At 34.8% G+C, this 72,089-nt stretch overlaps 1 protein-coding gene across 1 annotated transcript; it reads left to right on the top strand.

Annotated features, from left to right (window-relative positions):
• The first annotated feature begins 33,600 nt into the window (after positions 1-33,600).
• LOC133082282 (charged multivesicular body protein 1B2) lies at positions 33,601-67,486 on the top strand. Its single transcript, XM_061178825.1, has 8 exons — positions 33,601-33,735; positions 54,038-54,135; positions 60,056-60,202; positions 60,586-60,654; positions 60,740-60,847; positions 64,081-64,124; positions 66,869-66,941; positions 67,353-67,486. Exons 1-8 carry the CDS (start codon positions 33,720-33,722, stop codon positions 67,395-67,397), a joined length of 600 nt encoding a protein of 199 aa, XP_061034808.1. The 5' UTR covers positions 33,601-33,719; the 3' UTR covers positions 67,398-67,486.
• Positions 67,487-72,089: the final 4,603 nt, after the last annotated feature.

Here is a 72,089-nt window from a genome sequence, read left to right as displayed (position 1 = left end):
CCATTTGCAGCCAAAAGAAATGTAAGCAAATGTGAAGGTGTAGTATTAAATCATAACTGCATAAATTAACTGTAGTACATACTGTACTACTGTAATAATTTCATAGCCACCTCCCGTTGCTATTGAGGTGAGCTCAAGTGTTGCCAGTATCCACTTAAAAGGCAGTGTGACACTAACAATTTCCATGTGAGCAGCTCCTCTCTCCAGCAAATTGCATATTGCAGTAAAATGCAAAAATGTCTCGAGTATTTTTCATCATGTTTAGTACAATATCGTAAACCTTGAATGACACCATGGAATACATACAAAGTGCGGCTAGTGATGCTGGAAGTGCTCTCAAGAAGCAATGAAAAGTCTTGTAAATGACACACAAGAAAAAGTTGAATTCTTTATATATACCATAGATTGAGGTTTGCAGCTGTGGTTGCCTGCCATTTCAAGATAAATGAATCCAATGTAAGGACCACTGTAAAAAAAATAACTAATGGAAACTTGTGAAGACTTCACTGCAGCTACACTGGCAGGCACAAAAACTTTGCACTTTTTGTGAAATACCTTTTTATGTCATATGGACAGTCCAGTCTTTATGTGGTTCAGGATTGCTATAACAAAGGCATAGCTATAGACTTTAACATGATTCAAGAAAAAGGAAGCAAAAGGAAGGTGAAGGCACTAAAGCTGGAGAATTTAATGCCAGCAAAGGATAGTTTGATAATTTTAGAAAGAGATTTGACTTAAAACTGTCAAGATAACGGAAAAGCAGCTTCTGCTAACCAAGACGCAGCAGATGAGTTATCAGATGCCATTAAGAAAATCATTGAGGAGAAAGGATATTTGCCTGAACAGGTTTTTAATGCAGACGAAAGTGCCCTATTCTGGAAAAAAAAATGCCACAAAGGACATTTATTAGTAAGGAAGAGAAGCAAGCACCAAGATATAAGGCAGGAAGGGATAGGCTAACTCTAATGTTTTGTGCAAATGCAGTCGGGTTTATGATCAGAACTGCCCTTATCCATAAAGCTGCTAATCCCTGAGACTTGAATGGAAAAGATAAACACCAGCTGCAAGTCTTTTGGTTGTACAAGAAGGCCTGGACAATGAGAACCCTTTTTCTGGATTAGTTCCATTGATGCTTTGTCTTTGAAGTTAAGAAATACCTTGCCTGTAAGGGACTGCCTTTTAATGTTCTTTTTGATATTGAACAGTGCCCCTAGTCACCCAGAACCCCATGAATTCAACACCAAAAGCATCAAAGTGGTCTACTTGCCCCCAAACACATCTCTAACAGCCTCTAAATCAGGGGGTCATAAGGACTTTTAAGGCTCATTACACATGGCACTCTATGGAAAGGATTGTTAACGCTATGAAAGAGAACCCCAACAGAGAAAACATCATGAAAGCCTGGAAGGATTACAGCATTGAAGATGCCATCATTGTTATAGAAAAAAACATGAGAGCCATCAAGCCTGAAATAATAAATTCTTGCTGGAGAACACTGTGTACAGATGTTGTGCATGGCTTCACAGAATTTGTGACAGAGCCAATCAAGGACATTTTGAAAGAGATTGTGGATATGGCAAAAAAGACAGGGAGTGAAGAGTTTAAGATATGGATCTTGGAGAAATTCAAGAGCTGATAGACACCACACCAGAGGACTTAACAGAAGACAACTTGATGGAGATGAGTGCTTCAGAACCAGTGCCAGATGATGAGGAAGAAGATGTAGAAAAAGCAGTGCCAAAAAACAAAGTGATTTTGACAATCTGGCAGAAGAGTTCTGATTATTCAAGACTGCTTTTGACTTACTTTACAACATGGACCCTTCTATGATACAGGCACTGAAACTAAAGCAAACGGTGGAAGAAGGATTGGTACCAAATAGAAACATTTTTAGAGAAATGGAAAAATGTCAGACAGAAATTACGATGTATTTCCATAGTTACACCACTAAGTGTGCCTGCCTCTCCTGCCTCCCCTTCCAACTTCTCCGCCTCTTTCTCCTCTGCCATTCCTGAGACAGCAAGACCAACCTTTCCTCTACCTCCTCCTCAGCCTACTCAACATGAAGACTATGAGAATGAAGACCTTTGTGATGATACACTTCCACTTAATAAATAGTAAATAATCATCATTTCATACAGATAATAAATTTATCTGTTGTATATGTGTGTCAGTGAAAATCTAATAACTGTATGGCAAGAACTGTATGAGATATCTTTGTGTCACCATCAACATCATCATTGCTTAAGCATTCACCATGTGGAACATCATGTGCATGATGTGTATTGAAGTAGATAGCCTATCATTACATAGGCATAAAGTGAGTGATATTTAATATAACATTAATAATGTGTTAGTTTTCTTACTGATTTTTAACTTAGCCTTACTCTACAGTATGCCTCTCTCTCTCAATTGTAGAAACTGCATATCAGCCTATAATCATGGTTAAGTGGTTCTTAAAAAAACTGTAACAATGTTCCTAATACTGTATTATGAATATGTCTGTAATACTGTATGCCATAAAAATTTTATAATGATTCATTCCTTAGTGTACAGGTTAGGCTTCTGTAAAGCAATTGTATTATTTATTAGGCTAACCATAAATCAGTCATATTGCTGCTTCATTATTAATGCATTAACTGTTATACCTATAAATAAATATGAATTTCTTTTTCACATTATCTTTTCACTTTTGATGCCTTGTGTTAGTAATATGTATAACATCTACAGTGTTTTCTATCATATAAGACAATATTGATGTGGGTACTAACAAACAGATGATTCATCTTGTAAATAGACAACTTAAACTTTGGTATTGATAAATACAGTACAGTACTGTAAATGTATTTTCTTTATGATTTTCTTAATATTTTCTTTTCTCTAACTTAAAGAATACAGTATATAATACATATAACATACAAAATATGTGTTAATTGGCTGTTTATATTATAGGTAAGTCTTCCGGTCAACAGTAGACTATTAGTAATTAAGTTTGGGGGAGTCAAAAGTTATATGCAGATTTTCAACTGCACGGGGGTTTGGAATCTCTAACCCCCACACTGTTCAGAGGTCTACTGTGTCTTTAAGATCGCTTCAAGTTTGGAGACTCTGAGTATTCTTTCTCCTTTTATTCTGAATGCCATGTGTTACCATAATGTGTAACTTGAAATAGTGCTGTTCAACTAAATAAAGCAGGCCCCACAGCAGCTACATACATGAGCTGATTCCTACAAAAACGACTTTCCAAAGCTGCATTAGATTATACTGAGAGTTAGAAAATACTTAACTTATACTTACAAAATACTTATTGATTCATTTGACTTTTTAGTCTTACATGACATCAGTAATTTTAGATCTAATTTCTCTGGTTATGAGATGAACCAAACTATGTAGTTATGATTATTATCCTGCCCAATTTTTATGTGCTCAGACCTCAATATGAAGTTCCATCAGCATTTATTGACCAGTTAGTCCATATAATTCTAGCAAATGTTAAGGCATTATTTCATGTTTCATACCTGTTTTCTTGCCTCCTCAATTTGGAAATGTTCTTTCCTGAGCCTATCTAGAAAATCAAGCCTCAGGTTCAGCATATCATATGCATCTATATCCCCATAACTTTTGGACTTTTTCACCAAGAACCTGGGTTTTCCATTATTCTTTCTAAATGTAAGACTTTCCATATTTTCCAATCATATTTTTGTTTTTCAGCCTGGGTTCTTCTAACTTGTAGTCCAGTTTAATTCCTATCCTGCTCTTTATGGGTAAATTTGAATAAAAGCTGATAGCTACTTCTGAATACTTCTTTGTTTTCCTATTGATACCCTATTTTTTTTGTTGTTATTCTAGTACCAAGTGGATTCTCTGATATCAATTTGATATTTTAAAATCTTTTGATCTCTCTAGACATTATCAATCTTTACCACTATTCTTTGCCACTTTGAAAATATTGTTAGGTGCCTGTACTTGCCACAAAATGTGAATAAAATACTCCTCTCATTCCTTTTTTTTTAAGGGAAGTCTTATTTTAGCAGGTGTAGTCTTCAAATCCTTGTTATCCTCAACCTTTCACTGTCATTCTTTATACGAAATCCATAGTAAATGATAATTATAGCCAACAAAAATACAGTTATAGAAGCTTACATTTAGCCTGGGAATCCCTTTTTAGCTATTATTATCAGCTGTTATAGTCATGCTTGTAATAGAGTATATTGTACTATCAAGCAGAATAATTTTCCTTAATCAGAAAATGCAGGATATCAGAAAATTAGCATATACCTCAATGATCATCTGACCTTGAGCAATTTTTTATATGTCAAAATTAAATTACTGGTTGGGGAAATGTCAGTGTGATGCAACAATAGCAAGTATATCAGAAAGCCAGAAAGCACTAAAACATGACAGACCAAATGTGTATCAGAGCACTAGATATATTTTGGCATTTAAATAGATAGTCTAGAAAATTCTACTGACTTTTAAAATCCACAGTAATCAAAAGAAAAGCAAGTTAAAAGAGTTTATATTTTTCTTGGGTATGCTTTTAGCCTTTTTTACTTTGTGATTCCAAATTTCAAGGCCAAGAAGGATAAAGGGTATTAGGAATTCATTCATTCATTCTCTCTCTCCTGTATTTTTTTGTACTTTTTTGTACTTTTATACTGGATTTGCTTAACAGGTGTTTCATGATTGTGCATAAGACATTTCGACTACTATGCATAACACATTTAACAACATTGGAAAATACTGAATGGGTTTTAAAATAATCAAAACACTTTGTAAATCAAAAGAACCTCTTGATATATTTGAGAATCCTTCTGGAACCATTTTTCTTAAGGTATTATTAATCTCTATACTATGTCAAATGAACTAAGGAATATAAAATCAGATTCTACTCAGAATTGAACTGTTAATGTGAGATAAATATTAAAATACACAATAAAGAGTATAATGTTACATTATGATTAGCAATACAAAGAATTACTGGATTCTGATGATTTCTCATCAGCTATCTGGGTTAAAAAATATGATAGATTTTAGGCTCTGGAATTACTAGACTGATATAAATTCAAATTCCAGCTCTGCCATTTAATAGCTATGGAACCATGAGTAAATTAGTTAAATTCTTAAAGTCTTTCATCTTTCATTTATAAACTGTATATAATTTATATCCACATCGATGCTATGAAACTTAAGATGAAAGAATGTACTATGTAAAGTGCCCAGCATGGTACTTAAAACATCATAGAGTCTTCGATAAACATTGAAACCAGCATGATATAGCAGATAAAGATTATGATAGTCTCAGAATCCTAACACACCAGGGCTTAAATCTGTATCTATAATTTATAAACTACATTATGATGAATAAGTTACTTAATATTTGTACCTTAGTTTTCTTATCTGTGAAATGGGGGTAATAATATACTTCATATGTCTATTTGATGATTAAATGAGAAAATACACAGTGAGCATTCAATCAGACATCCATTCTCTTAACCTTTCCTAAAAATCAAATGGAATATATATCTATATCTTTTAGAAAAATGCATATCTGGTATGCCACTATAAAAATATTTAGCTCTTGTGTCTTCTATGAGACAAAGGATAACTGAGAAAGTCCTTATTCAAAAAAAAAATGAAATAATAAACTGTAGCCAAAAATACTGTGTTTTACTTTTGTTGGAAAGTATTACTTCTTTAAGTGCACTGTAATAAAAGGACAAAATCCTAAAGTTAATTTATACAGTAAACGATATAAGATCTATGTTAAAGCCGAAGTGCTAGAAAAATAAAACAGTTGTACTATTTTCTCAATAATAACACTTTTTCCATTATTAAGGTTGTGGAATAAATTCCATAAAGAATACACACACACACAGACACACACACTCTCTCTCTCTCTCTCACTCTCACCCACCACTAGAGAAACATATTTAGTTTTATAAATAATGAAAGTCACAATACTTTCAACTTTTCTTAAAATCTCATGGGAAACCATCAAACAGCAAAAATGAGACATGAATTAATCAGTGAACTAAGTGTTAACATTTGCTATGACACAACATATTGCTATGACAAAACAAAGTATAGTGATAAGAACAATTACTACTGTTAAAATTATTCTACTACTGCTGCTGCTCGACAATAAAATATTAACTTTTTATTGAACATTAGCTGTGTTTCTTGTGGTCTGCTAAATACTGCAAAGTATATTATCTCATTTAATCTTTACAACAGCTGTATGAAGAAAATAAAACTATCTTAATTTTATAGATGAGGAAATTAACTTTCTAGAAGTCACAGGTGGCAGAGTCATGATATAAAAAACAAGTCTTACTCTAGAAACTCTGGAGTGATACCTACATACCAGAAAGAAATTTTGAGGAATTTTTGTTCGATAGAGTAAATGAGGCCAGGCTGAAGGAAGGCACTAAAGACTTCCTGACAAAGATAAGTAGCATTCAATCCAAGAACATGGTATATTTCTCCATCTGTTTAATTGGGTCATATGGTAGTTCTATTTTTAGTTTTTTAAGGAACCTCCATACTGGTCTCCATAGTGGCTGTACCAATTTACATTCCCATCAACAGTGCAAAAGGGTTCCCTTTTCTCCACACCCTCTCCAGCATTTATTGTTTGTAGATTTTTTGATGATGGCCATTCTGACCGGTGTGAGGTGATACCTCATTGTAGTTTTGATTTGCATTTCTCTAATGATTAGTGATGTTGAGCATCTTTTCATGTGCCTCTTGGCCATCTGTATGTCTTCTTTGGTGAAATGTCTATTTAGGTCTTCTGCCCATTTTTTGATTGGGTTGTTTGTTTTGATGATATAAAGCCACATGGGCTGTTTGTAGATTAATCCTTTGTCATTTGCTTCATTTGCAAATATTTTCTCCTGTTCTGAGGGTTGCCTTTTCGTCTTGTTTATGGTTTCCTTTGCTGTGCAAAAGCTTTTAAGTTTAATTAGGTCCCATTTGTTTATTTTTGTTCTTATTTCCATTACTCTAGGAGGTGGGTCAAAAAAGATCGTGCTGTGGTTTATGTCAAAGAGTGTTTTTCCAGTGTTTTCCTCTAAGAGTTTTATAGTGTCTGGTCTTACATTTAGGTCTTTAATCCATTTGGAGTTTACTTTTGTGTATAGTGTTAGGTAGTGTTCTAATTTCATTCTTTTACATGTAGCTGTCCAGTTTTCCCAGCACCACTTATTGAAGAGACTGTCTTTTCCCCATTGTATGTTCTTGCCGCCTTAAAAAAACTAGAAATAGAATTACCATATGACCCAGCAATCCCACTACTGGGCATATACCATGAGAAAAGCATAATTCAAAAGGAAACATGTACCCCAATGTTCATTGTAGCACTATTTACAATAGCCAGGACATGGAAACAACCTAAAGGCCCAATGATGGATGAATGGATAAAGAAGATGTGGTACATATATACAATGGAATATTACTCAGCCATAAAAAAGGAACGAAATTGGGCCATTTTTAGAGATGTGGATGGACCTAGAGTCTGTCATACAGAGTGAAGTAAGCCAGAAAGAGAAAAACAAATATCATATATTAACGCATATATGTGGAATCTAGAAAAATGATACAGATGAACCTATTTATAGGGGAGGAATAGAGATGTAGACATAGAGAAGAGACATGTGGACACATGGGGGGAAGGAGAGGGTGGGACGAATTGGGAGATTAGGTTTGACATGAATACACTACCATGTGTGAAATAGATAGCTAATGGGAACTTGCTGTATAGCACACGGAGCTCAGCTAGGTGCTCTGTGATGATCTAGATGGGTGGGATGCGGGGGTGGGAGGGAGGTCCAAGAGGGAGGGAATATAGGTATACATGTAGCTGATGCACTTCATTGTACAGTAGAAACTAACACAACATTGTAAAGCAATTTTACTCCAAAGAAAGAAAGAAAGAAAGGGAGAAAGAAAGAGAAAGAAACAAACAAACTCTGGCTATCATGCTCCATTTTGTGTTAAGGATGTTAATGCAATAAGAAACTTTGGTTTTATATTCAAGGCCTTCTAAGTTAATGCCAGAAGTTAGGAATGCACAGCATTATGAAGTCAATAATTATGTATTAAAATGTCATGGTATTTTAAGATATTCAATTAACAAAGTACCTATTGTAAGCTTGTCAAGAACAGAAAAGCAATGCTAAAGCTGGTTAAAATAAATATGATCCAGCAATCCCACTGCTGGGCATATATCCAGAGAAAACCATAATTTGAAAAGATACATGCACCCCACTGTTCACTGCAGCACTGTATACAATAGCCAAGACATGAAGCAACCTGAATGTCCATTGACAGAGGAATGGATAAAGAAGACGTATACAATGGAATGTTACTCAGCCATTAAAAAGAATGAAATAATGTCATTTGCAACAACATGGATGGATCTAAGTGAAGTAAGTAAGAGAAAGACAAATAGCATATGATATCACTTATATGTGGAATCTAAAAAAATGATACCAATGAACTTATTTACAAAACAGAAACAGATTCACAGACTCTGAAAACAAACTTATGGTTACCAAAGGGGAAACGCGGTGTCTGGGAGGGATAAATCAGGAGTTTGGGATTAACATACACACACTACTATATATAAGATAGCTAACCAACAAGCACTTACTGTATAGCACAGGGAACTCTAATTAATACTCTGTAATACCTATATGGGAAAATAATATGGAAAAGAATGAATACATTTGTACATGTATAATTGAATCACTATGCTGTACACCTGAAAGTAACACAACATTGTAAATCAACTATACTCCAATAAATTTTTTTAAAAAGTTAAACAAGAATCTTAAAGACCCATGTTTTCCTTCACATTGCCAATGGTTTAGTACTTTTTAACACCTCCAAAATTCCTGATCATAACTACATGGCTTTTATTAAATAACAGCTTAAGCAAAATGAAAATCTTACTGCATAACTAAACTGGTTCATATAGCAATATATGTTTATCCATATGTTATCCATCTTGAGACAGGTTTGGAATTTTCATTCAAGCTTACCTTTTTGTATTTACCTTTACCTAGAAATGCTGTCACTCTTTTTTCTGACAATGAAGATAATATATGAGGGTACTGACACTGATTAACTGCATATTAAGGATTGTCTAAGGCATTTGGCTGATTCATGTTTTACTTCATAATCCCATAACAAATGCTGTGGGAATTTCCTGAATGAAAGGAAGAGAAAAGGAGCTCTTGGACCAAAAATAGCTGTATTATTATTTTTAGTCTTTTAAGGTAGAGGTTCTAAGGACAGGCTCAGTTGACAAAGAGCTAGTTAGATGTAGAAAACTGGCACAAAAGAGCTAAAGTGAGGGAATCAAGAAGGCCAAGGGCAAAACTCTTGGAATGCTGAAAGTCCACTACTAGGAAGGGAGTAGAAGAGAACAAAAATGTTTACTTTAAAAATATGACTGACCTTTTTTACTGCTTTAGACACATGCTCAAAGGTGTATTTATACTATATGACACTGAAATATTAAAAACATCTGACACAAGTCAGCTTACTTACATGGTCACATAACATTATAAATTTAAATGTTTTTGGATAATTTGTATTTAATTCCACGACAAAGACATACTGAATAAAATGATCTTCAAAAAAATTTTTTTATCCTGAGAAGACAAAATATAAAATGAAGAAATAACTCCACAGATGTACTAAAGATTCACAGAAACTATACGTCATCAATTGGCCAGAAAGAGATAATTAAAAAGCATACAGAAGACCCATTTCCCATCGAAAGCACTACAAACACAGTAAGAATACATACAGAATCAACTGTATATTGATTCTGTATGTATTCTTACTGTATTCTGTATGTATTCGAAAGCACTACAAAGTAAGAATACATATAGTTGATTCTCATTATTTGCAGTAATTATGTTTCATAAAGTCACCACAAACACTTAATTAGCAAATAATGAACCATTATTCCTAGGGAAAATAAAGGATTAGATTCCTGCAAGCCTCTGGTCACAACATTTTGTTCAACCAATTATTACATAACCTTGTTTGCATGTTTTTCTGTCTTACCAAACTTTATTTTATATATGTATGTGTATATATATACACATACATATATGGTTGATTAATTAGTATTGACTCACAGCCAACAGCACCATAACTCTTGCCTGAATGAAGCTTATTTAACAAATGTATTCTCTCTATAACGTATATCAGTTTTCTTGTGCTTAGAAACACTAGACGGCACTTTAGCACTACACTTGGGGGCATTTTAAACAACAAAATCTCAAAAAAAAACAAAAAAACAAAATGTGAAAAATGTGGCACTAAATAGATGATGAAAAGAGCACTTGAGAGCTGAAATAAGGCCTTATTTCACCTCATCCGGAAACCTGCATATCGGGCAAATAAAACTTTTCACTGCTTTATTCATGTCAGCAATGTATGAAAACAAACAAACAAACAAACAAAACACTGCAAGCATTGATTTGAGGTTGCAAATAGATTTTAATGAGTAGGCGAATCTTCAAATATGGAATCTATTGAATAAGGAAGATCTACTATACCTGGAAGTCATCACTCTATTTCACTAAGGACATGTGGGGTCATATGCTATACTTAAAACTGGGATCTCAGGATAGTAGCAGGTTTATGAAAAAAATTCTGGCTTAGGACCTATACCCAGTTAATTAATCCACATAAGTAATGCCTAGTGTCATATTTAAGGCCTTCTACAGAGGGCACACACTATAAATACAGCCACTTACCAATAATTTCATCAATTAAAAAATAGCAGACAAGACTGAGTTTTTTTCGTTTTCCAATTATTTCACAAATCAAGACTGTAATTAAAAGTAGATAACTTGATTTTGTAAAATGAAATAAATTTTTGATTATATATAGCATGCCCTGACAACAACTCATTGTACTTATGTCAGAGCCAAGGGAAAAAAATAGGAGAACCAAACTATTTTGTGTGTGTGTGTATGTGTGTGTGTGTGTGTGTGTATATATATATATATATATATATATATATATATATATATATATATATATATATATATATATATATTTGCCTCTAGAGAATATTTCTTTTTTGCTCAGTCATTCATTTAGCTAATACCATTCAGTTATATACCATGCCATAAGATTTTATTTTCAAATTATATTATTCTATAAAAACTATATATGAAGACCCACATGGTTAAAATATAAGGCAATCTATTCTAGCCAGGAAATGGATTTCTTAAACTTAGATAGACCACATAGTCTCTTTAAAAAAAAGGAAACAAAAGCAGCATATCTGAGACCCATTTTGCTAGAGAGAACTGAAATTCAGTATCCTTAGTCATTTCTATGAAACTCTGTTGTAGAATACACTTTCTTTCATTACTTTGCTTATGCCACTAGTTTTCTCCTTCACTTTTAGGAGCACAATAACAGATATTAATTTTTCCCTTTTTGGAAACAAACTTTTGATTTTTTAATAATAAAATGGGTTATGTAACATAATATCATGGTGAGTGGAAGGGGAGTTAGATAAAAAAAAAAAAGTTCAGTTGTTCATTCCTTTGTAATATCCAAGTAAAAAAATATGTATAAAAATACAAAATACAACTACAGGCTCTTTAATAACAAGCACCCATTCCAAATATACGTTCAATCTAAAATTTGGAACTTGCCCTTTTTGCTGTTTGGGTAGTTTTTTTTTTTTCCATTAAGCCCTGTATAGTTGTCTCATTCACTTCTATTAATTGAAAAAAAAAAGTCATTCATATATTGTTATATAATTCTATGTATAGCATCCCTGTCCTTTCCCCTAAACCTACTGCCACACAGCTTGTCCAAAACAACAGGCTATTTTTGAGACAGTGCTTGTAATAAAAACTTTGGTTGTGCAAATGGCTTTTTTTTTTCTCTTAAACCCTTACTTATCTCCTCTCTCATTTGTGAAGGAAATGAACTTTGTGTTCAGTGCAATACCACTCCCACTTCCCATTTCCACATACTACCCTCTTTCAATGCTCCACTCCTATCCTACTCCTAGGGAGATACCAAGGTGTAATTTCCCACCCAGGCCTGCTCTTTCTGGACACCATTACATCTTCCAGACCTTTTCTTTTCCCTTTCTGTACTGAAACTTACCTGTGCTCTATCTCCTCTAGATTTTGAAGCGCTTAGCCCTTTATAAATCAATTCATGCTAAATAGTTGCTGGCTATAATGTGTTATTCTCTTTAGGAAATATTAAAACAGGATTACATAAGAATCACTGATATTGAAAATTTCTGGTGTATGAGTGGATGGTGATAAGATTTACTTTAACAACAACCTTCCAATCATACTATGTCTCATATAGGCAATATGTTATAGGAAAAACAAAAAGGACTAGATTAGAAGGGAGGATATCTATATTTTAATATTGCCTCTAATATTGTGTGTGGGACTTGGCAGTCACCTCACCACTTTGCACCTCAGTTTCCTCCTCTGTAAAATGAAAGGGTTGGACTAGATCACTACGAGCCTTAGAATCTCTAACTTTATATAATTCTTTTCTACATCTACAGAAGGTTAGCTATACCAAAGACACTGCACAAAACTACTTTGCTTAATTTGGAGCTATTAAAAATTTCAATTTTTTTCAATATGTAGCATTATCAATGGTTCTTCTAATGTACAAATCTTTGTCTCAAATATCCAGAGAAGTTGAGCTACTGCTCTGTAACCTCTCTGAACACAAACTATCAAATGTCACACACCGTTCTCCCATGTCATGAGCAAACAACAATCTGCAATCTTCCTAGGTAACTTCCAAAGACCAAGAAATTGTGTTGAACTTTATTCTGTACTTAAGGGAAAAAAAATCATGATTTACTAAAACCTGTTTTCTAGTTCTAGTTTATACCAAATCTAAAATTAATTTTGTTTACACCAAAATTCTGCTTTAAATCACGTACAGTTAACCAGTCTGAACAGGAACCAATGCTATCAATTTCTAAAATGAATGATTCAAACAATCAAAATATTCTCCAAATATACCTGAACGAAAATGGTATTTCTTTTGGTTCAAATGCCTAAATTGGGTTCACCTTCACTCTTCTATTAGAATTGTGTGGTAGTTGATATCCCATCTGATAAGATGGTATTAGTTTAAAATTTATTCAAGAGAACAAATGAAAAGAATACGCCTTTCAATACTAACAACCTCAATTTTATTCACAACTTGTAAATTGTCTCATTATTCGTATGCCATTGAGTTCTTTAGTAATAATGAGACCTTACTGTGGCATCATTGTTTTTGTGTTCTATTAAGTGCAAAGTGAAAAAAATGTTGATGTAACTATACGTAATACAGTAAAATCTCTAATGATTTATGTTTGCTTATGTGTAAAATAGTGTAATTATGCCATAAATGTCAACTGATAAACAAGGGACAACTGATTTCTCAGCCTCACTCATCTGGTTCTGAAACCTGTAAAACTATTTTAATATCATACAGCGCTGAACTATACTTTAAAGATTGCCATCTTTAACCTCTACTACTTAGGACAGAGTTAACTGGGGAAGTGGTACTAAGATATTATCCTTGATATGCTTCTTTGATTGGTAGTGTTTTCAGTCAGTGAATATATGCCACAGAATAAACAAGAAATACAGTACTTAATTATATAAAAACTAGAGTTTTATAGTGTCCCAGTTAGGATTTAAGGTGGAGTTATTGACTAAACCAGCACAGGCATACCCCTGAAGTGGAAATAGGTATTAATCCTTACCCCTGTGTCTTCAATCCTGTCATTCTACCAATCTGGAATTACTTTCCTTTTCCCCTTGGCCTATCCTAATCTTTTAAGTTTAATGTCTTCCATAAAACCTTGAGCATTCTAATCAACACTGATCTCTTCTACACCAGTGCTGCAAAGTTAACACAATGTTATCTAATTGTTTAATATATGCTGGTTTGATTCCTACAACTGAGTTGTAACCTCCTTGAGGACAGGATTCATGTCTTACATTTCTTTTTCACACAGAGTGTGGGGAAATAGAAGGTATCAGTAAATGTGTGATAATTGATTAATTAGATTCAACAAAGATATCCCTTATTATGCCATTAGTACAAAGACATTATGGGGAGAACCTATCTACAAAGAAAAATTCTCCAAAAGTAATTAAAACCATAGGTCTGCTTCATGAAGAAAAGGAAACTGTTAGTTGCAATAAAATTGGTGTGTTCTCTCTGGTAACTGACTATATTGCTGAACTGAATGAATAAGCATTTTCAGAACTCTAATGGAAAACTGATGAATTCATAAAAGTGCTAACAAAAGATCAAGATGAAAACAAAAACTAATTACATGGGACTGAGTGAACTGATGAGGATGATTATAATTTGTGTGACTTTCTGTTTGAATAATAATAAAAAAAAATTGGTGTGCTCTCTGTGAAGTTTCTGATCGCAACTTTTCCTATGATTACAAGCCGAAGATAGTTCTTTGTCTATTCCATTTTAGAGAGGGCCAGTGTTTAAAAGTTCTTACTATATTTCTTTCTATCACTAAAATGCTTCATATATAGTTAAAAAATAATAATAAAACAGGACTTGCTTGCCGTAACACTTAATAACATGGTATTTTGACATGGTCTTCTTTTTAGCCGTTCATAATGAAAATTGTCTTGTGTTGTGGGGGAGGACACATTTCTCTTGAAAGGTATTCTAACCAGAAGGGCACTTTATTTTTTCTAATTAATTAATTAATTTATTTATTTTTGGCTGCGTTGGGTCTTCGTTGTTGCGTGGGGGCTTTCTCTAGTTGCCGTGAGCAGGGGCTGCTCTCTGTTGCGGTGCGTGGGCTTCTCATTGTGGTGGCTTCTCTTGTTGCGGAGCACAGGCTCTAGGCACGTGGGCTTCAGTAGTTGTGGTATGTGGGCTCAGTAGTTGTGGCTCGTGGGCTCTAGAGCACAGGCTCAGTAATTGTGGCACAAGGGCTTAGTTGCTCCACGGCATGTGGGATCTTCCCGGACCAGGGCTCAAACCCGTGTCCCCTGCATTGGCAGGCAGATTCTTAACCACTGTGCCACCAGGGAAATCCTAGAAGGGCACTTTAATATATGATATTTAATAACTGCAAAATTGCAGGATCATCAGTCAATTAAGTTGTAATTATATCATTCATAAAATCAGGAACAATTTTGCTAGCACCAAAATTGGTAATTTTTTTTTATCACTATCAGCCCAAAGACACCTAAGGTTCATAAAAGAGTATATTCCACTGCTAATTCTGTGGGATGTTGATTCAAGCTCAGTTTCTGACTGGTATCAAAAGTATCTAATATGTTAAGAGCTAAAGAATCTGCTATTTGTATTAAACAGGCAGTGCTCAACTTTAGATATACTATTCACTTAAGGAGAAACATGATTTTAACAGACATTTTTGGCTATTGAAAATAGAGTAAGAGTTTCTCTTTTCTTTTCAGCCATTAATCTGTTCTAAATTTCTTACTCCTCAAACATTTGTATATTTCTTTCAATAAAAGAAATGTAGGGTGAGCGGGCACCGCTGAGAAACTCTGAGGGCGCAGAAGTGGCTGACATGTGGTGGCTTGAGGGCCGGAAGACGAGGGCCAAAAAGAGCCTGAAACTGCTTCTGAGAGAGGAACCAAGATGGCGGAGTAGAAGGACGTGCTCTCACTCCCTCTTGCAAGAACACCAGAATCACAACTAGCTGCTGGACAATCATCTACAGGAAGACACTGGAACCCACCAAAAAAGATACCCCACATCCAAAGACAAAGGAGAAGCCACAATGAGATGGTAGGAGGGGTGCAATCACAGTAAAATCAAATCCCTTAACTGTTGGGTGTGTGACTCACAGACTGGAGAACACTTATACCACAGAAGTCCAGCCACTGGAGTGAAGGTTCTGAGCCCCACGTCAGACTTCCCAACCTGGGGGTCCGGCAATGGGAGGAGGAATTCCTAGAGAAACAGACTTTGAAGCCTAGTGGGAATTGATTGCAGGACTTTGACAGGACTGGGGGAAACAGAGACTCCACTCTTTGAGGGCACACACAAAGTAGTGTGCGCATTGGGACCCAGGGGAAGGAGCAGTGACCCTAGGGGAGACTGAACCAGACCTACCTGCTAGTGTTGGAGGATATCCTGCAGAGGTGGGGGGTGGCTGTGGCTCACCGTGGGGACAAGGACATTGGCAGCGGAAGTTCTGGGAAGTACTCCTTGGCGTGAGCCCTCCCAGAGTCTGTCACTAGCCCCACCGAAGAGTCTAGGTAGGCTCCAGTGTTGGGTTGCCTCAGGCCAAACAACCAATAGGGAGGGAACCCAGCCACACGGCATTAACAGTCAAGTGGATTAAAGTTTTACTGAGCTCTGCCAAATAGAGCAACAGTTAGCTCTACCCACCACCAGCACCTCCCATAAGGAAACTTACACAGGCCTCTTTGATAGCCTCATCCACCAGAAACAGACAGCAGAAGCAAGAAGAACTACAATCCTGCAGCCTGTGGAACAAAAACCACATTCACAGAAAGATAGACAAGATGAAAAGGCAGAGGGCTATGTAGCAGATGAAGGAACAAGATAAAACACCAGAAAAACAACTAAATGAAGTGGAGATAGGCAACCTTCCAGAAAAAGAATTCAGAATAATGATAGTGAAGATGATCCAGGACCTTGGAAAAAGAATGGAGGCAAAGATCGAGAAGATGCAAGAAATGTTTAACAAAGACCTAGAAGAATTAAAGAACAAACAAACAGAGATGAACAATACAATAACTGAAATGAAAACTACACTAGAAGGAATCAATAGAAGAATAACTGAGGCAGAAGAACGGATAAGTGACCTGGAAGACAGAATGGTGGAATTCACTGCTGCGGAACAGAATAAGGAAAAAAGAATGAAAAGAAATGAAGACAGCCTAAGAGACCTCTGGGACAACATTAAACACAACAACATTCTCATTATAGGGGTCCCAGAAGGAGAAGAGAGAGAGAAAGGACCAGAGAAAATATTTGAAGAGATTATAGTTGAAAACTTCCCTAACATGGGAAAGGAAATAGCCACCCAAGTACAGGAAGTGCAGCGAGTCACGTACAGGATAAACCCAAGGAGAAACACGCCGAGACACATAGTAATCAAAGTGGCAAAAATTAAAGACAAAGAAAAGTTATTGAAAGCAGCAAGGGAAAAATGACAAATAACATACAAGGGAACTCCCATAAGGTTAACAGCTGATTTCTCAGCAGAAACTCTACAAGCCAGAAGGGAGTGGCATGATATACTTAAAGTGATGAAAGGGAAGAACCTACAACCAAGATTACTCTACCCAGCAAGGATCTCATTCAGATTCGAAGGAGAAATCAAAAGCTTTACAGACAAGCAAAAGCTAAGAGAATTCAGCACCACCAAACCAGCTCTACAACAAATGCTAAAGGAACTTCTCTAAGTGGGAAACACAAGAGAAGAAGAGGACCTACAAAAACAAACCCAAAACAATTAAGAAAATGGTCATAGGAACAAACATATCGATAATTACCTTAAACGTGAATGGATTAAATGCTCCAGCCAAAAGACACAGGCTTGCTGAATGGATACAAAAACAAGACCCATATATGTGCTGTCTACAGGAGACCCACTTCAGATTTAGGCACACATACAGACTGAAAGTGAGGGGATGGAAAAAGATATTCCATGCAAATGGAAATCAAAAGAAAGCTGGAGTAGCTATACTCATATCAGATAAAATAGACTTTAAAATAAAGAATGCTACAAGAGACAAGGAAGGACACTACATAATGATCAAGGGATCAATCCAAGAAGAAGATATAACAATTATAAATATATATGCACCCAACATAGGAGCACTTCAATATATAAGGCAACTGCTAACAGCTCTAAAAGAGGAAATCAACAGTAGCACAGTAATAGTGGGGGACTTTAACACCTCACTTACACCAATGGACAGATCATCCAAAATGAAAATAAATAAGGAAACAGAAGCTTTAAATGACACAATAGACCAGATAGATTTAATTGACATTTATAGGACATTCCATCCAAAAACAGCAGATTATATTTTCTTCTCAAATGGGCACGGAACATTCTCCAGGATAGATCACATCTTGGGTCACAAATCAAGCCTCAGTAAATTTAAGAAAATTGAAATCATATCAAGCATCTTTTCTGACCACAACGCTATGAGATTAGAAATGAATTACAGGGAAAAAAACGTAAAAAAACCAAACACATGGAGGCTAACCAATACGTTACTAAACAACCAAGAGATCACTGAAGAAATCAAAGAGGAATCAAAAAACACCTAGAGACAAATGACAATGAAAACACGACAATCCAAAACCTATGGGATGCAGCAAAAGCAGTTCTAAGAGGGAAGTTTATAGCTATACAAGCCTACCTCAAGAAAAAAGAAATATTTCAAATAAAAAATCTAACCTTACACCTAAAGGAACTAGAGAAAGAAGAACAAACAAAACCCAAATTTAGCAGAAGGAAAGAAATCACAAAGATCAGAGAAGAAATAAATGAAATAGAATCAAAGAAAACAATAGCAAAGATCAATAAAACTAAAAGCTGGTTCTTTGAGAAGATAAACAAATTTGATTAACCATTTGCCAGACTCATCAAGAAAAAGAGGGAGAGGACTCAAATCAATAAAATTAGAAATGAAAAAGGAGAAGTTACAACAGACACCACAGAAAAACAAAGCATCCTAAGAGAATACTGCAAGCAACTCTATGCCAATAAAATGGACAACCTGGAAGAAATGGACAAATTCTTAGAAATGTATAACCTTCCAAGACTGAACCAGGAAGAAATAAAAAAATATGAACAGACCAATCACAAGTAATGAAATTGAAACTGTGATTTAAAATCTTCCAACAAACAAAAGTCCAGGACCAGATGGCTTCACAGGTGAATTCTATCAAACATTTAGAGAAGAGCTAACACCCATCCTTCTCAAACTCTTCCAAAAAATTGCAGAGGAAGGAACACTCCCAAACTCATTCTATGAGGCCACCATCACCCTGATCCCAAAACAAGACAAAGATACTACAAAAAAAGGAAATTACAGACCAATATCACTGATGAATATAGATGCAAAAATCCTCAACAAAATACTAGCAAAAACAGAATCCAACAACACATTAAAAGGATCATACACCATGATCAAGTGGGATGTATCCCAGGGATGCAAGGATTCTTCAATATATGCAAATCAATCAATGTGAGACACCATATTAACAAATTGAAGAATAAAAATCATATGATCATCTCAATAGATGCAGAAAAAGCTTTTCACAAAATTCAACACCCATTTATGATAAAAAAACTCTCCAGAGAGTGGGCATAGAGGGAACCTACCTCAACATAATAAAGGCCATATATGACAAACCCATAGCAAACATCGTTCTTAATGGTGAAAAGCTGAAATCATTTCCTCTAACATCAGGAACAAGATAAGGATGTCCACTCTCACCACTATTATTCAAGATAGTCTTTGAAGTCCTAGTCACGGCAATCAGAGAAGAAAAAGAAATAAAAAGAATATAAATTGGAAAAGAAGTAAAACTGTTACTGTTTGCAGATGACATGATACTATACATAGAGAATCCTAAAAATGCCACCAGAAAACTACTAGAGCTAATCAATGAATTTGGTAAAGTTGCAGGATACAAAATTAATACACAGAAATCTCTTGCATTCCTATACACTAATGATGAAAAATCTGAAAGAGAAATTAAGGAAACACTCCCATTTACCATTGCAACAAAAAGAATAAAATACCTAGGAATAAACCTACCTAGGGAGACAAAAGACCTGTATGCAGAAAACTATAAGGCACTGATGAAAGAAATTAAAGATGATACCAAGAGATGGAGAGATATACCATGTTCTTGGATTAGAACAATTAATATTGTGAAAATGACTATACTACCCAAGCAATCTACAGATTCAATGCAATCCCTATCAAATTACCAATCGCATTTTTTAGGGAACTAGAACAAATAATCTTAAAATTTGTATGGAGACACAAAAGACGCCGAATAGCCAAAGCAGTCTTGAGGGAAATAAACTGAGCTGGAGGAATCAGACTCCCTGACTTCAGACTATACCACAAAGCTACAGTAATCAAAACAATATGGTACTGGCACAAAAACAGAAACATAGAGCAATGGAACAAGATAGAAAGCCCAGAGATAAACCCACGCACCTATGGTCAACTAATCTATGACAAAGGAGGCAAAGATATACAATGGAGAAAAGACAGTCTCTTCAATAAGTGGTGCTGGGAAAACTGGACAGCTACATGTAAAAGAATGAAATTAGAACACTCCCTAACACCATACACAAAAATAAACTCAAAATGGATTTGAGTCCTAAATGTAAGACCAGACACTATAAAACTCTTAGAGGAAAACATAGGAAGAACACCCTTTGACATAAATCACAGCAAGATCTTTTTTGATCCACCTCCTAGAATACTGGAAATAAAAACAAAAATAAACAAATGGGACCTAATGAAACTTAAAAGCTTTTGCACAGCAAAGGAAACCATAAACAAGACGGAAAGACAACCCTCAGAACAGGAGAAAATATTTGCAAACGAAGCAACGGACAAAGGATTAATCTCCAAAATATATAAACAGCTCATGCAGCTCAATATTAAAGAAACAAACAACCCAATCCAAAAATGGGCAGAAGACCTAAATAGATATTTCTCCAAAGAAGACATACAGATGGCCAAGAAGCACATGGAAAGCTGCTCAACATCACTAATTATCAGAGAAATGCAAATTAAAACTACAATGAGGTATCACTTCACACTGCTCAGAATGGCCACCATCAAAAAATCTACAAACAATAAATGCTGGAGAGGGTGTGGAGAAAAGGGAACCCTCTTGCACTGTTGGTGGGAATGTAAATTGATACAGCGACTATGGAGAACAGTATGGAGGTTCTTTAAAAAACTAAAAATAGAATTACCATATGATCCAGCAATCCCACTACTGGGCATATACCCAGAGAAAACCATCATTCAAAGAGACACATGCACCCCAATGTTCATTGCAGCACTATTTACAATAGCCAGGTCATGGAAGCAGCCTAAATGCCCATTGACAGACGAATGGATAAAGAAGATGTGGTACATATATACAATGGACTATTACTCAGCCATAAAAAGGAATGAAATTGAGTCATTTTTTGAGACGTGGATGGATCTAGAGACTGTCATACAGAGTGAAGTAAGTTAGAAAGAGAAAAACAAATATCGTATATTAACGCATGTATGTGGAACCTAGAAAAATGGTACAGACAATCCGGTTTGCAGGGCAGAAGTTGAGACACAGATGTAGAGAACAAACATATGGACACCAAGCGGGGAAAACCGCGGGGGGGGTGGGGATGGTGGTGTGCTGAATTGGGCGATTGGTACTGACATATATACACTGATGTGCATCAAACTGATGACTAATAAGAACCTGCTGTATAAAGAATAATAATAAATAAAAAAAGAAAGAAATGTAACTGGATATGAAGTCAGCTCTCTGAATGAAACGAATAATTCTATTTTTAAAAGTAATAATAAAACCTCATCAACATTAAAAGTGTACTAAGTTTCAACTATGTGCAAGTAAATCAGTTGGTTCCAGGGGTCAAAATCATATAAGGAATAAAATAACCTGGTCCTAAAGAAGATTATAAATTAATAGAAGAGGTAAGGCATACATAAAAAAAGATAATAACAATTTATGTAAGTAACCAAAGTTGTTTACCAGTGTGATTACCACAGTGATTGTATCACTCTGAATATTTGATACCAAATTTTTAAGGGGCATCTTTTTAGAAGTTGATAGGTTTCTAGGACACTTATACACTCATGCACCTGGCATAAGACTATTAACTAAATCTTCATCTTAACTGCAATGCATCCTATGAATTCCAGTAGACCTCTTTGGATCTAAAGTATAGAAATCTAGGATGAGCTTGAGATTCCTTGGTCAAGCATAATTTTTAAATTATCCAAAAGAGTTGTACTGAGGATGAATATGAGAATTAGTAAAAAAAAAAAAAAAAAAAAAATTAGAGAAAGGTTAATAACAAAGAAGAGAGGAACACTAATAGAGTAATACAACTTTAAACAAACAAAAGAAATGTAAAAGAATAATATATTGGAGCATAGGCTTGTCAAATGTATATCTATAATCTTTTTTCTTTTAACCAAAGCTGAACAACTGTTTATGAAAATCATACTTTATTTATTAATATAATTATCAAAGGGAATTTTCAAGATGATCCTTTCTACCCTGTTCATAAGTGCACCTTAAATGATGGGTTATCTGAAGGCTGAAATAAAGAATGAAAGGCTTAATTCACACCAAACTGATAAATGGTCTTTATCAAGTTATATAACCCCTCTTTTTTCCTCTAATTTATACATTTGTGTCTCTTTAAACTTTATATCTTACCTCCAAATAGTGAACTTCAGTTAGATAGATGTGAAATATTGGATGATTTCTTTCTGACAAAGAATTAAATCTGAAAAACAGAAATAGAAGGTTATTACTTTTTCTGTCTGGATAATTGCCTAGTTCTGATTAAGCTTCAGCTTAGGACCTGACTTAAAAATAAATTCTTATTTTTCTTTACATTCTTATCAGAATTTGTCTTTTAACTGGTTGCGTCTTTTATTCTAGTTTTATCATGGATCAAGTGATACATAAGTATAGATACATAAGTATACTTCCCTCTATATCTTCACATGCCTTACCCAATACCCATTTTAGGAAAGTACTATATACATGGAAATGTTAAGTTTTAGTATATCTCAGCAACAACTGACTAACAATTGTCTTTAAAACCGTGAGGTTCAGAGAGGATGGAAGTATATGACAAACCTTCTAGACCAGAGCTATGCAAATCAAATAGGCACTTAACCTGATATACTTATCCTCTGTAGACTTTTGCCTGATACATTCATCTTGTCCTGTAGATAGTCTTTCCTTCTGACTGAATAAGAGCATAATAAAAGCCATTCTGGATCAGACTCAGAGTCCATCCAGCTCAGTATTCTGCTACTGATAATGTCAGTTGTGCAGTGCTGAGCACACAGTAGGCAATCTATTTCATTGAATTGTTCTTGAAATAAGCGGGTATGTCTGGCTTCTAAGGCACCAGTTCCCAAATAAAAGCCAGCTCTTCCACAAAATGCATGCAAATTTAACTCCTTTTTGAATCTTCATTTCTCAGTACATAAAACCTTTTAACATATAAAATAGTACTTCTTTTATTTATTTTAAAATAGCTATTTCTATCCTATGTCCCAGTAATTCCACTTCCAGTATATACCTTAGAGAACTCTTGCAAATGTGTACAGTGAGACACAGTGAGTCACAGCAGCATTGCCTATAATTGAAAAAAAAATGAAAGCAGTCTATTAATGTCCATCACGAGGGGAAAAGATAAATAAAATGTGGCATATTAATATGATGGGTTATTATATATACAAATGTAGATACATCAACACAGATAGATCTCAAAAACAATGCTGAGTAAAAAGTATGGAAGTTGGACATATACTATATGTAATATTTATGTAAATTAAAAAAAATACAAAATATTGTATATTATCCATGAATGTATATTTATGCATGTAAAAGGATACACAATACCTCATAAAATAGTTGTCTTCAGGAGGGAGTATAAAGAATAAGATTAGTAAGTGTGGTCAAGGGAGACTTCAACTTCATCTATATTGTTTATTTTATTTTAAAAAAGACTTGAAAGAATTGTGACAAAATCTTGACTGCTGTACATTCTTGGAGGAGGTGGAAACACAGGTGTTTACTATATTATTCTTTATATTTTTTAATTTTAAAAATTTCTAATAAAAATAAAATTTCTAAAACTATAAAAAGAATCATATAATATTAGAAGCATGTTTACTGTTATTTAACTTATTAAAAATAAAAAACAATGACTACTTCCTTCTAATACTGAGTTGGATGAGTCATAGAAAGATCACCTCTTCTTATTTGCTCAAGATTCTAGAAGCAAATTCATATTTACCCATACACTCTATGATTGTATACACTGACTCAATCAACATTTACCCATTGTTTCTCTACAGAAGAATATTAAAAAGTATATTCTGATCAAAGCCCCTCTGGCACTTGTAACTGTCTTTCTCTAGCCCTTCTCTTGACATTAATTCTTTCTCAAGGAATGGTTAACATAAATGCCTAAATTTTTCCAAGCACCAAAGGCATGCTTTTATTTTTTTTATTTTTTATTTTTTTAATTATTTATTTTATTTATGGCTGTGTTGGGTCTTCGTTTCTGTGCGAGGGCTTTCTCTAGTTGTGGCAAGCAGGGGCCACTCTTCATCGCGGTGCGTGGGCCTCTCACTATTGCGGCCTCTCTTGTCCTGGAGCACAGGCTCCAGACGCGCAGGCTCAGTAATTGTGGCTCACGGGCCCAGCTGCTCCGCGGCACGTGGGATCTTCCCAGACCAGGGCTCGAACCCGTGTCCCCTGCATTGGCAGGCAGATTCTCAACCACTGCGCCACCAGGGAAGCCCAAAGGCATGCTTTTAAATCAATCAGTATGGTTTTCTCTTTTGTTTCAGATACTTTTCTTGATGATGTTTACCTCTTTGTTGAAGGGGGGGGTTGTTTTGTTTTCTGGTTTTTGTTTGTTTGTTTTTTGGCTAGAGAGGACATTACTTAGCTACCATGTCTAACTGTCTGAGAGCCTCTATTCTAACTATTCTAACATTCAAGATAATCTCACAATAAACCTAGGAAATAAATACTATTATCCCTGTTTTTGCAACTGAGGAAATTGACGCATAAAGAGGTTAAATAATTTGTCCAAGATAAGCAGCTATTCAGTATAAGATCCAGAAAGTCAAACCCAGCTCTGAATGATTCCAAATGCCTTGCTCTTTCCGCTGCCTCCAAAGTGAAAAGTTTTGCAATGATTTAAAAATCCTTTCCTGGGTATAAATTTTACTAATTATAGTAAAATGGTTTGAAACTTAGAGATGTTATGTTGCTTTGATCTTGCTATGGTTATTCCTGAAAAAGTTAGCTTAAAGATGTTTTTGTTGCTGTCATTGTGTGTCTATCAGTTTAATATAAAGGCAGTTCTAGATCATTCTAGAGCTAGAGCAGTGGTTCTTTTTTTTTTAACATCTTTATTGGAGTATAATTGCTTTACAATGCTGTGTTAGTTTCTGCTTTATAACAAAGTGAATCAGTTATACATATACATATGTTCCCATATCTCTTCCCTCTTGTGTCTCCCTCCCTCTCACCCTCCCTACCCACCCCTCTAGGTGGTCACAAAGCACGGAGCTGATCTCCCTGTGCTATGTGGCTGCTTCCCACTAGCTATCTATTTTACATTTGGTAGTGTATATATGTCCATGCCACTCTCTCACTTTGTCCCAGCTTACCCTTCCCTCTCCCCATATCCTCAAGTCCATTCTCTACTAGGTCTGTGTCTTTATTCCCGTCTTGCCCCTAGGTTCTTCATGACCGTTTTTTTTTTTTTTTTAGATTCCATATATATGTGTTAGTATTTGGTATTTGTTTTTCTCTTTCTGACTTACTTCACTCTGTATGACAGTCTCTAGGTCCATCCACCTCACTACAAATAACTCAGTTTTGTTCCTTTTTATGGCTGAGTAATATTCCATTGTATATATGTGCCAAATCTTCTTTATCCATTTATCTCTTGATGGACACTTAGGTTGCTTCTGTGTCCTGGCTATTGTAAATAGAGCTGCAATGAACATTGTGGTACATGACTCTTTTTGAATTATGGTTTTCTCAGGGTATATGCCCAGTAGTGGGATTGCTGGGTCATATGGTAGTTCTTAACTGGAGGTGATTTTTATCCTCTAGAGGATATTTGGCAATCTCTGGAGACATTTTTGGTTGTCACAAGTTGAGGGGCAGGGGCTTACTGGTATCTAAGGAGTAGAGGCCAGGGATACTACTAAACATCCTACAACATGTAGGACAGCCTCTAAAACCAAATAATTGACCAGATCAAAATGTTTATAGTGCTGGTTGAGAAACCTTGATCTAGAGGTAAGAACAGTAGACCACACTATAGCTGATTTTGAAGAAAATAAAATTCAAAAATCAAAGAATATAAGTACTAAAATATAGAGGACTTGAAAAATGTACAAAGCATGCTAACTCTGTTTTAAATAATCACTAGATAAAGTTCTAAAACCAGGGGAAGGACTTTGACAGAATTTTAACTTGAGATTCCAAAATTGATCTGGGATGAAAAGTAGTAAGAAAGTAATACTAAATAAAAGTAGTGTCTGGAGCTAAGTGTATAGGTTCTGTGGCCAGTAAAATGGGGTACAGGAGTAGAGGATAGTCTTTTAAGAGAGCTAGTATTTTGTTTGTTTGCTTTTTACCTTGCATTCACCTGCTCTTCTGATAAAAGTCTCTTATTTTTGCTTTTTCTTCTTTTAAGAGTTTTCTTCAAACAGCTCCTGGATGATAAAATAATAGAGATAAGGAAAAGCTTTATTAAAAATGAGTTTCTCATCTTTTCTTCTAAAATCAGGAACAAGACAAGAATGCCCACTCTTGCCACTTCTAGTTAACATAGTACTGGAAGTCCTAGTCATAGCAATCAGAAAAGAAAAAGAAAAGAAAGGCATCCAAAATGGAAGGGAATAAGTAAAACTGTCACTATTTGCAGATGACATAATACTATATATAGAAAACCCTAAAATCTCCACCAAGAAACTACCAGAACTAATAAGTGAATTCAGTAAAGTTGCAGGATACAAGATTATTATACAGAAATCCGTTGCTTTTTTATACACTAATAATGAACTATCAGAAAGAGGAAGCAGGAAAACAATCCCACTTAAAATTGCATCAAAAAGAAAAAAAAATACCTAGGAATAAACTTAACCAAGGAGGTGAAAGACTTACACTCTAAAAACTATAAGACATTGAAGGAACTTGAAGATGATACAAAGAAATGGCAAGATATCCTGTATTCATGGATTAGAAGAATTATTATTATTAAAATGTCCATACTACCCAAAGCAATTTACAGATTTAAGGCAAGTCCTTTCAAAATACCCATGACATTTTATCACAGAATTAGAACAGATAATCCTAAAATTCATATAGAACCACAAAGGACCCTGAATAGCCAAAGCAATCTTGAGAAAAAAGCACAAAACTGGAAGTATCATGCTCCCTGAACTCATTCTATACAACAAAGCTACAGCAGTCAAAACAGCATGGTACTGGCACAAAAGCAAACACATAGATCAATGGAACAAAATAGACAGCCCAGAAATAAACCCAGGCACTTTTGGTCAATTATTTACAACAAAGGAGGCAAGAATATACAATGGAGAAAAGACAATCTCTTCAATAAGTGGCGCTGGGAGAAGTGGACAGCTATATGTAAAACACTGAAATTAGAAAATTTTCTCAAACCATATAAAAATAAACTCAAAATGAATTTAAGACCTAAATATAAGACCAGAAACCATAAAATTCCTAGAAGAAAACATAGGCAGTACACTCTTTGACATAATTCTTAGGAATATTTTTTTGGATCTGTCACCTAAGGAAAGGGACACAAAAGCAAAAATAAACAAATAGGACCTAATTAAACTTAAAAGCTATTGCACAGCAAAGGAAACCATCAAGAAAATGAAACAACAGCTTACTGAATGGGAGAAAATATTTGCAATTGATATGTCTGATAAAGGATTTATTTCCAAAATATATAAAAAGCTCATACAACTCAACATCAAAAAAAAATTAAAGGGGCTTCCCTGGTGGCACAGTGGTTGAGAATCTGCCTGCTAATGCAGGGGACACGGGTTCGAGCCCTGGTCTGGGAAGATCCCACACGCCGCGGAGCAACTAGGCCCGTGAGCCACAACTGCTGAGCCTGCGCATCTGGAGCCTGTGCTCCGCAACAAGAGAGGCCGCGATAGTGAGAGGCCTGCGCACCGTGATGAAGAGTGGCCCCCGCTTGCCACAACTAGAGAAAGCCCTCACACAGAAACGAAGACCCAACACAGCCAAAAATTAATTAATTAATTAATTTAAAAAAATTAAAAATAGGCAGAAGAATTAAATAGACATTTTTCCCAAAAAACTCATACAGATGTCCAATAGGCACAAGAAAAGATATTCAACAACTCTAATCATCAGGGAAATGAAAATCAAAAAAACCAATGAAATAGAATGTAAATTGCTTATAGCCACTATGGAAAACAGTATGGAGGCTCCTCAAACAACTAAAAATAGAACTACCATATGATCCAGCAATTCCACTCCAGAGTAAATATTTGAAGAAAAGGAAAACACTAATTCAAAAAGATATATGTACACCAATGTTCATAGCAGCATTATTTACAATAGCCAAAAAGATATATGTACACCAATGTTCACAGCAGCATTATTTACAATAGCCATGATATGGAAGCAACCTAAGTGTCCATCAACAAATGGATAAAGAAGATATATATATATATATATATATATATATGTATATATGGAGTGAAATCTTCAAAACATAAAAAGACTCACAGATACGCAGAACAAAGTAGTGGTTAACACTGGGTAGAGGGATGGGGGAAGGGGATTAAGAGGTACAAACTACTATGTATGAAATAAATAAGCTACAAGGCTGTAATGTATAGAACAGGGAATATAGCCAATATTTTATAGTAACATTAATGGAGTATAATATATAAAATGTTGAATCACTTATGTTGTATTTCTGAAACTAATATAAATCAACTATACTTCAATTAAAAAAGAAAAATAAAAAGTTAATTTCTCTGTGAACACTTACACCTATATTAAAGAATTTCTGAATCATTCAACTCTCAAAACTATTTTGGAATCATCTGAAATGGAAAGATCTCTAATAACAGCAAATGCTTTGTTCTTTCTCACAATATCACCCTTTAAGAATCAACTCACTGATTATTCAAGTTTAAAAAGATTTCCTGGCAAAGAGAAATTTTAGTGTTGAGTGCTCTGTTACAATAAAAGTTTCTATAGAAATGTCCTTTCTGATAACTATACATTGCAGTAACCAAATATTACCATTTCTTATTAAAATAACAATGAAATATTAGAAATTATCACATATAGAAATGGTAAATATGTGGAGGGATTTTTCCTAATTACCCAAGACTATTTTTTCATTATTTTTCTGTTCACTTAAACCTTACATTCAGATTCTCATCTTGTCTCCTTTTGCTCATCTCTCACTTCCTAATTATAAACTGGATGACTTTTCAGGTCACCTATGGCAGCCACTCAAACCAATTCGTCTTGTCTTTAAACTTCTATTCCCACCTCATCTTCTATTTGCCTCAGCTAAAAGAGCTTTACCTCGTCTATAGCTCTAATCTCTTTCACCTGCCACTTGAAGAGTGCTAGACCATGAAATTTTGAAAATCAAATAAAAAAGAGGAGAACAATGAAACCAGCAAGGTGTTCTTTGTCTGCCTAGGAAAATAGTTTTTCCATTATGAACAGGAAAGACCCTCGTTTATACCTTGCTAGGATTTCCAAGAAACTGAATACTCTGCTTATAGAAATTAGAAAGACTGCCAGCCAGCTGGAATAATTCTTCATTTTACTCTTATGCTAAATGGGTACTTGAGCTATAGAAAGCAAGGAGAAGTGGTCTTATTTATGATTCTTCCTTGCCAATCTGCTACGTACATTCAAAAGTACTGGATTAGGAATCAAAGGGTCCTGAATTGAATACAGACTCCATTTGCTCAAAACTTGCTTAGGCAAATCATATAATCTCTCTGAGCTTTGTTTTTCTCTCTTTTTTTTTGATTGGTAAAAAGGATAATAATGCCTGCCAGTTTGCCTCAGGTTACTTTAAGTATCAAACGAAATGATGTATAAGAAGCACTTTGTAAACCATGAAGTTCCATCCAAATTGAGTTATTTTAGGCAGTATAATAAGATTTATATTTCTCTATATTAGAATTTTCATTTCCAGTACACAAATAGACGCAAAATATAGACTTCTGAGCCCTGCTCCAAACTTATTCTATCAGAATCTATAGAGGTGAGGCCCAACCATCTGTATTTTTAACAAGAACACTAAAGTTTGAGAGGTACTATATAATGCACCATTCTCTTTTCTGATGTATTCCTTTCTTTCTACTTCAAGGAAAGTTTAACTGTCATGTACCATTTAATTTTCTAATCATCTTGAAATTGTTTGCTAAAATATAACAAAAACGTTGTTGTGTTGTCACAAAACAACCTAAATTAAATTTTAAAAATTAAGTAATTTAAATTTCAACTGCAATTGTTTTATAAATGTTTTTAACTTTAAAAAGGAAAGCATGTTCTTTGTAATACAATGGATTGCAAAATATTTAGAGAACTAAGAATGAAGAATCATGAAAATAACTCAATTTCCTGGGGGAATTATAATTACCACATTAGCTTTATTCATGCTGAAGTTTAACACATTCAATAGCTGCTGAGTTAAGACACTATATTGGTTCTTTACATCTCAATTATCCCAGTAAAAATTCAAGATCTCTTAAAACACACCTAAGTTTCAATAGGTGAATTTTACCATATCTGAGTTTATCAATATGTGACTTATGTTGTTTCAGTTAAACCTTCTTATTTAGAGTTAACTAAGTCCCAAAAGAACAGTTTGGGAGGTCCTATACCTATCATCTTTATCAGTATAGCCCTGTTCTAAGAGTGAAAGAAGAAAAAGGTAGTTGCCTATCTAGGTTAGACAGGGTAGGTGGTATTACTAAATCTGGTAGAGTGGAAGAAACAAAGCCAATATCTAAGATAACCTAAAACAACAGGAAATATGACTAAATACAATGAACAATGAATGAATAATTGTGCCTAGGGTGAGAGAGTAAAATTATAGTTTTAAAGACTACATCTGGCTTTTAAAAGCACTAACCTTAATCATCACTATGATAAACTAAACATTTCCATATTTCATACTAACATGTTTAGGAGACTAAAATAAGTTATTGATCTTAGTGTTTAATCAGAGTATGTGTTAATATAACACCAATATATTCTTAGAGGCTATATTAATGTGGAAACAACCCAAATAACCATCATCAGGAGAATAGATGAATAAATTATGATATATTCATACAGTGGAATACTCTATTTCAGTGAAAATGAATGAACTATGGTTACATGTAGTAACACAAATAAGGAACATTATGATGAGTTACAAAAGCAAGTCAAAGAAGAAAGAAAAACAGTTACAATTTCATTTACACAAAGTTCAAAAACATGCAACGCTAAAGAACATATTGTTTAGGGATGCAAATACTATTGGTAAAACTATTTAAAAAACAGAGAAATTATATATAAATTCGAGACAGTAGTTGCCTCGAAAGAGGGAAGGAAAGGAATGTGATTAGGAAAGGAGTACATAAGGGAATTTATAGGGAATGGTAATTTTCTTTTCTCATAATGGGTGATAAGTCACAGGAGGTTGTTGTATTGCTTTTGTTTATTCTGTACTCATGTTTTACAAATATTATTTTACAGGCATTCAATGTTTAATAAAAACAATTAAAATTTGATGTATTTCCTTTCTCTGTAATATATTTGCTCTGCCATAAAACAAGTTTATGATTTTAACAGATTTCAATTCCTTGCTTTCAACAGCAGCAGTTACAACTGAATATGCATATACATTAAATAGTTCTAGTACTGTGCCTAAGATCAAAAAAATTACTAAATCTAACTTTAAGAAATAAGATGTCCAAGGAATAATATGAGGGCAATTTTTGGAGTAAAAATTAGTTTAGAACTCATAAAAATAAAAACAACTTCTTAATCTTCTAAGTGGTTAGTAAATCAAAGATATAGGCTATGTATTTTTTTTTTTTTTACTTTAGATGGACAGCAATAACAAATTTCCTAACTGAACAAATCTCTTCAGATTTTAACTTTACTAAAAACCTGATCCCAACCTAAGAAGTTCTACAATATGCAAAAACACTTTAAAAACACTTTTAAAAAAGGCTTATTCTTTTAAAAAAAGAATATAACTAAAATACATAAAACTTGGAAATGCTTAAGCTTTAGTAGATTGTTCTGTCAACATGTGGATTTATTGAAAGAGCTGTGTTAACACATGTTAAAAACCTAGGGATGAACTTTTTAAAACATTTTTTTTTTTTTACCTTTTTACCAAAAAAAGAATTCTCAAACTGTGAAATACAGTTAGTTGTTTACCTAGTATGGAAAGTGATGAAACAATAATGAAATCTGTCAACTTTTGTCTGTCTCCATAAAAGTAAATCTTGCATCCCAAATATATACATATGGAGAGATATAAATAAAAATCTTTATACAGTTTCACCTATGGAAGTGGTTTACAGATTGTTCTTCCCCAGAACTATACTCAAAAAGGTTTTTCCAGCATTAAGTGTTTATAATTCGATAAGTCTGAAGCCTACCAATAGTCAACACAAAAGAGTAAAACACTAGCTTTTTGAACCATTTTAGTTTTCAATAGGAAATGATCCTAAAGATAAAAAGAGGCTTAGCCAATTATTTACTCATTATTTTCCCCACATATTTAAATATTAATGATAAGAAAAATTTTAACGCCAAGCTTATAAAATTCCTTCATAAGGGTATAATTATTCTAGCTATTTTTTCCCCCCAAAGTAGTATCTCTTAGCTCTTTCCTGGAATGTCTAAGAGTTTTGAATTGAAATGCAGCGACACCAACGCCAAAGATCCCCTTCCTTCCCATAAATCTAGAGATTCAGCTCTAATAAACTACCTTTGGATATGTTAATAACTCACATATAAATGCTAACCGCTATTTAGCATTTCTATTAACCTCCCGTCCATTAAAGATTTGGTAGTAATTTTCATATTTTACACCATCTATTATAAAATAATAATAAACTATTTATTACGAATATATATTTCACAGCAACTTCACCTCTTAAACCTAGGCTTACTTTTTTCGTCCTCCCCATCTAACCTAAAACTTTAGGATCACGATCCTTTTTAACACTTCAATTGAACCTCATAACTCAAAACTACCAACCCCGCTAATCCCTTATTTCATACGACTATAACGTTTTTTTTTAAGTACTTTAAAAGCCCTATACCTTTTTCCTTCATCCGTAAGACAAGCTCTGAGAACAAAAGTGAGGGGTCAAGGATAGTGTGAAATCTGAGGGAAGAGGTGGGGCAGAAGGTTAAAGAGAGTTTGGAGTAGGACAAAAGAAATAACTAGAAGGTCAGCTGGGTGACGAAAACCGTTAGGCGCCGGTTAGGCTAGGGTGCAGCTAAGGACACGAGGGGGAGGGGCTTAACCTCTTGCCCTCTAACCCCCAACGCCCGGAAGCGACTGCAACACGCCCTAACCGCCCCTCAGAGCGGCAGCCATTTTGGCTTTGCTCCAGCCCCGCCCCTCGGACGCAGACGGCTCCATCCCCCCACCCCCACCCCACCCCCGCCTTCCTCGCGCAGAAACTGGAAGTGGGATTGCGGACCTAGGAGCCAGGCCGGCAGCAGCTCAGGACTGGAGTCGCGCTCCGAACGCACTGCCGTCAAATCCTTGCCGCTGCCCCTGGCTGTCGCCTCCCAAGAAAAGTCGTGGGACCATGTCGAATATGGAGAGTATCCTTTCCTGTCTGAAAAGCTGCTGCTAGGGCTTAAAGAGGTGGGGGAGAGGAGGGCCTGGGGCCCTGGAAGGTGCCTGATGGTGACCTTTTAGGTCTAGTTGAGGAGGGGTGAGGGTTCTGACTCGGATTGGTAGGGGCTGGCAGCTTGTTTTGTTTTGTTTGTTGTTGTTTTCCTGGTAGCCGCAACCATCCTGAATCAGGGGACGTGGGGCTGCTTTGAGAAGATTACTGAACACGAACCCTCCCTTGTTGAAGGCTACTGTCACCTGTTCTTTCAGTGAATTTATCCACTTCTGAAAAATCGAAGGAGAGTGGTGTGGAAACAGGCGACAGTTTGCCAGAGGTTTGGGGCATAGGTATAGGTTTTGAATGGGTAACGAGGGCAAATAGTTTTTGTGGAACTTCTTCCTTTTTCTGGATGGAGGTGACTGCTAATGAGTTCTTAATACCAGCCCTCCGAACTAAGTTGATCGCTTGCTTGTTAATAATCTGATTTAGCACGTGAGGAAACTCATAGTTTCCTAAAGCCACAAAAATCCATCAGTTGCACCTGTTACCACTTAAGCAATGAGTTCGAGGTTAGGAACCAAGCTGTGCGAAGCTCTGAATTGAAGAAGGATGCGATTGTTTTTCACAAGTGAAATACCATCACAGGATTTCCATGTCGCTGTCCTTCTTCCAGAAATTGGCATTACAGAAATAGAGTAGTTTGATATCTTGCTATTGAATGAAACTTGGCAAAATAACAAAATGGGGGTCATAGAAATTCTTTGATAGCTCATATTGAAACTATTTTCATTCATTAATTTGTAAGCCTGAAATATAGAAAGACATTTGGTGAGAGGATTAAATTATGTAAACTGTACTGAGAATATTGGTAACATATTTGGTGCTGAACTGGCCAAGTTAAACCAAGAATAAAATGTGAACCTTTGTGGAGGTGCAGAAATAGGTCATTTCATGAACAGAGTAGATGACTAAAAGGCCCAGTTTAAAGGATATAATTTATAGAAGTGTAGTTGTGTTAGATGATTTTTATTAAAGCACCATCATAAAAGAAAGAGCACTGGATTATGAGTCAGAAGATCAATTTCCAATCCCAGTTCTGCCTTTTAAGAAACATGTGAGTTAGAACAACTCATATAGCCTCTGTCATGCAATGTTTACTCATCTGTAAACATACTAACTGACCTGCCAGCCTTATAAAGCTCTTGTGAAGATAAAATGAAATGTAAGGGCTTACTAAATTATGAAGTTTTGAACATGTTAAGTATTAAGAAGTAGAGTACAAATTGCTATCTTTTTCGCCAGATCTTTTGGAAGGGTTTGAGGTAATAGCTCTAAAACTGCTTTTATTTCCTACTTTAATAATGCAAGTTACTTTTGCTCACCTAAAAAACTACTGTATGTGATTTCCAATAATAAGATAGTTACTAATTTTCTTTCACTGAAAAGTATGTATGCCTGACTATAATTAAAATTAATGGTACTATTATCAGTAGTTTAATACATAACAAAAATGAACTATAACTACTCTTAAGTCCATCAGAGGAAGTGAGGACTTCATTCATACCGTCTGGCAGTGATTAGTTCTCTTGGTCCTTTTTGTAGAATCCAGACCTTTTCCTTTGAGTATAGAGGAAGAAAATGACATATGGACTCAGACCTGTCTTTCATAAATAAATAACTTGAACTGAAACTTTAGTAACATTTATTTGTCACCTATTTGAAATGCAGAAATCTCATTGTTACAGTATGTAAGAAGAATAAATGTGCTAACACAATTGAATTAGCATGGTAATTGTGACTTCTGTCTTTGGGCAGTTAGATACACTGAAGTTATGTTGGATTAGATCCAATATCATTTTAAACAACTTGATGGAATAGCCAAACTATTTATTTTTTTAAATTTTTATTACAGTATGGTTACTTTACAATATCATGTTAGTTTATGCTGTATGGCAATGTGCCTTTGCCTGGGGAAAATATTTGTCGCTGACATCTCTTTCTCTAGGGGATTCTAACCTGAAAAATGTTGAGAAGCAACGAAGTAGATAATAGGTACTGTAGACATAAGAGTAAAGAAAGGGATGTTGTGAAGTGGACTGGTATCATTGTCTCCTTTTGTAGTCACCTAGACGAATGAGACTATGTTAAATAGGCAAAAATTGCCAGCTACCTTAAAAATGCTCTCCATTGTGAATGGCTTTACATCCTAAAGCAGAATTACAGATCAGAGTCTCTGAGGCTTTGCTAGTGTTGACAAATGTATTGTGATTTTTTAACCAAGATATTAATAATAGTTCAAATTTTGTTTTTTAGACATTGTCACCTGACAGTAGTCTTATAATGTATGTCCTGGCTTGCTAGTAGAATGTTGTCTTACAAGAAGTATTTTATGTAAGGAATGCTTATCGTTCATCATTTGATGCTATTTGAGGATCAGTTCTGAGCAATCCACTATGAAAGTTAAAATGCAAAAAGAGAAATAAGAGTTGAGCTGGCTTTGAATTCCTTCTTGTTCTTCTATTCACAGTTAATTACCCATCTCTAGGCTTCAGTTTTCACATCTGTAAAATGAGGGAAGTTGACAAGCAATCTCTAAGGTTTCTTTCAATTCTGAAGATCTCCCTGAGTTTCTGTGTTCCCAAACTCTACCACCCAGACATACACAAGGGATGATTAAGATGCTGGGAGCTGAAAAAGAGGAAAGTTGGGTATATAATGCCACTTTTTGTCATCAAATGTATGAATAACCATCTATGGTATGGCACCACTGCTTTATTCTGGAGCAGGCAGGTGCTAGTAGAACATTCTTATTCCTTCCTCTTACCTTCTTTGTTTTCAACCTTTACTTCTATGTAAAGGATTGTAAAATCCTACTGTTGGCACTTGGAATCAAATAGCTTTCTGCCCTACTATGTTGGGATAACTTACTTTCCCTTTGTGTTGCTCCACCCACTTCAGAGAGGTAGGCAGGACGTAAGAGTTCTACTATGAATTTCTGCTAGTAAACTGACTATAACCATTTTTCTTGAGGAAGCAGATTGAAATCTTAGAGCAAGGTTTCCTTCTGTATGCATAATAAATATGTGGAACCCTAATGATTGTTATTTATTTAAATTTTAAAGCAATAATCTATTAAGGCATAGCTGATTTCTCCCCTTTGCCTGTCAGCAGTGTAATTGCTATTAAAAGAAATCACACAGAATGTTTTTTTTCTTTTTAAATTTATTTATTTATTTATTTTTGGCTGTGTTGGGTCTTCGTTGCTGCGCGTGGGCTTTCCCTAGTTGTGGAGAGAGGGGGCTACTCTTTGTTGCGGTGCACGGGCTTCTCATTGCAGTGGCTTCTCTTGTTGCGCAGCACGGGCTCTAGGCGTGTGGGCTTCAGTAGTTGTGATGTGCGGGCTCAGTAGTTGTGGCTCGCGGGCTCTAGAGCGCAGGCTCAGTAGTTGTGGTGCACTGGCTTAGTTGCTCCACAGCATGTGGGATCTTCCTGGACCATGGCTCAAACCCGTGTCCCCTGCATTGGCAGGCAGATTCTTAACCACTGCACCACAGGGAAGCCCAACATAGAATGTTTTAAAGACACATTGGGATTTTTTTATTCCCTGACTAGCCGTATTGCCCAGTTAAGATAGGTGACTTATCTAAATCATGAGGTGGTAATGACAATTTATTGAACATCTACTATGTACCAAACTTTGTGCTGGGGATTTTATATATCATCTCAGAACCTCAAAACAGCCCTGGAAGATGGGTGGTATTGTCCTCATTTTATAGAACAGGCAATTAAAGCTAAGAAAGCTACAGAGCTTGTAAGTGTAAAGAATCTGGGCTCGGCTCCAAAGTCTCTGGTGTGTTCGCGTTTCCATAGTGCCTCCAGAACTTACAGTGTACTTCAGTTATATTTGATCGAGTCCTAGGGTTATGCAGAGCTACTCTTTTATATATTGACATTCCATTTGAGATTTTTGCTTTTAAAAGAGTTTGGAAAACCATGAATCAACACAATCACTTTAAGGAGGACCTAGCTTAGATTTTCTCGAAGACAAGTCTAGTTCATAGATATATTTCCTATTAAGAGGTACACCTGTATGATGTAATGTTTTAAATTTTAATTTTATAGAGTTAGAAGGTAGGGAATACTACTTTCTGAAAATTTGAAATAATTGTTCAGATGATTCATTGATTTTCTTATTTATCAATCCCAAGGGCTAAGTGAGTTAGTGTTTTGCTTTTGCATGGATTTTGGCAGGAGGAGGGAAACCTATTGCCATTAATGGAGATCTTTGAGACCAATTTTTCAGAGTCAGTGTTTATGTTAGCAAAAAAGCAAGCATGGTGGTGTGTGACAAACCTCATAGTGGTTAAGAGGAAGATGGTAGGGAGGGGAGGAAGAAGGGTACACTGGGCAAAGGAACTGTATGTGAAGACACAGAGTCAGGTAACTGGTGGAGTCCATCATCACTGAAGCACAAGTTGCTGGAGCCTGGGATTACCCAAGATCTAGTTTAGGGCCTTATGCATTATTCTGTACATGTTAATATGTATTACTGTTCAGCCTTTCTAAACCTTCATCAAAAATAAAGTATTTCAGTCATTGTCTTTTCAGTTGGCAAAGAAAAAGAAATACTGTCTTAATAGCAACCACTTTGCCAAATTGAATTTATGATTAGTCAGTGAAGGAGATTATTCTGCCCGTGTTATTTTTTCCAAATAGAAAAATACTCCAAGGATTTACAGCCAACTAAAATATCTAAAATATTTCACAGTATATCAACTCTGGTTCATAGTTCAATTTAGTGGGTGAATCAACGCCATTATTTTCCACATTAGCAATAGAGGATATTCACTTATTGTAGTGTATACAGAAGGTGATTATTTGAATAGCAGGCACCTGAATTTAAGAATCGCATATCTTGGTTGTAGAAGGTACCCGAGAGTTAGAGGCAATGTTTTAGACCCAGGAGTGTTTTGATTTCTGGCCTAGGACAAAAGATACATCATCAGAAAAACACTGGTTTTACAGGTTGCCTGGGATACATAGACACATATGAATATATTTGGCAGGGGTGGTAGTCTAAGATATGTAGTCCTCCTCTATGGAATCATGTGCTTTACACTATATTTATGAGTCAAAATGAGAAAAATAAGAGACCATGTAAAAAGTATTTTCCAAAGACAAATGTATTCAATTTTAAAAGCCATCCTTTATTGTGAGACTCTCCTTCCTACATTTTTGGTGTTGCTCTATTCTTTCTGTTAATTATACCAGTCCAAGGATTTTTTAAAAAGTCTGGGATCTGCTATGACATTGGTTTTCTCACTCTTCGCCGCAGAGCCCTTTTTTTTCCTGAATGGAATCATGTAGAATCCTAATATACAATAGAAATAAACATCATTGTATTAGTATAAACTTATTCATAAGCTTATATGTGTAATTGAGTCCTCTTGCCCAACATCAGTGATGCTTTTTCCCCAGTATATCAGGTACCATTGCAAAACATTTTTTCTACTATTCATTTACTTAAAACTATTGAGTAATTCTGTTAATCACTGCACTAAGCTGATGGTATAAGGATAATTAGGATTCATCCTTATTCTCAAGGTGTCCATAGTCTAGTTAAAGAAGTAGACATGTAAACAAAGAATTATAATGAAATACAGAAAAGTACATCATATATAAAGTAACATGGGAATACAGAATAAGTAGCTACTGACACTGTAAATTTCAAATTAGTGTTTCCACAGAGTATACTTAAAATTTAGGACCAGAATGTATGAAAACAGCCTTGGAGACCAGCTATTTTATATTAAATTTATATCAAGCACAAAGAGGTTCAACGTATCCAAGTTATAATACTACTACACATTCCTAACAGCGTTGTCCATATACCAGTATTATTATTTTTTTTTAACATCTTTATTGGAGTATAATTGCTTTACAATGGTGTGTTAATTTCTGCTTTATAACAAAGTGAATCAGTTATACATATACATATGTTCCCATATCTCTTCCCTCTTGCATCTCCCTCCCTCCCACCCTCCCTATCCCACCCCTCTAGGTGGTCACAAAGACACAGACCTACTAGAGAATGGACTTGAGTATATGGGGAGGGGGAAGGGTAAGCTGTGACAAAGTGAGAGAGTGGCATGGACATATATACACTACCAAACGTAAAATAGATAGCTAGTGGGAAGCAACCACATAGCACAGGGAGATCAGCTCTGTGCTTTGTGACCAGTATTATTTAATACATGCTTTTGGGTTTTTTCTTTTAATTTTCAAGCAACCCTCTTTTTTAAATTGCAAAGATACCATCTCATGGAACAGGACTATAAACTCTTAATCTAACCTTTTATTTGAAATGAATTTTTTACAAAAATCATGTAACTTTAACCCTCACCCCCCCAAGAGCAAGTACAAAAAAGAATAAAAGACCAGTTACCTGCCACTGGGCTTAAGAAATAAAACATTACCAACTCATCTCCCTTATTTCCCCACCAAAGGCAACCACTGTCTAAAAGTTCATATTTATCATTTCCATGCATTTGTTTATATTTGACCACATACATGTACATTCTTAGGATATAATTAATGTCTTGCATATATTCCAATTTTATGTGTGTGGTATACTGTTTTCTTTTTTATTCAAGATGATTCTTCAGATTCATTCATTATGTCATTTTCACTTTCACCTCTATGTAGTTTTTTTTTTTTAACATCTTTATTGGAGTATAATTGCTTTATTATAGAAATATCACACAATTTATCCATTCTATTTAGTGATGAACATTTAGGTTGTTTCCATGGTTTTCTGTCATTATAAACAATACTGCTATGATCATTCTTGTACATATTTCCTGTGTCAGCTGGGGACAGTTTCTCTATGGTATATACCTAGGAGTGGGATTGCTGGGTTGGAGACTATGGGTATTTTCAAGTAATGATTCTTTGATGATTTCCATTGTAATCTATATACCTTTTATTTTTCTTATCATGCTTGGTAGGACTCCAGAACAATGCTTAATTAAAATATATATATATATATATATCATGATCACTTTCTTGTTACAGTCATCCCTGGGTATCTGCAGGGGATTGGTTCCAACACCCCCCCGCCACCGCAGATACCCAAATCTGCAGATATGCAAATCTCTTAGTTGGCCCTCTATTCGCAGATGCAAACCCATGGATACAGAGGGATGACTGTACTGATTTTAAAAGAAATTCTAATTATTCACTGTTAAGGATGATGATTGCTCTAGTTTTTGATAGATATATTTTCAGGTTAAGGAATTTTTTGTGTGTTTTTTTTCCATTCCTAGTTTAGTAGAAGTTTGGTCATGAACCATTCATCTGAAAGTTGGTTTGATGAATACATCAAATGTTGGATTTTATTTAATGTTTTTTCTTTATATGCTGAGATTATCATCTGTGTTTTCTTCTTTGACCTTCTAATGTGGTTAAAATACATAGATGGATTTTTTTAATGTTAAACCATCCTTGTATTTCTAGGCTAAATCCATCATGAGTATGAGGTATCTTTAATACATTGCTTGAATAAAAATTTTGTTCTTGGCCCCCACATTTTGATTCTGAATGATGAAAGTAACTGTTTTCAGAACATTGTTACATGATGTTTTTAAAGTCTTGGCAGCTACAATTCAGAGTAATTAATTGAAGTGATAGTCTTATGTTCATTCATTAAAACTGCGTGCAAAAATTCCACGGGGGTGAGAGGGAATATTGCTTCATTGCTAATATTTTGTTTAGTATTTTTGCCTCTCTGTTCATAAGTGAGTTTAGTCTATGTGTCCATTAATATATAGTATCCTTTTTTTTGATTTAGGTATCAAAAGTTAGGGAGTGTTCTTTATATTTTCTATTCTTTGGAAGAGTTTGTATAAGATCGGAATTGCTTTTTTCTCAAATGATTGATGCAGTGCACCAGTAAAACCATTTGGACCTGTGACTGTTGTTAATTAGTTACTTTGTTTATATGTTAAAATATTTTAGCATATTGAATCAAGAATTTAGAATTCTATTTATTTGTTTTTAGTTCATTTTGGAAATATTGTTATATGATGGTCCATTCTGTCTAATTCCAATTTATTGGCATAGTGTTCATAATTTATTATTTTAAAGTAACTTTATCTGCAGTTATTTCTCCATTTTTATTTCTACACTTTGTTTATGCCTTGTCTTTTTCCTTAATCGCTTTCTGTAGAGGTAAGTAAATGTTATTATTATTTACAGAGAACTCAATTTTAAACTTTTTGATCCTTTCTATTATATATCTGTTTCTATTTTTTCCCTCTGAGTTTTTTCTTATACTTCCTTCGGATTTATTCTTGTTTTCCTGACTTTGTGAGATGAATGCTTATCGAGTTAATTTTTAGCCTACCTTCCTTTCTATTGTGAGTTTTTAACGGTAGAAAATTCCATCTGAGTATGGCATTAGCTTTACATTCCACAAGCCACATTCCACTCATTTCATTGTCATTCAAGTCTATTTTTAAATTAAAAAAAAATTCTTAAATCCATATATATAGTCTTTTCCAAATACAGTAAGTCCCCTACATACGAGTGAGTTCTGTTCCAAGATCAAGTTCCTAAGTACAATTTGTTCGTAAGTCCAACAAAGTTATCCTAGGTCCCCAGCTAACACAATTGGCTATATAATACTGTACTGTAATAGGTTTATAATACTTTTCACACAAATAATACATAAAAAACAAGCACAAAAAATAAAACATTTTTAATCTTACAGTACAGTACCTTGAAAAGTACAGTAGTACAGTACAACAGCTGGCATACAGGGGCTGGCATCGAGTGAACAGGGAAGAAGAGTGACTGGAGGTGGGAGATGGTAGAGCTGAAGGATCATCAGCAATAGGAGATGGAGGGCAAGCTGCAATTTCACTCACACCTGACGTTGATGGCACAGGTTCTGGTTCCTTGTTGGATTCAATTCTATCTACCCTCTTGAAAAAACGATCCAGTAATATCTGGGTAGTAGCTCTTTTTTTCTCATCATAGGTGACACGGTAGCACCGGATTGCATTCTGAACGGCTGCTGCAACCTTCGTGTACCATTCTACGTTCGGGTTCTGTGCCTCAAAAACTAACAGTGACTCCTCAAATAAAGAAATCCCCTTGCCATTACCTGCGTCGTGAATCTCTTCGGTTCTTCAGTTACTTCTTCTTCCTCTTATCTCTCTTTGCCCTTTCTCTGGGCCTCCAATTCCATAAAGTCTTCATTAGCAAGCTCCTCTTGTTGCACAGCAAGGAGTTCAATGAAGTCGTCCTCTTGCAGATCTAGCTTGAAATAAAGATATTGTACTACTGTACTCTATATGGTACTGTAAAGTACACAAAGCACAACCACTTGTAGAGGATGCATCCACGTGAGAATGTACACCAGAGACATGAACTAACGTGATTGGACATGCAAACGCACGTTCACATCTTTGAAAGTTTGCAACTTGAAGGTTTGTATGTAGGGGACTTACTGTAGATATAGATATAGATATATGCATATTTAAAATAAACTTTTAGGTGACTTCCCTGGTGGTCCAGTGGTTAAGACTCCGCACTCCCAATGCAAGGGGCCTGGGTTCAATCCCTGGTCAGGGAACTAAGATCCCATATACCGCAACTAAGCCCATGTGATGCAACTACTGAGCCCGCGTGCCGCAATGAAGACCCAGCACAGTCAAAATAAATAAATAAAAAGAATAATAAACTTTTAATCTTAAAAGAGTTTTAGATTCTTACAGAAAAATTGTGAAGTAAATTCCCTTATTAATTAATTCATTATTGAGAGTTGTGGTTAGACAGTAGGTTTGTCTGATATCTATTATTTCATATTTGCTTTATGGCCCAGGGTATGATCAGTTTTCATGTGTCATATGCTTGTAAATGATGTGTATTCTCAAATTATTGGGCACAGGTTTCGCTATAATTCTCTATATGTTAATTTTTAAATTAAGCTTCTTAATCGGGTCTTTTGTAACTTCTATATTCTTAGTTTTGTCAGTTACTGAGAGAATTTTATTAAAATCTACCAAGATTAATAATTTTATCTGCCAGTTTTATATATATACATACAAACACACTTTGAGGCTATGTAGAGGAACATGGAAATCTAGAATTATTTCATCAATTTGTGAATTTACTTTCTATCATTTTATAGTGATCCCTACTTTTAAAAACTTTCTAATGCTGCTTTTAGGTAGTCTGTTTTGATTGATACTAATAAAGCTACAACTGTTTTTTTAGGTTAGTATTTGTCTAGTATAATTTTTTCTGTCTTTTTACATCCAGCCTTTCTGTTTAGGTGATTTAAAGTCCTGTTTAAAGCACATATTTATAATTTGTTTCATTATTTTTTAATCCATCCTGACATTTTGGGGATGTTTCTTTTTATTGATATTTTATGATTTCTGTGTATCCTGTTTTCTCTGTGATTCACTTCTCTTTTGCTACTTTCTTCTGGATTTATTAAGTGGTTTACCCCATTTTTCCCTTTACTATTTTAGAAGGTACATGCTATTTCCTTAGCAGTACCCTTCACATTTTTACATGCATAGTTAATTTAATTTCTAAATAATTAGAAACTTTTTTCTTGGATTTTTAAACATATAATTTGTCACCCCATCCTCTGTTGTACATGTTTTTATTGTCTATGTTTGTTCTGCCTGTCTAATCTCCAAAATTAGACATTATGATTATCTTATAGTCAGTATTTCTCTGGATTTATCTGTGTTTACCAGTCTTTGTGCTCACTAAACCTTTCATTATGTCAGACATAATTTTGTTTTTTGTGAAGTACATTCAGTCATCCTTATTTAGTCATCATTATTCTCAGATTCTGTGTTTGCAAAGTTACCTACTCACTATAATTTTTTTTAACCTGAAATCATTCCTTGCTATGCTTTCAAGGTTATTCATGGACATGCTCAGACAGTGAAAAATTTGAGTGGCCAAAGGAGCACGTTCCCAGTTAAGGGTGAACAATATGATGCTCTGACTTTTTACTTCAGCTCTCATACTGTAAAGGAGAGTCTTTTTCACTTTGTCAAGCGCCACTTTCTTTTTTTGCATTTTTTGTACTTTTTGTTGGTGATTTCACTAATCTCCAAGTGTAGTGTTTAAGTGCTGTATAGTGTTCTGAAGTGCAAGACTGTGATGTGCCTTATGGAGAGTGTATGTGTGTTAGGTAAGCTTCTTTCAGGCATGAGTTATAATGCTGTTTGCCATGAATTCAATGTTACAGAGTCAGCAAGATATATTAAGTAAGATGTGTTAAAACAAAAATATGCATAAAACAAGGTTATGTATTCATAGATTGACAAAAATGTTTTGACCAGAGACTCGCAGGAACCTAATCCTGCATTTTCCTTAGGAGAAATGTTTCTGTACTCATTAATTCCCTATTTGCAGTGATTTCATGAAACATAACTAACATGAAGAATGAGAATCTACTGTACATCCTTTGGAAGTTACATTAGCATTTTATTTGAAATCCTACTCAGTCTGATCTTTAGTTATTTTATAAATAATCTGAATTTTCACTATGGCTCTTTTAAATATTTTAGTATTTGGTATTCTGAGGTGCGCTATGATATATCTAAGTCTGGATTGATTATTTTTTTTAGGATTTATTTTTTATTTTTTAATAGCTCTTTATTGGAGTATAATTGCTTCACAATACTGTGTTAGTTTCTGTTATACAACAAAGCAAATCATCCATATGCATACACATGTCCCCATATCCCCTCCCTCTTTAGCCTCCCTCCCATCCTCCCTATCCCACCCCTCTAGGTCATCGCAAAGCACTGAGCCGATCTCCCTGTGCTATGCTTATGCTTCCCACCAGCCAACTATTTTACATTCAGTAGTGTGTATATGTCGATGCTACTCTCACTTTGCCCTAGCTTCACCCTCCCACCCCATGTGCTCAAGTCCATTCTCTATGTCTGCCTCTTTATTCTTGCCCTGCAACTAGGTTCATCAGTGACATTTTTTTTTTAAGATTCCATATATATGCTTTAGCATACAATATTTGTTTTTCTCTTTCTGGCTTACTTCACTCTGTATGACAGACTCTAGATCCATCCACCTCACTACAAGTAACTCAGTTTCGTCTCTTTTTATGGCCGAGTAATATTCCATTGTATATATGTGCCACATCTTCTTTATCCATTCATCTGCCGATGGACATTTAGGTTGGTTCCATGTCCTGGCTATTGTAAATAGTGCTGCAATGAACATTGGGGTGCATGTCTCTTTTTGAATTATGGTTTTCTCAGGGTATATGCCCAGTAGTGGGATTGCTGAGTCATATGGTAGTTCTATTTTTAGTTTTTTAAGGAGCCTCCATACTGTTTTCCGTAGTGGCTGTATCAATGTACATTCGCACCAACAGTGTAGGAGGGTTCCCTCTTCACCACACCCTTTGTAGCATTTATTGTTTCTAGCTTCTTTAATAATGGTCATTCTGACTGGTGTGAGGTGATACCTCACAGTAGTTTTGATTTGCATTACTCTAATAATTAGTGATGTTGAGCATCTTTTCATGTGCCTCTTGGCCATCTGTATGTCTTCCTTGGTGAAATGTCTATTTAGGTCTTCCACCCATTTTTTAACTGGACTGTATGATATTTTGATATTGAGCTCCATGAGTTGTTTGTATATTTTGGAGATTAATCCTTTGTTGTTTCATTTGCAAGTATTTTCTCCCATTCTGAGGGTTGTCTTTTTGTCTTATGTATGGTTTCCTTTGCTGTGCAAAAGCTTTTAAGTTTAATTAAGTCCCCTTTGTTTATTTTTGTTTTTATTTCCATTACTCTAGGAGGTGGGTCAAAAACGATCTTGCTGTGGTTTATGTCAAAGAGTGTTTTTCCTATGTTTTCCTCTAAAAGTTTTATAGTGTCTGGTCTTACATTTAAGTCTTTAATCCATTTGGAGTTTATTTTTGTGTATGGTGTTCGGTAGTGTTCTAATTTCATTCTTTTACATGTAGCTGTCCTGTTTTCCCAGCACCACTTATTGAAGAGGCTGTCTTTTCTCCTTTGTATATTCTTGCCTCCTTTATCAAAAATAAGGTGATCATATGTGCGTGGGTTAATCTCTGGGCTTTCTATCCTGTTCCATTGATCTATATTTCTGTTTTTGTGCCCGTATCATACTGTCTTGATTACTGTAGCTTTGTAGTATAGTCAGAAGTCTGGGAGCCTGATTCCTTCAACTCTGTTTTTCTTTCTCAAGATTGCTTTGGCTATTCGGGTTCTTTTGTGTTTCCATATGAATTGTAAGATATTTTATTCTAATTCTGTGAAGAATGCCATAAGTAGTTTGATAGGTATTGCATTGAATCTGTAGATTGCTTTGTGTAGTATAGTCATTTTCAAAATATTGATTCTTCCAATCCAAGAACGTGGTATATTTCTCCATCTGTTTATGTCATCTTTGATTACTTTCATCAGTGCTTTATAGTTTTCTGAGTACCAGTCTTCCGCCTCCTTAGGCAGGTTTTTTCCTAGGTATTTTATTCTTTTTGTTGCAGTGGTAAATGGGAGTGCTTCCTTAATTTCTCTATGTGTTTTTTCATTGTTGGTGTATAGGAATGCCAGAGATTTCTGTGCATTAATTTTGTATCCTGCAATCTTACCAAATTCATTGATTAGATCTAGTAGTTTTCTGGCGGCATCTTTAGGATTTTCTATGCATAGTATCATGTCATCGGCAAACAGTGACAGTTGTACTTCTTCTTTTCCAATTTGTATTCATTTTATTTCTTTTTCTTCCCTGATTGCTGTGCCAGGACTTCCAAAACTATGTTGAATAAGAGTGGTGAGAGTGGACATCTTTGTCTTGTTCCTGATCTTAGTGGAAATGCTTTCAATTTTTCACCATTGTGTTTGATGCTTACTGTGGGTTTGTCATATATGGCCTTTATTATGTTGAGGTATGTTCCCTCTATGCCCATTTTCTGGAGAGTTTTTATCATAAATGGCTGTTGAATTTTGTCAAAAGCTGTTTTACATCTATTGAGAAGATCCTATGGTTTTTATTCCTTAATTTATTAATGTGGTGTATCACATTGTTTGATTTGTGTATATTGAAGAATCCTTGCATCCCTGGAATAAATCCCACTTGATCATGGTTTATGATCCTTTTAATGTGCTGTTGGATTCTGTTTGCAAGTGTTATGTTGAGGATTTTTGCATCTATGTTCATCAGTGATATTGGTCTATAATTTTCTTTTTTTGTGGTATCTTTTTCTGGTTTTGGTATCAGGGTGATGGGGGCTTTGTAGAATGAATTTGAGAGTGTTTCTTCCTCTGCAGTTTTTTGGAAGAGTTTCAGAAGGATGGGTGTTAGCTCTTCTCTAAATGTTTGATAGAATTCACCTGTGAAGCCATTTGGTCCTGGACTTTTGTTTGTTGGAAGATTTTTAATTACAGTTTCAATTTCATTACTTGTGATAGGTCTGTTTATATTATCTAATTCTTCCTTGTTCAGTCTTGGAAAATTGTACCTTTCCAAGAATGTGTCCATTTCTTCGTGGTTGTCCATTTTATTGGCATATAGTTGTTTGTAGTAGTCTCTTATAATCCTTTGTATTTCTGCAGTGTCAGTTGTGATTTCTCCTTTTTCATTTCTAATTTTATTGATTTGCATCCCCTCTCTTTTTTTCTTGATCAGTCTGGCTAAGGGTTTATCAATTTTGTTTATCTTCTCAAAGAACCAGCTTTTGGTTTCATTGATCTTTGCTATTGTTTTCTTCATTTCTATTTCATTTATTTCTGCTCTGTTCTTTATTATTTCTTTCCTTCTACTGTTTTTGGGTTTTCTTTGTTCTTCTTTCTCTAGCTGTTTTAAGTGTAGGGTTAGATTGTTTATTTGAGATTTTTCTTGTTTCTTGAGGTGAGATTGAATTGCTATAAACTTCCTCCTAGAAGTGCTTTTACTGCATCCCATAGGTTTGGGGTCATCGTGTTTTCGTTGTCAATTTTTTCTATGTATTTTTAAAATTTCTTCTTTGATTTCTTCAGTGATCTCTTGGTTATTTAGTAGTGCAGTGTTTAGCCTCCTTGTATTTGTGTTTTTTACAATTTTTTTCCTGTAATTGATTTCCAATCTCATAGCGTTGTGGTCAGAAAACATGCTTGATACGATTTCAATTTTCTTCAATGTTTTGAGGCTTGATTTGTGACCCAAGATGTGATCTATCCTGGAGAATGTTTCGTGTGCACTTGAGAAGAAAGTGTATTCTGCCACTTTGGGGTGGAATGTTCTATAAATATCAATTAGATCTATCTTGTCTATTGTGTCATTTAAACTTGAGTTTCCTTATTTATTTTCTGTTTGGATGACCTGTCCTTTGGTTTAAGTGGGTTGTTAAAGTCCCCTACTCTTATTGTGTTACTGTCAATTTCTCCTTTCATGGTTGTTAGCATTTGCCTTATGTATTGAGGTGCTCCTATGTTGGGTGCATTAACATTTATAATTGTTTTATCTTCTTCTTGGATTGTTCCTTTGATCATTATGTACTGTCCCTCCTTATCTTTTGTAACAGTCTTTATTTTAAAGTCTATTTTATCTGATATGAGTATAGCTACTCCAGCTTTCTTTTGATTTCCATTTGCATGGAATATCTTTTTCCATCCCTTCACTTTCAGTCTGTATGTGTCCCTAGGTCTGAAATGGGTCTGTTGTAGACAACATATATATGGGTCTTGTTTTTGTATCCATTCAGCCAGTCTGTGTCTTTTGGCTGGAGCATTTAATCCATTTACATTCAAGGTTATTATTGATGTATATGTTCCTATTATCATTTTCTTAATTGTTTTGGGTTTGTTTTTGTGAGTCTTTTTCTTCTCTTGTGTTTCCTGCTTCGAGAAGTTTCTGTAGCATTTGTTGTAAAGCTGGTTTGGTGGTGCTGAATTCTCTTAGCTTTTGCTTGTCTGAAAAGCTTTTGACTTCTCTATTGAATCTGAATGAGATCCTTGCTGGGTAGAGTAATCTTGGTTGTAGGTTTTTCTCTTTCATCACTTTAAGTATATCCTGCCACCCCCTTCTGGCCTGCAGAGTTTCCACTGAAAAATCAGCTGATAACCTTATGGGGATTCCTTTATAGATTATTTTTTGTTTTTCCCTTGGTGCTTTTAATATTTTTTCTTTGAATTTAATTTTTGTTAGTTTGATTAATATGCATCTTGGTGTGTTTGTCCTTGGGTTCATCCTGTATGGGACTCTCTGTGCTTCCTGGACTTGGGTGACTATTTCCTTTCCCATGTTAGGGACGTTTTCAACTATAATCTCTTCAAATATTTTCTCAGACCTTTTCGTTTTCTCTTTGCCTTCTGGGACCCCTATAATTCAAATGTTGTTGCGTTTAGTGTTGTCCCAGAGGTGTCTAGGCTTGTTCTGAATTCTTTTTGTTCTTTTTTCTTTATTCTGCTCCTCAGCAGTTATTTCCACCATTTTGTCTTCCAGGTCACTTTTTCATCCTTCTGCCCCAGTTATTCTGTTATTGATTCCTTCTAGTGTATTTTTCATTTCAGTTATTGTGTTGTTCATCTCTGTTTGTTTGTTCTTTAGTTCTTCTAGATCTTTGTTAAACATTTCTTGTATTTTCTCAATCTGTGCTTCCATTCTATTACTGAGATTCTGGATCATTTTTACTATCATTACTCTGAATTCTTTTTCAGGTAGATTGCCCATTTCCTCTTCATTTATTTGGTCTTGTAGATTTTTACCTTGCTCCTTCATCTGTGGCATATTTTTTGCCATCTTATTTTATTTTACCTTTTTTTTTGAGTGAAATTGTGCTCCTGTTTTACTGGTTGTTTGGCCTGAGGCTTCCAACACTGGAGTTTGTAGGCTACTGGGTAGAGCTGAGATGGGTCTTGGTGCTGAGATGGGGAGCTCTGTGAGACCTCACTCCTATGAATATTCCCTGGGGTCTGAGGTTCTCTGTTAGTCCAGTGGTTCAGACTCGGAGCTCCCACTGCAGTAGCTTCCCCCCGACCCCAGGCTTGCGAACCAAGATCCTGCAAGCTGATTCACTCTGGGGTTCCTCCCATCTCCTTGGGCATTAGAATCCCCCACCAGCGGCTGGCAGGCTCCCTAGTTGTGGGGAGACGCTAACTCCATGTCTTCCCACACCACCATCTTGACTCCGCCTCTCTGGATTGATTTTTATATGTCCTGCTTGGGATTGTTTTTTTGTTTGTTTGATTTTTTGTTTGTTTGTGCTTCTTGAGTCTAAAGATTTTATTCTCATCAGTTATGGAAGACTCTCAAGTATTATCTCTTTGAATGTAACATTTTGCACATTGTCTTTATTATGTCTTTGTGGTATTGCAGATATTAGACCTTTTTATTCTGTTTTCTTTATTTCTTGTCCTCTCTTTCATATTAACCTTATTTTTTCACTCTAATCTTAATTCAGATCTATAGTCGGTTTGCTAATTTTCTCCTCAGCTTTGTCTAATTTTCTTTTATCTAGTTTGCTCCACCCCCAGCTGTGAGCCAAGGCCCATAATGACAGTTAACCTTGTCATCTCTTCTTCCTTTGCCAGCTGATAAGACTTCTTTCTGTCTCACCCTTATGCTAATGTTGTAGCCTTCAAGGTTCTAGGTTTATTCAGAAAATTCATTTCCAGTGTCTCATCTAGTGGGCTCCATAGGGGGCTTTGTCTTCAGGGGCTTCAGTGCTTACCTACTACTGATATTTACTTCTTCCTCCTTGTTTCTGTCTCCTGAGGATTTTCCTTCCATTTTTACAATCTAAGCTCTGTATTTAAAAGGGCATTTGTTGTAGCTTATCCAGTATTTCAAGGTGTTTTTATAAATGTGTAGGCCTCCATATTAATGGAAGTGGTTCATGTCTTTTTAGGATGAAGGGGGAAAAGCTTTATGGTATTAAATGGACTTTTGCAATGGATCTCCTATTAATATTTTTGGCTAATATTTTATATCATGATCATTCTTAACCATTAATATTAAATTAGAGTTGGCTATAGTAGGCATTCAGTAGTCAGTCCTCAGTATTTGCAGTTTGTAGTAAATTTCAGGTTTAAGGGAAACTGAAATCATTCTTTAAAAACAACAATGAATATATAAATTATATGAATTCATCTAAAATAGTTGGCTTCTTAATTCAGCTTTTAACAATAGTGACTTTTTCTACAGAGACAGCAATTCTATTTGGGAGATGATTTGAAAAATAAAAAATTCATTACTTTTTCCTTTATTTCCATCTATCTCAGTGATTCAGATTCTCTGCAGGGTTCGATTTTGCCCCCCTCCCCACGTAGCATTTGACAATGTCTGGAGACATTTTTGTTGTTGTAATTCGGGGAACAGAGGGGTTGCTAGTGTCATCTAGTGGGTAAAGGCCAGGAATGCTGATAAACTTCGTAGAATACATAGGATATCCCCCACAACAAAGTATTATCTAGCCCAAAATATCAGTAGTGCTTAGGTTAAAAAACCCTATTTATAAAAGGAGCTATAATTTTCTCAGTTACCTAGCTGAAATTGATAAATCTTACTTTAAAATGTAACGTATACGACACATTAAAACTACCCAGAAATTCATACACATATACTTATTTTCTTAACAATTCTAGTTATATCTGTTGATGAAAAATACTCACGGTAGCAAGTTATCCCTCTCATTATCCATAAATATAAGGTGTTAAATTAGAACCATGAAGCCTTTGAGAGATGAACAAGGTTAATTTATGGTTTAGCTTTGGTAAATAATCGAATAATGCTTATTTTCTGATAGTGATATAATCAAACCAACAGTTAGCTCTTTAAACTATATAGTGTATGTGTGCCTTTCAAAAAAATGAACCCTGCATCCTTTATAAATGTCCCAAAGAAATATAGAATCAGGGTTTAAAAAAAATAGATTTTACCTTTTTCTAAAGGGCAGAAAACACATAGAATCATTCTTAATAGTGATTTAATCATGATACAAAGCAGTTGGTTTTGAAATAATCCACATTGCTTTGTCAGATTCATGTGCATTACTTCATATTTGTTTTTGCTTGTGTCATGAAAATGGAAGATTTGTGGTATTGCTTATTTGGGTCTTATTCCCATTATATTTTTGTCGTTTTTAATTAAAAATATTTAATCTTAAAATAGTTTTAGACTTAAAGAGAAATTGCAAAAATAGTACAGAGATTTCTTTTATTCCCTTTACCAAGCTTCTCCTAATGTTAACAACTTACATAAACATAATCATCAACCAAAGGAAATCCACATCGCTACAATATTAACTAAACTACAGATCTTACTTGGATTTCACCAGTTTTTCCCCTAATGTCCTTTTTCTGTTTCAGAATCCAATCACGCATTGCATTTAGTTGGCATGGCTCCTTCGTCTTCTCCATTCTGTAACAGTTCTTCAGTCTTTCTTTGCTTTTCACGAACTTGATGCTTGACAAGAACACTGGTCAGTTATATCTTACATAGAATGTCTCTCTCAGTTCAGGATTGCCTGACAGTTTCTCTGGAGTAAATTGAGGTTATGTTTTTGACAACACCACCATATAAGTATGCTGTACTCTTCCCAGTTCATCATTTCAGAAGGTAAATGGTGTTGAAATGTTTTATTACTGGTGATATTATCCTTGGTAAGGTGGTATCTGCCAGGTTTCTCTACTATAAAGTTGCTCTTTTTCCCTTTGTAATTAATCTTTCTTGCCATTACTTTAATTTTTAAAATTTTTATTTTATATTGGAGTATGGTTGATTTACAGTGTTGTGTTAGTTTCAGGTGTACAGCCAAGTGATTTAGTTATACATATACATATATTCTTTTTCAGATTCTTTTCCCATATAGGTTATTACAGAGTATTGAGTAGAGTTCCCTGTGCTATACAGTAGGTCCTTGTTGATTATCTATTTTATATATAGTAGTGTGTATGTTAATCTCAAACTCCTAATTTATCCCTCCCCCCACCTTTCCCCTTTGATAACCATAAGTTTGTTTTAATAGAAATAATTAAGTTTCTTAAAATTTTAAAGTTTTATTTATTTTTCTTATTTTCTTCTAAAATTATTTCTTAAAATAATTAACTTAATTTTAACAGAAAACAAATGTGGAAGAGATAAAAATTTTTCTGTTTCCTCAAATACTTTGTGAATATTTGGTTTAAATAGCATAATCTTATAAGTTTTATAATTTTAACATCTTGTTTTCAGGTAGTTAGGTTGGGAAATGACTTTTTTTTTAAAACCTTAACATATAATTTCAGAACACCTATTTAACTTGAAGTTTGCTGCAAAAGAGCTTAATAGGAATGCCAAGAAATGTGATAAAGAAGAAAAGGCTGAAAAGGCCAAGATTAAAAAGGTAAGTAATTTTTAATCTTTTTACTTTTTTTTAAACTCATGAAATGAGCAGTTATATGATGGAAGAGTGGTTGTTTTAGTTTATTTTACATTGAAGAAAGATTACTGGCTTTAGCATTTTAAGCCAAATATCTATTTAAGTAAATTATTTATTATCTGACATAATTAATAATGGCTTTTTTGTTTATTTCTACTTATGTGTACAAGTATGGCTCATAACACAGAGTATAACTGTACTGTTATCTAACTGTTCTATTGCCTACATCTAATGACTGTCCTTTGGTTTGTAGCCAGAACCACTGTTACTGAGAAGTATAAAGCCTGTATGTAAGAATAATATTTCACATTTTTAGGCTCATTTGACTTTCTGTAGTCTCTAAAGTTTTTTTTTTAACATCTTTATTGGAGTATAATTGCTTTACAATCATGTGTTAGTTTCTGCTGTATAATGAAGTGAATCAGCTATATGTATACATATATCCCCATATCCTCTCCCTCTTGCGTCTCCCTCCCACCCTCCCTATCCCACCCCTCTAGGTGGTCACAGAGCACCCAGCTGATCTCCCTGTGCTATGCGGCTGCTTCCCACTAGCTATTTTACATTTGATAGTGTATATATGTCAGTGCTACTCTCTCACTTCGTTCCAGCTTACCCTTCCCCTCCCCGTGTCCTCAAGTCCATTCTCTACGTCTGCGCCTTTATTCCTGTCCTGCCCCTAGGTTCATTAGACTCTTTTTTTTTTTTTTTAGATTCCATATATATGTGTTAGCATACAGTATTTGTTTTTCTCTTTCTGACTGACTTCATTCTGTATGACAGACTCTAGGTCCATTCCCCTCACTACAAATAACTCAATTTCATTTCTTTTTATGGCTGAGTAATATTCCATTGAATATAAGTTTTATATATACATAGTACATAGCATTAATGTATATTGTGACTTGTGTATTGTGTATTTGCTAGGATTCATAGGACTCAGCATATAGTTGGACTCATGGCTATGACATATTACACTAAAGGATACAAAGGGAAAACACATGGGGCGATGTCTGAGGAAATCCAGGCTTCAGCTTCCAAGAGTCCTCAGTGGAATCACACAGGACAAGCTTAATTCCTGCAGCAACAAATTGTGACAACATGTGTTATATGTTGTCTACCAAGGAAGTTCTACCGTGACTAGGAGTCCAAGGCTTTTATTGGTAGTCACGCAGGGATCCTCTGCCTAGCACACACCAAAATTCCAGTCTCCCAGAAGGAAATCCAGTGTTTGGCATAAACCACATTGTTTGTATAAAGAGTTTAGGCACAGTGAGCCACTCTTAACTGTTCTGGGAAAGATGGAAACCTTCCCCAAATCCAAGTTCCTAGATGCTAGTTACATGCCAAACTTGCAAATAGACCTTTTGAAGGACAGCAGACTCAGGCTTGCTGTGTTAACTCTTATCTGCACATGTGTATTTATATATCTATTTTTAATATTTTATTAACTTACTCTGATCTTTGGTAATAGCGTATATCCTACCCTTAAATTGAGTCACTTTGGGTATTTTGTCTATGCTCTTAATAGAGAAAACTTTATGGGAAGAAAACTTTCAGAAAAGGAGATAGAAATAGTTAGGCTGAGTTAGAAGAAAAAATACTTAAAATTGATGTATTAGCATCATCCTTTTCTAAAAGTATAAGCCCAACTATTGCAAGGAAAGAGAAAGCATAAAAAAGATTTTGGTCTAACATTTTTGTATATTGAGGAAATTAGAAATAATCTAAAAATAATTTTTGAATTTATAAATCTCAGGCAAGTACAGCAGTATTAAAATATGCATATTCCCAACAAACAAAGTCCAGGCCCAGATGGTTTTACTGGTGAATTATACCAGACATTTAAAGAATTAAAGTACACCTTTGAACAACACAGGTTTGAACTTCACAGGTCCACTTGTACACAAATTTTTTTCAACAAAGACGTACTATAGTACTACACTATTCGTGGTCAGTTGAATCCGCAGATGCAGAACTGTAGATACAGAAGGCCAACTGTAAAGTTATACATGGATTTTTGACTGAGTGGGGGTTGGCACCCCTAGCCCCATGTTGTTCAAGGGTCAACTGTAATACCAATCAACCTCAAACTCACTCATCCAAAAAATTAAAGAGGAGGGGACACATCCAAACTCACTTTATGAGGCCAGCATTACCCTGATACCAAAACCAGACAAGGAAACTACAAGAAAAGAACATTATAGGCCAATATCCCTGATGAACATAGATGTAAAAATCCTCAACAATATAGTAGCAAACCAAATTCAACAATGCATTAAAAGGGTCATACACCATGATTAAATGGAATTTATTCCAGGGATGTGGGGATGGTTCAGCATCCACAAGTCAATCAGGGTGATACACCACATTAACAAAATGAAGGATAAAAATCATATAGTCATCTCAATAGATGCAGAAAAGGCATGTGACAAAATTCAACATTCATTCATGATAACAGCTCTCAACAAAGTGGATATAGGGGGAATGTACCTCAACATAATGAAAGCCATAGATGACAAGCCCACAGCTAACATCATACTCAAGGAAAAAAAGCTAAAAGGTTTTCCTCTAAGATCAAGATAAGGATGCCGACTTTTACCACTTCTATTCCACATACTGCTGGAAGTCCTAGCCAGAGCAATTAGGCAAGAAAAAGAAATAAAAGACATCCAAATCAGAAAGGAAGAAGTAAAACTGTCTCTATTAGCAGATAACATGATATTACATATAAAAAACCCATGGCATTATATATAGAAGAATCCACCAAAAAACCATTAGAATAAACAGATGCAGTAAAGTTGCAGGATACAAAATCAATATACAAAAATCAGTTGTGTTTCTATAACTAATAATGAACTATCAGAGAAATTAAGAAAACAATCCTATTTACAATTTCATTAAAAATAAAATACCTAGGGAAACTTAACCAAGGACGTGAAAGACTACACTGAAAACTGTAAGACATTGATGAAAGAAATTGAAGAAGACACAAATAAATGGAAAGATATTCCATTCTCATGGGTTGGAACAATTAATATTGTTAGAATGTCCATACTGCTCAAAGCAATCTACAAATTCAGTGCAATCCCTATCAAGATGCCAATGGCATTTTTCACAGAAATAGAACAAATAGTCCTAAAATTTGTATGGAACCACAAAAGACTCTGAATATCCAAGGCCATCTTGAGAAGGAAGTCTCAAACATCATGCTTCCTGATTTCAAACTATATTACCAAGCTGTAGTAAATGAAACAGCATGATATTGACATAAAAACAGACACATAGATCAATGAAACAGAATAGAGAAATCAGAAATAAACCCACACATTTATGGTAGTTTATTTGCAACAAAGGACCCAAGAATATACAATGGGGAAAGGACAGTCTCTTCAGTAAATAGTGTTGGGAAAGCTGGACAGCCACATGCAAAAGAATAAAACTGGGCCACTGTCTTACAACATATACAGCAGTTATCTCAAAATGGATTAAAGACTTGAACTTTAAATGTGAAGTCATAAAACTCTAGAAGAAAATGTAGATGGTAAACTCCTTGACACTGGTCTTGGCAGTGATTTTTTGGAATTGACACCAAAAACAGAGGCAACAAAAGCAAAAATAAACAAGTGGGACTACATCAAACAAAAAAGCTTCTGCACAGCAAAGGAAGCCATGAAAAAATTTAAAAGGCAACTTACTGAGTGGGAGAAAATATTTGAAAACCATACAGCTGATAAGGGGTTTACATCTGAAATATGTAAATAATTTATACAAGTCAAAAGGAAAATACCAAACAATCTGATTTAAAAATCTGTAGAGGATCTGAATATACATTTTTCATAAAAAGACATACCAATTTGCCAACAGGTACATGAAAATGTTCTCAATATCACTCATCATCAGAGAAATGCAAATCAAAACACAATAAGATATCACTTCACACCTGTTAGAATGACTGTCATCAAAAAGACAAAAAGCAAAAAGTGTTGGAGAGGTTGTGGAGCAAAGGGAACCCTTGTGCACTGTTGGTGGGAATATAAATTGGTGCAGCCACTATGGAAAACAGTATGGAGGTTCCTTGAAAAATGAAAATTAGAACCCACCATATAGTCCAGCAATTCCACTTCTGGGTATTTATCTGAAGGAAACAAAAACACTAACTCAAAAATATATATGCACCCCCATGTTCATCACAGCATTATTTACAATAGCCAAGACATGAGGGGCTTCCCTGGTGGCGCAGTGCTTAAGAATCCACCGGCAAATGCAGGGGGCATGGGTTCAAGCCCTGGTCCGGGAAGATCCCACATGCTACGGAGCAACTAAGCCAATGTGCCGCAAGTACCAAGCCTGTGCTCTAGAGCCCGTGAGCCACAACTACTGAGCCCAGATGCCACAACTGCTGAAGCCTGCATGCCTAGAGCCCGTGCTCCACAACAAGACAAGCCACCGCAATGAGAAGCCCGCACACCGCAACGAAGACCCAATGCAGCCAAAAATAAATAAAATAAATTAATTTTTAAAAAAAGACATGAAAACAACCTAAGTGTCCATCAATGGATGAATGGAAAAAGAAAATTTGGAATATATATATATAAAGTCAAATATTATTCACCCATAAACAAGAAGGAAGTCCTGCCATTTGCAACAACATGGATGGACCTTGAGCATATTATGCTAAGTGAAATAAGTCAGAGAGAGAAAGGCAAATGCCATGTGATCTAACTTATGTGGAATCCTAAAAAAAAAAACTCACGGATAAAGAGAATAGATTTGTGGTTGCCAGAGGAAGGAGGTGGGGGGTGTGTGTGAAATGTGTGAAGATGGCTGAAAGGTACAAGCTATCAGTTATAAAATAAGTCCTGGGGATATAATGTGCAGCGTGGTGACTACAGTTAATAATACTTTATTGTATATTTGAAAGTTGCTAAGAGATCTTAAAAGTTCTCATCACGAGAAAAAAATTGTAGCTATATGTGGTTATGGATGTTAACTAGGAAAAAAAACTTGGAAAGTGTTTGAGGTTGCATATACTAATGTATTTATCACATTGGTGTTTATATTATTGAAGAATTGGAAACAAACTAAATACCCAGCAATCAGGGATCTTAACTGAACCATGTGCTCTAATTTCAGTCACTTATGTACCCTATCGATTTTGCTATACTGGGGTACCATCTGAGCTATTTAACATTTTTCTTTAAATTGACTTTTAACTTCACACCTGGCCATAGCTATTACAGTATAGCAGAAAGCATGGATCTGTGCTAGTTATATCCATTTCAGATATACATTTAAATAAATGCATCCTTAAAATGAAGATACTTATGTCTGTGTAACATCTAAAATCATTTTATGTACTATCAGTAGTGTTTGTACCACACACGAGGAAAGCCCTGATTAATGGTACATCCATACAACACAGTCTTTTTTTTTTCTTTCAACACAGTCTTTAGAGTGATGATGTAGTTATATATTTATTGACTTAAAAATTTTTAATTAGGTGAGAGAACAGTATGCTCTGATGCATGTACTCTTGTAATTTATATTGTAATATTTCAATAAATAGGTTTATGTACTTTGAATACTTTATACTGAAATATTAATAGTGGTAATGGCTGAGTGATTATGGGAAAATTTTTAAACTTTATATTCTAATTTCTTAAAATGTTAATGAGTATATATCTTTTAATCATAAATAAAAAATTAAAGGACTATAAATTCTCCTTTTATTTCCTAAAAATACTAATTGTAAAAGCTCTTAAATATTAAAAATATGTTAGTTGGGCATTGTTTTCCTCTTTCTAAAATATCTGTACTTTTGCTCCCTATATTTACTTTTGGTGTTTGTCTTCACTATTTACTTTTGCTCTGTTTAAAACAGGCCATTCAGAAAGGCAATACAGAAGTTGCAAGAATACATGCTGAAAATGCAATCCGCCAGAAGAACCAAACAATTAATTTCTTGAGAATGAGTGCTAGGGTTGATGCTGTGGCAGCCAGAGTTCAAACTGCAGTAACAATGGGCAAGGTAAGCCTTAATATCTGTAAATAATAGGAACTCTTGATTTAAGTTATTGGAGGTATTAAGAATTGTCAGAAATCTAAATCTACTGCAAAGTGCTACGAGGGTACTGGCCTTCCTGGGCAGGAGAAAGATAGTCAAAATGCTTAGTGAGGAAAATGATTTTGGCAGTGGCTTTTCAGCTAAGGTCTAAATAGTTGTCTTCCAATGAATAGTCAAAATAAAAGATAGTCGATGCCTAGACCAGAAATACATAGTGTACTTTTACTGTTAAGGAAGCGGTAGATAAATTTTATAAGATGATCTACAAGTAATATAAGAAACTACATAAATTTTGAGGTTGTTTATATTATAGGATTCTCAGTCTTTTTTTTTTATACTCCCAATAGGTAACCAAGTCCATGGCAGGTGTAGTTAAGTCTATGGATGCTACATTGAGGAGTATGAACCTTGAAAAGGTAAAAAAAATAAATAAATAAATTGATGTTCAGATAGTATCTTTTCAGAGTAAGTTTTTTCTTATGACCATATTTCTTTTTGCAGATTTCTGCCCTGATGGACAAATTTGAACAGCAGTTTGAAACACTGGATGTTCAAACGCAACAAATGGAAGACACAATGAGTAGTACTACAACCCTAACAACACCACAAGTAAGAATAGTTTTTCTACTTACACTAACTTTTAAAAATTACCCAACTTCAAAATATGATGGCTTTGTGAGCCTAAATCATCTCTAGAATGTGAAGTAACCATGGTATATCCCCAAAATGCAAGTAGGAAGTTATGCTCTGACCCTGGATTCCTAAGGACATGTTAGAAGATGACATTTCCTATCTTGTTTTGAAGTTCTAAGAATTATTATAGGTCACATGTCTAGAGAGTATGGAACTTGGTTCTGCCCTGCTGCCAGTGGTCCTTATTGATAAAAGCATTGAACTAGAGACTCACTGAGGCCAGTGGGTATTAGGTATTATCCTAACGCCAGTTAAGTCATCTCATTGCAGATATTCTGCTTCCTGCCTACTCTTTAGGTATGTTATTAGGCACAGATCACAGATGAACAAATAGTAAATTACAAGATCAATTATTTTTCAGAAAACTAGGATGTTTTCTAGGATGTTGTTGAATCTGCAACTTAGAGATGTGCTACAGAGAAAATTAAATTTGAAACTAGTTTGGATGTCACGTAAGCCAGAAATAAAGTTTTTGTGAAACTTGAATATTAAAAGAGAAGATTTATATCATTATCACTCTTCTTTTTGATCCCAGCACCTATCACATGGTTCATCAAATAAACAAAATCTTGTTATCACTACATAAGATGATAATATGGATAATTTACAAAATAGGTTAGGAGAAAAATCAATAGCCATCCATCAAAATTTTACTGAAGGTGATGCCTTTCACTAAGAGGTAAATAATAAGAGAACAAGCTTATATTCAGGTTTTAGAGTTAAGAAGAAAGTATTCATGTGTATGTCTTATAGAGAGCATATATTTAGCCATTACTTTTATACCTCCTCCAGAGCCTTGCTTCCCCAAAGCGTGGTGCAAAAATCAGGAACATCTGTATCATCTGGGAGCTTGTTAGGAATGCAGAAATTCAGACCCTATCCACAGATATATTGAATTGGAATCATTTTAATAAGATTTACAGGTGATATTTATGCCCTGATTTTGAGAAGCACTGTCCTAGAGTTTCTGATTCTTATTCAGGCACCTTAGGTGATTTCCAGGTGATTTTATGGTCAAGATTAGGAAAACAAGGGGACTGGAAAAATGACTTGAAGTCAGGACACTTGGATTTCTAATCCCTACTCTGCCACTAATTAAGTTTGGGACCTTAAGATACTCACTACCTTGGGCCTCAGTATTCATAGCTGTAAAATGTAGGGTTGGATTTGATGATATCTAAATGCCTTTTAGCTCTGAAAAATCTTGAGATTCATTCACCTAACATTTGTTAAGCACCTTCTCCTGTTTCAGGTATTGTGCTAGGTGCTGGGGATATTCAAGTATATACAAAACATTTTTCATAAAGAGTCAACCAAAATTTACAACAGAAATGGACATGCTAGATGCCCAAATTCTCATACCTTGCTATTGAGTAATTAGAATTTAAATTGGCATATTCACTTTGGAAAAGCAATGCAGTAATATCTACAGTCCATTCTTAACATAGCAGCCAGAGCAATCCTGATAAAACAAGTCAGATCATGTCATTCTTCTGCTCAGAACCCTTCAGTGGCTCTACATGTCTCTCAAAATAAAAGCCAAATTCTTTATGGTGGGCTATAGTGCCCTCTAGGATCTGCCTCATCCTGCTTCTCTGACCTTATCTCCTATTATTGCTCATCACTCTACTAAGATATTGGCCTCTTTGTTATTTCTCAAACACACCATGTACATTTCTTCCTCAAAGCCATTCACTTGCAGGTTCCTCTCCCTGAATATTCTTCATCTGTCTTGCACTCATCTTCATTGCCCACTCCCCCATCTCCTTCAGTTCTTTGTTCAAATGTCATTTTCTCAGTGAGCTCTTTTATGATCATCCTACTTAGAAGTACACCAGTGGCACATCCACCGTGTGCTGTACTCCCTATCTACCATCCCTGCTTTATTTTTCTTCATTGTACATATCACCTTCTAATAAACCACATAATTTAAAAAGTTTTTATTTGCCCCTCCCTTTCATGTGCACACACTAGAATGTAAGCTTAATGAAGGCAGGGATATTTTTAATTATTTTTGTTTACTGATGTATCCCTAGCACTTAAAATGATATCTGGCATAAAGTAGGTGCTCAGTTAATATTTGTTGAATAAATCAGAGTATATGAAAATGCATGTGACCTATAACCTAGTACTTCTATTTTTAAATTTATACACAAAAAACCTACATGTGTATAAACATACTTCTACATAAGAATGTTCATTGCACTATTGTCTATAATCAGGAGAAATTAGGGGAAAATGTCTAAATGTCCAGAAATAAAATGGATAAATACAATTGAGAGTATTTTATATTACAGTACTATACAGGAGTGAAAGTTAATGAACTAGAGCTCTAGATCTCAATATAATTAGATCTTATAAGGTTGAACTAAAAAAACAAGTTGCAGAATAGTATACTTAGTATAATGCCATTTAAGTAAATTTTAAAAACACAAATAATGATATTTTAGATATGAAGTAAAAACAACACAATCTAAATGCACAGAAGTATTTGATCTATTATTTTCTGAACTTCTTTATATTTTGAAGGTGAATGAAAGACAAGAGAGACTAAGGCCCAACAGCATTATTAGAGGTTTGCTTAAAATGTGGCACCTTGTGGTAGAGCTGTAACTACATCTTAGAGCTCCTACCTGTATGTTCAAAATATTTTAAATAAGTTAAAAACGAGTTTTTTTAACTTAATTGGACTCTATTCCCTGAGAACTCCTGTACTGTTGTAAATATCTCAATACTTATATTTTATTCATCTCTAGATACTTTGAAAAGTAATCCTTAATATCAAATTTGCATCAACTAGCAGAAAGGACAGTTATGATTAATCTAAAATTTAAATCTATTACATTTTAAATATGAGCAAAGTTGGTTTGCTCCATTAGAGAGCTACATTACTCAGACTCAAATTATATGTGAATATCACTGTGAATATTTTTCACATAACCTCATAGTTTAAGGCTTTATAATTTAACATTATTCATAAATAAATCATTTTATGAGATAATTCAGCTCCCTCTGGTGGTAAAAAATTTTTTTTTAACTTTCTTTTAAAAACTGTAGGTCAGTTCCCCCTTTTTAAACCTAGGTCAGAAACAAAATCTACCCAAAAAGCAAATACCATTCAAATACAAATTCTCATTTTTTTATTCTAGAACCAGGTGGATATGCTGCTTCAAGAAATGGCAGATGAAGCTGGGTAAGAAATTATTCAGATGTTTTTGAATAATCTTGATTTAATATCTACAAGTCCTACAATTATGTAATGTGGATAAAAATATTTGTCTTTACCACCAATGGTCAGAGTTAGGTTTTTGATCCTAGAATTTAGTGCTTCAAGGACCTTTGGAACATCCAGCTCTTTGTCATGCGCATAAAAATGTGACTTTGTTCCAATCATCTTAGTATTTTCTTAAAAATCTTTGGAGATAGATTCGGTTAGTGTGTGATAAGAAATGAAGGAAGGTGACTGAGGGAGGCAGGAGTGTTTAAAAAGTTTCCTCTGTACCGTCTGTGTTCAGCATATATCAAATGTTTAATTTTTTTTAATAGGATCTTCCAAAAGAATTCTACTATGATCAGGCCATTAAGTCTTAAGCCCAGTTTGAGTCCTGCAAACTGAGCAATATGTGCAAAATGTCCAAGGAGTTCAAAAGATGGCAACATTTCATTGTTGCAGATGGTTATTTGTTGTTTAAAAAAGTAAATAATTAACACCCTTTCTGGCACAGCTATTAGAAATAGGGTATCTGTTAGGCTATTTATTTTAGGCTCTTCATGTTTGAGGGGAATGACTTGACTGTAATATTATCTGTGCTACAGAAGTCTTGTTATATCAGTATTCTCTGGTATTTTACTTAGTTCAAGAGAACATTATAGTAAAGAATTAAAAATATTTTTTTCAAAGATAAAGATTACAACTGGGTGATACTAAAGTTTTATGCTTTATCTTCAAAGGTAGAGTAATAGGTTGAAATAAGGTTCTTGAAGACACCTGGAAAATAGAGTTGATGAATATTATTCTAGTGTCGAAACTAATGCTTAATTAGAAAGAACTTAATTAGTTATCAGCTCTTTAGTTCACTGATGTATCTCTCATTAGTGAATTAAAACCTAGGTTAATAAATCAGGTTTGCAATATTTGAGAACAGGGCCGGAGGGTAGGTGGTATACTATTTTGCTTTGTTAGTATCCTAATATAGCCCATATACCAACAAGGAGTTAGTAAGAAGGATGATTTTTAAGTATTATAGGAGAGACTAAGGCATGTGTAAGAAGACTCCATTTTATTAATATGAGGCTAAGAACTTGTTTCTGTTTGTACCAAAGACGAAATAAGAAGATTGGGCTTGAAAATAGAGCAAGGGAGGTCTTGTAAAACGAATATTGCCGTATCACAGCCTTACTGACTCTCAGTGGAAATCAAGTTCAGAAGACAGCTTTTTTATAAGATTTAGAATAGGATTTCTCAAACTTGACACTGTTGACATTTTGGACTAATAATCCTAGGGGCTGTCCTATGTATGTAGGATGTTTAGTAGTGTCCCTGGCATCTACCCACAAGTAATATCACCCCTCCCCCCAGGTGTGACAGCCAAAAATGTCTCCATACATTGACAAATGTTCCTTGAGTGTAGGGAGCCAAAATCGAGTGATTATTTCTGTCAGTAATGGGTGGTGACTGGAGCAGTAGAAATAAGTAGAACCATTGATGTCAAAATACCCATCCTTATAGATGTTTAAGTATAGCAAAATTCTGTTTTAGTATAGCAAAATTTTAGTATACCATATCTTTACCTTTTAAATAACAATCTGTCTCTAGAATCTCCTAATGATGAAGTTACTGTATTCACTGTAGTGTTTTCAAACTGGAGTTGGCATACACTCGTCTAGAGACAGGCAGAAAGAGTAGTTTGTATCCTACAGGAGTAGTTATAATGGAGATTAAAATCGTGGCTTTGGAAGGAGACAAACCTGGATTTGAATCCTATCTGTCACTAGAGTGATCTTGGGCAAGCGTACTTAATTTTTCTAAACTTCAGTTATATGGGTAGATGCAAGTAATGATTTCTAGCAAGGGTAGCTCAGGATCTAAACACTGAACTTGAAGTTAGCTCAAATGTTAGATATGGATATTGATCCTGAGGCTACATATGTGTAGCCTGTTTTATCTTTTTTTGGCACATTAATTTTCTTTACAGTAGAAGACATATAGTAATCTCCAGTAAATTCAGTACATTGGATAACCATTGTTTTGGTCTTTCTTTTTGTTCAGATGACCAGATCATTATCCTATATTTTATTCACTTTTCTATCATAAGATTATCATCCACATGGGGTTGCCACTAGGGCTCAACAAAAACTCTTTAAAATTAGTAATTAATTTATCCTAAGGTGGACATTCAGAATATGTATTTTTTTAATTAATTAATTTATTTATTTTTGGCTGCATTGGGTCTTTGTGCTGTGCACGGGCTTTCTGTAGTTGCGGCGTGGGGGGGGCTACTCTTCGTTGCAGTGCGAGGGCTTCTCATTGCGGTGGCTTCTCTTGTTGCGGAGCACCGGCTCTGGGCACGTGGGCTCTAGAGCGCAGGCTCAGTAGTTGTGTCACACGGGCTTAGTTGCTCCGCTGCATGTGGGATATTCCAGGACCAGGGATCGAACCCATGTCCCCTGCACTGGCAGGCGGATTCTTAACCACTGCACCACCAGGGAAGTCCCCAGAATATTTTTAAGTTCTATTTGCATCTATAAAATTGAACCAGTATTATGTTTATTTAAATTAAGGTAAAATGCTAGGTAGAATATTCAAATTTGCAATAAGCATGTTTTTGTAATTTTTGTTTTGTAATTTATAATAACAATTATAAGCTTGTTATAATTAGATAAGGAGCAAAATGCTTATATTAACATTCATTTATGTTAATTATTTTTAAATTGTAGCCTTGATCTCAGTATGGAACTACCACAAGGTCAAACAGGTTCTTTTGGCACAAGTGTTACTTCCATGGAACAGGTAGAAGTTGGATTTTATCTTGATTTGTATGAACTTGATGAATGAATTAAATATATGTGTATTTATATTTATATATAAGCAAATATATTCTCCTTTTATCTATTATAAAAAGTATTTTTCTACTATAGTATTACATCATCGTAAATAAGCAAGGTGTAATTAGCCTTTAACTCCTTAATGATGGACATTGCATGCATATTTCATTTAGCGATTGAATTTGTTCCCCTTCATAGCCTTCTGCTCTATTAAGTTCTCCATTTATTTTGAAATGTTTAAGAAAATTAAATTCTTAATAATTTTGTGTGAATTTTTGAGACAAGATTTTAAATCTTATTTGAATATGAGCTATTTAAAATATTAGTGATTTATATTTGTCACAGCCCTGTGACTTTTAATCTTTGCTTTCTCCAGGATGAACTATCACAGAGACTTGCTCGTCTACGTGATCAAGTATAACTTAAAGAATTGGCGCTTTTGTTTACTTCACTGGCTTCTGAAATATTTTGTGTGTATGTATAGATAAGTTTCACTCCAATTACACTAAGAATGCCATACATTACAGAATGCTTAACACTATTTGTATATAATGCTTTCTTTTACCTTGCTGTACTTTCCAGTACTTTAATTCCAGAGAGTTTCCACCTTGACAGATTTTACAGTTTTGTATATTATGTTGAAAAGTGCGAGAGACAGTTTTTTGTAGGTGTCTTAGACTGAGCTAGCATTAACTTGTTGTATATGAAATATCTTCCTCAAAAATTACATTAAAAAATCTAGGACCAAAGTACTACAGAATAAAGTACTTTATACAGAATAAAGTATAGAATAAAAGTTTTGATTTCTTTTTAACTCAAGGTAGTTTTAAATCTCTGTCTACATTCACATGTGATGCATAAAAATAAAAGCAGGGAAAATATGATTACTTAATATGTTTACATAACCAAAAACACCTCATTTAGCGTCATACAATGGACAATGCTACTTTTTGTGTTTTATGTTTGTTTGTTTTTGCTATTCAAGCAGAAATTCAGTTGACTTTTAATCTGTATTCATCAACTTTTAAATTTAGATTACTATGAGAATCTTTACCTAGTAATTTAATGACTATTAATTGAATTCCTTAAATAAAAAATTTTTTCATTGATAAAAAATCTGCAAAATTAAATCAAAGAAATTAAGGTTTGCTCATTAAATATTTTTCTCTTTGGTAAGTATCACTGTTAAGACTCTCTGAGAAATTCAACGTTTCATACTTTCAAATGAAAGTGAAACACATTTTAATGATTCCCCAATTTGCACTCAACCCTTGTTAGGTTGTATTTTAAAAGGAGATTAATTTTCATGGCCTTAATATCATTTACATTTCTCACAGAATTATTGATTGGTTTTCAAAAATCTTGGCCTGTGTTTTTAAACTAACCAACAAAAAATAACAAAACAAAATTGAACCAACTCAAGTTACAACTATTGTTGATCCTTGAACAACGTAGAGGTTATGGGTTTCAAGCCCCCTTTGCAGTTGAAAATCTGTGTATAACTTTATAGTTGGCCCTCTGTATCTGTGGTTCCACATTCGCAGATTCAACAAAACACAGGTTGTGTAGTACTATAGTATTTATTGAAAAAAAATCTGTGTATAAATGGACCCACACAATTCAAACCTGTGTTGTTCAGGGGTCAACTGTACTATAAGTCCTGGTTGAATGTGTTCATTCTTTTATCTTAAACAACTCTCATAACTGGAGGAAATGAAGTGGAAAATAAATAAATTGGAATAAAATGTTTTGCCTAGCTAAGCAAATAACTTCCAGCCTAATGGAGGTTGGGAGCATAACATACGGGGTGGGCAGAAAACTCATAAGATTGTAAAGAAGACTAGACTCTGGAAGGCCAGGATTCTTGGGGGAAAGTATTTGATGACCAGCTGTACTACTTGCCATGTCCCCAGGAATATCTATATTTTACCCAACTAAAATGAACAAATTAACATGTGCCTGCACTTTTCTGATGTAGCAGTCTCAAATGTGGAGAAGTGACCAAGTTACATTTTAGAAAGTGTACTACTAATCTAGGTTAAGTAGGTAAGGTGTTTTTCCTTACTTAATGTATGATTGATCCATGAAAGAATGCCAGTATTTCATGAAATTCTATTAAGAGCACATCTGTTTAGGTAATCTTCGTTCAAAGTGCAATTATGGAGGCTCTTTTTTTTCAATTTTTTAATTTAATTTTATTTACTTTTTTATACAGCAGTTTCTTATTAGTTATCCATTTTATACATATTAGTGTATATATGTCAATCCCAATCTCCCAATTCATCACACTGCCACCCCCACCCCCCGCCGCTTTCCCCCCTTGGTGTCCATACGTTTGTTCTCTACATCTGTGTCTCTATTTCTGCCCTGCAAACCGGTTCATCTGTACCGTTTTTCTAGGTTCCACATATATGCGTTAATATACGATATTTGTTTTTTCTCTTTCTGACTTACTTCACTCTGTATGACAGTCTCTAGATCCATCCATGTCTCTACAAATGACCCAGTTTTGTTCCATTTTATGGCTGAGTAATATTCCATTGTGTATATGTACCACATCTTCTTTATCCATTCGTCTGTTGATGGGCATTTAGGTTGCTTCCATGACCTGGCTATTGTAAATAGTGCTGCAATGAACATTGGGGTGCATGTCTTTTTGAATTATGGTTTTCTCTGGGTATATGCCCAGTAGTGGGATTGCTGGGTCATATGGTAATTCTATTTTTAGTTTTTTAAGGAACCTCCATACTGTTCTCCATAGTGGCTGTATCAATTTACATTCCCACCAACAGTGCAAGAGGGTTCCCTTTCTCCACACCCTCTCCAGCATTTGTTGTTTGTAGATTTTCTGATGATGCCCATTCTAACTGGTGTGAGGCGATACCTCACTGTAGTTTTGATTTGCATTTCTCTAATAATTAGTGATGTTGAGCAGCTTTTCATGTGCTTCTTGGCCATCTGTATGTCTTCTTTGGAGAAATGTCTATTTAGGTCTTCTGCCCAGTTTTGGATTGGGTTGTTTGTTTTTTTTAATATTGAGCTGCATGAGCTGTTTATATATTTTGGAGATTAATCCTTTTTCTGTCGATTCATTTTTTTGCTAAGTACTCATCATTCATATATGATGTTTCCTATTGTAAAAGAGAGCATGTATAAATGAAGATTATTTTCACTGGCTAATGAAATGAGAAATTACTCTTTTGCTATGTTTGGGTTAAACCTATTTAACTTTCTTGGTAATTCATAATTTGACTATATGATGTGACTTCAATGTGGTAATCTTCCATTTTGTTTATCATTGATGCTTTGTCTTTTCTACTTAAAGGGTAAGTTTATTTATTTACATTTGGAACATCCCAGAGAAGCATAGAAGAGATTATTACAGACTAAACTATCTATGAAATAGAGTTTTCTTATTTTCCATTGGTGGGGATTGTAGCTTTTGTTTTTTTTTGTTTTGACTTGAATGCAAATTGTTAAATTGCAAATATGGCTTACTTACATCTAGAAATATAAATGACTGATCTAAAGATAACTGCTCATAGTTTTATTTAACAGCCGAATCAGATTTGTCTTTTAAAACTATTCTCTGATAGACACAAAGTTTTGCTTTTGGATTCATCTATTATCTTATAATAAATTTTTCTTTCTTACAGTTTGTTCTTAGACCAACAGCCCCACAACCTGTGAACTCTTTCTTACCTTGTTAGTACAAATTATATTTCTACCTTGATAAGTGATTCAATCATTGAAATGTAATACATCAAACTATACTGTCATGAAAAGTAGACATCACAGCACCTTTCATTTACCTTCAGTTTTAGTTCCCTATCAATCTACTTTTCTCCAGATTTTTTTCCTAAGTATTTGATTATATCATTTGGTAAAATGTATAAGGTTAAAAGCTCAGAAACATTTTGCTGCACCTTCACCCTTTAGACGATGTGGCTATTATTTAAAGCAATCTTAAAAAGGACCCCTGACAAAAATTATATCCCTGCTCCTATATGTCTCAATGCCTAAAATTTTCCGCTTTCTTGTGTAAGCATTGTGGGCTGGATTATTTTACCTGCTAATTTATTACCAATCATTGCTACAAAGAAACAAATAGGAGAACAGGTAAATTATGATGAGAGATGAGTTTGCTTTACAATTTAGAAAGTTATGGGAAAGGGACATCTGGATGGACTATCTGAAGAGAGTCTTAAGGGTGCTAGTTATCTATAAAGAAAATAAGAACAAAATGATTGATAGGTTGCCAAAGACAAACCTAGCCTAATTTTTGGTGGATTTGCTCAAGTTAGTAAATAACTGTTAGCAAATAACTGTTCCAAGAGAGTCTTAAATTGGCTCTAGTGTAGACTATAGAGGAAAAAGCCCCAGATCTGATCTACAGTGATTGATTTGGATTTCTAGCTCTAGCTCTGATACTGACTTCTAACTTAGATAATTCTCTTACCCCCTTCTGGGCCTTATATTCCCTTTCTACAAATCTTTTTAGAGTACATTGGTTGCATAAACTGAAGTGAGTTGCTGTAGTACAGTAAATTACCTCCATTCTTTTCTGTTTTCTACTATTCACCCAAAAGATTGCTAAATGCAGTATTAAGATGTTATGAGTCTTAGAGTCTTTTGTCTCAGGAGAGCTAGAGAACATCTAATCCACCCCATAACTCATTTTACAGAAGAGGAGACCAGAGAGGTTCAGATCTACCACATTTGTTGGGCATCTACTATGTGTTAGGAATGGTTGTGGGTACTTTGATATATTGTGGTTTATTTAATCCTCAAAATCCTGTGAGCAGTTGGATGATTGTTATCCCAATTTTTAGAGAACAGGAAATAGGCTGATAGTTGAAGTAGATGGTGAAGAGTCATACAGCAACTGAGAAACAGAGCTTGAATTTTATTACTGATATGTCTCACTTCAAATTCAGTGCTCATAGCACTGTACTATACTGGATTCTAACTGGAATTACAAGAGAAGTCTTGTTATACCTCATCCACATTCTATTCCCAGTATATAATTTTCTGATTTTATTGCTGAGACATTGAAAGCAACTAATCAAATTCTTGACTAGAGGGTAGTTCATCCTGAGACAAAACAGGTGTT

The sequence above is a fragment of the Eubalaena glacialis genome, chromosome X (assembly GCF_028564815.1).
Source record: "Eubalaena glacialis isolate mEubGla1 chromosome X, mEubGla1.1.hap2.+ XY, whole genome shotgun sequence".
Taxonomy (NCBI): Eukaryota; Metazoa; Chordata; class Mammalia; order Artiodactyla; family Balaenidae; genus Eubalaena; species Eubalaena glacialis.
The sequence above is the reverse complement of the archived record's forward strand: the minus strand, read 5'-3'. Positions and strand labels throughout refer to the sequence as shown.

What these genes read in the sequence shown, in the direction of transcription:
- LOC133082282 (XM_061178825.1), top strand. An exon ending in GGAGTATGAACCTTGAAAAG is followed by an intron (nt 60,655 to 60,739) that starts GTAAAAAAAATA and finishes TTCTTTTTGCAG; the next exon opens with ATTTCTGCCCTGATGGACAA. An exon ending in GTGTTACTTCCATGGAACAG is followed by an intron (nt 66,942 to 67,352) that starts GTAGAAGTTGGA and finishes TGCTTTCTCCAG; the next exon opens with GATGAACTATCACAGAGACT.